General features: G+C 37.6%; 1 protein-coding gene and 1 pseudogene across 1 annotated transcript in view; both read left to right on the top strand.

The window, feature by feature from the left end:
* The first annotated feature begins 16,029 nt into the window (after nt 1-16,029).
* Klra4-ps2 (killer cell lectin-like receptor, subfamily A, member 4, pseudogene 2) lies at nt 16,030-43,899 on the top strand (annotated as a pseudogene).
* Nucleotides 43,900-69,643: 25,744 nt separating this feature from the next.
* The window catches only part of Ly49i4 (Ly49 inhibitory receptor 4), a 21,597-nt gene continuing 19,151 nt past the window's right edge, over nt 69,644-72,089 (top strand). Inside the window, exons 1-2 of the mRNA NM_001009495.3 lie at nt 69,644-69,878; nt 71,496-71,694. Of these exons, the coding sequence (NP_001009495.1) occupies nt 71,583-71,694 (112 nt within the window). The 5' untranslated portion in view covers nt 69,644-69,878; nt 71,496-71,582. The remainder of the gene's footprint in view (nt 69,879-71,495; nt 71,695-72,089) is intronic.

Genomic DNA, 72,089 nt, shown 5'->3' with positions numbered 1-72,089 from the left:
CCCAGGATAGCTAAAACTATTCTCAACAATAAAAGAATTTCTGGGGAGATCACTATCCCTGAACTCAAGCAGTATTACAGAGCAATAGTAATAAAAAAAAACTGCATAGTCTTGGTACAGAGACAGACAGACAGATCAGTGGAAAAGAATTGAAGACCCAGAAATGAACCCACATACCTATGGTCACAAAGGAACCAAAACCATCCAATGGAAAAAAGATAGCATTTTCAGCAAATGGTGCTGGTTCAACTGGAGGTCAACATGTAATTGAATGCAGAGTGATCCATGCTTATCACCCTGTACAAAGCTTAACTCCAAGTGGATTAAGGACCTCCACATGAAACCTGATACACTCAAACTAATAGAAGAAAAAGTGGGGAAGCATCTTGAACACATGGGCACTGGAGAAAACTTCCTGAACAAAACACCAATGGCTTATGATCTAAGATCCATAATCGACAAATGGGATCTCATAAAACTGCAAAACTTTTGTAAAGCAAAGGATATTGTGGTTAGGACAAAACGGCAACCAACAGATTGAGAAAAGATCTTTACTCATCCTACAACAGATAGAGGGCTTATATCCAAAATATACAAAGAACTCAAGATGTTAGACCATAGGGAGACAAATAACCCTTTTAAAAAATGGGGTTCAGAGCTAAACAAAGAATTCACAGCTGAGGAATGTCGAATGGCTGAGAAACTAAAGAAATGTTCAACATCTTGAGTCACAGGGAAATGCAAATCAAAACAACCCTGAGATTTCACCTCACACCAGTGATAATGGCTAAGATCAAAAACTCAGGTGACAGCAAATACTGGCGAGGATGTGGAGAAAGAGGAACATTCCTCCATATTTGGTGGGAGTGCAGAATGGTACAACATTTTTGGAAATCAGTCTGTAGTTTCCTCAGAGAATTGGACATTGAACTACCTGAGTACCCAGCTATACCTCTCTTGGGCATATACGCAAAATATGTCCCAACATATTACAAAGACATGTGCTCCACTATGTTCATAGCAGCCTTATTTATAATAGCCAGAAGCTGGAAAGAATACAGATGCCCTTCAACAGAGGAATGGATATAGAAAATGTGGTACATCTATCTACACATTCTAATATTCATGAAATATTAATCAGCTATCAAAAACAATGACTTTATGAAATTCATAGGCAAATGAATCGAACTGGAAAGTATCATCCTGGGTGAGGTAACCCAATCACAGGAAAACACACATGATATGCACTCATTGATAAGTGGCTATTAGCCCAAATTCTTGAATTACACTATGTGTACAGAACACATGAAACTCAAGAAGGATGACTAAAATGCAAATATTTCACTCCTTCTTTAAAAGGGGAACAAGGGTACACTTGGCAGGGAATAGGGAGTCAAAGTTTAGAGCAGAGGCAGAAGGAACATCCATTCAGAGCCTCCCCCACATATGGCCCATACATATACAGCCAGCAAACTAGATAAGATTGATGAAGCAAAGACATGCAGGCAGATAGAAACCTGATGTAGTTCTCTCCTGAGAGACACAGCCATAATACAGCAAATACATAGGCGAATTCCAACAGCAAACCACTGAACTGAGAACGGGATCCCCATTGAAGGAATAATAGAAAAGACTGGAAGAGCTTGAAGGGGCTCGAGACCTCATGTGAACAACAATGCCAACCAACCAGAGCTTCCAGGGACTAAGCCACTACCCAAAGACTATACATGGACCGAATGTTGAATTGAGAAAGGATGAAATCCAACACCCCTTCATGGTAAAAGTTCTGGAAAGATGAAGAATTCAAAGTCCATACCTTAACATTGTAAAAGCAATATACAGCAAACCAGTAGCCAACATCAATCTAAATTTAGAGGAACTTGAAGCATTCCCAATAAATCAGGGACTAGACGAGGCTGCCCACACTCTCCCTACTTATTCAATTTAGTAATCGATGTCCGAGCCAGAGCAATCAGACAACCAAAGGATGTCAATAGGATACAAATTGGAAAGGAAACGTTCAAAACATCACTATTTGCAAATGGTATGATAGTATAGTTAAGTGTCCCCAAAAGCTCCGTCAGGGAACTTTTAAGCCTGATTAAGAATTTCAGTAAAGTAACTGTATATAAATTTAATTCAAAGAAATCAGTAGTCTTCCTCTACTAAAAGGATAAACAGCATGAGATAGAAATTACGGAAATGACACCCTTCACAATAGTCACAAATAATATAAAAGACTGTAACCAAGTAAGTGAAAGATCTGTATGACAAGAACTTCATACAGATGAAGAATTTCTGAAGAAAGAAATTGTAGAAGATCTCAGCAGGTGGAAAGACCACCAATGCTCATGGATTGGTTGGATTAATGTAGTAAAAATGGCCATTTTGTGAAACCAATCTACAGAATCAGTGCAATACCCATCACAGTTACAACAAATTTTTCATAGAGTTAGAAAGGACAATTTGTAAATTCATTTGGAATAATAGAAAAAAACACGGGATTGAGAAAACTATCTCTCAACACAAAAGAACTACTAGAGAATCATGATTTCCAGTCTCAAGCTGTAGTAGAGAGCAATTGTGATGAAAAACTGTATAGTACTGGTACAGAAAAAGGAAGATAGATCAATGGAATACAATTAAAACCCAGAAATGAACCCATATACCTATGGTCACTTGGTCTTTGACAAAGGAGCTAAAATCATTCAATGGACAAAAGATATAATTTTTCAACAAATGGTGCTGGTTCAAATGGAGGTCAGCTCTTAGAAGAATACAAATCAATCATTTTTTATTGATCTGAAAAAAGTTCAAGTCCAAGTAGATCAAGGACCTCCATATAAAACAAGATGCACTCAAACTAATTGAAGAAATAATGGGGAAGATTCTTGAACACATGGCCACTGTGGAAAATTTCCTGAACAGAGTACCAATGGTTTATGCTCTAAGATCAGGAATTGATGAAAGGGACCTCATAAAATTACAAAGGTCCTGTAAGGCAAATAATACTTTCATTAGGACAAAATGGCAAACAACAAATTAGGATTTTTGCTCTCTTTTATGTGTGTACTAGCTTCTTGGGGGTGTTCTAATGAAGACCATACACTTTGTGGATTAAAGTAAAACAATGTTTATTTGCCTACAGTGAAGAGAGTATATTTGTTTGTTTTTGTTTTTGTGAGATCAGGATTCCATAAGGCAACCTAGTTTCAAATTCATTCTGTAGAAAATGATGTATTTGACTTGCTGATCCCCATGCAATGACTTTCTGAGTGGCAAGATTGGAAATGAACATCCAAGTTCCACTTTGAAGTCAGATGTGTAGCTGTTAATTCTATTTTGGACATAGCATTGTCATTACCTGAACCAGAGAACCTGTGACCACCCACAGAAGACTCCCATGACAACTTTTATACAAGATTTTCATGAGGAGAGATAGGTAGAATGCTCAAGAACCCTCAGGAATATGGACCCCGAATAAGCTGTTGTAGACCCCTACATAATATGTACATTCAACCGTTGGAGAAAACTCTTGAGTACTATTTATCTATATATTGCCAACGGTACAGATTTTTCTGGATTGCTCAGTCAGCTTAAATTAACTTATTTTCCATCTTTTAAAGCTTTGTATTGGAGACAGCGTGTCATTGTGCAGCACTGTTTAGCTAATTACTTACTGTCCAAAGAAGTGGGAGTACATGGGTCCTTTTGGTCCAGAAGCTCATGGATGAGAATAAGAAGCCAGAAACTACTACTGAACATGGATTGAAATAAAAGCCTTTGGGTTTTACTTAGAAACGATTTTTCTAGTTCATGTATTTTCCGTCCTCAATTATGAAGGTTTGTAACATACATTTCATCAAACAGTAGGCACAATCAAGAATGCTGAATTTCTAAAAAACCACTTGGAATTTTAAAATATTGAAAGGATTTTTTAAATATTTTTAACTTCTAAAAATTATAATGGGTGCTACATGTAAATGGATAGGATTAACATAGTGGAAATGGATATCTTGCCAAAATCAATCCACAAACTTAAGGCAATTCCCATGAAAATTCCAATGCAAGTTTTTACAGACCTTGAAATTGTAATTATCAACTTCATATGGAAAAACAAAAAATCATGAAGTACAGGGTAGCTAAAATAATCCTGCACAGTAAAAGAAATTCTGGACATATCATCTCACCTACTTAAAGCTTCACTACTCTGCAATAGAAATGAAATATGCATAGTATTGTTATAGAAACAGATAGGCTAATTAATGGAATCAAATCAAAGACAGAAGTAAAACCACACACCTACAGGCACTTAATTTTTTTACAAAAAAGACAAATCCATACAATGAAAATGGGAGAGAGCATCTTCAACAACTGATGCTGGTTTAACTGGATGCCTACATGTAGAAGAAAGCAAGTAGATTCTTGTTTATTACACAGCACAAAAGTCAAGTGAAAGAGGATCAACATAAAACCATAAGTACAAAATTGAAAAGGACAGAAAGATTGGGATACCTTGAACTCATTGGTACAAGACACAACTCTCTTAAGAGAACACTTACAGCTCAGGCACTAAGATCAACAGTTAATGGGACTTTATGAAACTGAAAAGTTATGTAAGGCAAAGGACACTTTCTTTAGGATAAAATAAGAGCCTACAGATTGGAAAATATCTTTCTCAGCTCTACTTCTGATAGAGGGCTAATATCCAAAATATATAAAAACAATTGAGAAGTTATACACATAATCCAAACAACCCAATTAAAATTGGAGTACAGATATAAACAGAGAATTCTAAACAAGTGAATATGGAACGTCTGGGAAACATTTAAAAATGAGGGTTAATGGGTAGGAAACTGGGAAGGAGGATAATATTTGAAATGTATATAGAAATATCCAATAAAAATAAAAAAACTTAAGGGTTAGCATATGCTGGCAAGGGTGTGGAGCATTAGAAATACTCCTCTAGTAGAGGCAGGAACTCATATTTGTAATCCACCCTGGAAATCCATTTGTCAATTTCTCAGGAAATGGCAAAATGTTCTACTGCAAGATTTTGCTATACCATGCATGGCCCTATACTTAAAAAAATGCTCCACAAGGACATCGGCTCAAGTATGTACATATCAGATTTATTAATAATAGCCAGGAATGTGAAACAACTTAGTTATTCCTCCGCTGAAGAATGTATAAGGAAAATGTGTTACATCTACACAATGGACAGGTTGGTGCCCATTTCCCTCCACTGGCACTCAATTGGTTTTAATGCTATTCAGCTATTAAAACAAAAATGTCATGAAATTTGCTGTCAATTAATGTAACTAGAAAATCTCATCCTGAGTGAGGCAATTAAGATGCAGAAATACACACATAATATGTACTCAATTACAGGCAGACCTTAGCCATAAATTACAGCATACCCATGCTACGATCCACAGATTCATAGAAACTAATTTAAAAAAGGGGCTCAAGTGGGAGATGCTTGTTTTTATCTCAGAAGGGGTAATAAAATATACACCAGAGGTGGATAAATGGAGGAAACTACATGTGAGAATGTTTGAGAAGAATAATGGAGGTGGAGATCAGGTGTGGTAAGGGAGTGTATAAAAGAGCTGAAAGAGAGAAAGGAAATCAGTTGGGGGGCATCTCTGGGAATGGCTTGAGACCTTGCATGGGAGAAGTATCTGGGTGTTTGTGGCGATGACCCTAGTTGAGACTCCTAGCAGATGGAAACAAGAAGACGGCCATATAATGGCTACCTCTAGCCAACAGATACTACAACTGGAGGGAAATAGGCACCAACCTACCCAAAATACCTTTGACTCAAAGTATGTTCAGTCTACAAGATACACTTGAGTAAAAATGGAGCAGAGATGGTAGGAATGCCAGCCAATGACTGTCCCAACTTGAAACCCATACTTTGGAAAAAAGCCAAAACCTCACATGATTAATGATATTTTACTATGCTTGCAGAGTAACTGTCTCCTGAAAGTCTCCGTTCAGCAGATGATGGAAACAGATATAGTGTCCCCACATTCAAATATCAGGCAAGGCTCAGGAAGTTTTGTGGAAGATAAGAGGGTAGGATTGAGGGAGCCTGATGGTCAAGGATTCTACAAGAATTCCTACGGAGACAACTGACCTGGGTCCATGGGGCCTTACAGAGACTGAAGCACCAACCACAAAGCATGCAAGGGCTGAACCTAGGACTCCTAAACATTTTTAACATATGTATGTCTTAGTTTTCATATGGGTCCCCTAAGAATTGGAGTGGAGTCTGCTGCCATTCTCTTGCTTAACTTAGGATCACTTTCTCCAATAAGGACTGCGTTATCTAACCTTGGAGGAGAGGATATGCCTGCTGTAGTTGGAGGTGCAAGATCAAATTCTTACCCTTAGAGGATTTCGCCTTCTCTGAGGAAAAGGGGAAGGATTAATGGGGGATAAGCTTGTGAGAGTGGTAGTGGGAGGAGTGAAGAGTGGTCAATAAATAAATAAATAAATTAATTAATTAATTAATTAAATTGAAAAAAGTGAGAAGAAAGAAAAATATCTAGGCTGAGAGAGTTTCTCTGTAATTTCTGCTTTCAGCATTCACATATATGCTTGTTGCATATTCCTTTAACATCCAGTAGTAACATGTCAAATGAATAAACCATCCCTTTCAAAGTTTGTTTGTTTCAGTGTCCAGGATGAGACAGTAATTGAGGATAAGACAGAGGCACCTAAGAATCAATGAATGTGACCTTAGCTATGACTCACTACATTGGGGATACCTAAATAAGCCTGTGAGTGCCATTTGTATTCAAATTAGTAACCCTAAAATAACATATATAAGGACTTATTAATTCTGCAAATGCAGAATTAACAATTAACAATAGTATTAACAACCGCTGATTCAGTATTCAGAGTGGAATTCCCACTTATGTGCTTTGTCCTCCTGGCTGCTTTTTTAACATTTTGAGTAGTTCCCCAGTGTTTTTTTCTCAGGGAGCTGACAATCCAGTGGTTTTTCAGTCAAGAAGGCTGGGGCCCTCTGTAGTTTCACTGTGGTATGGAAAACCTTTATGATTCTGGAAACTGGCTATTTATTAGCCCATGATTGAAGCCTGGAAATGCTGGCTTTAAGCTCAGCTGATTCTAACTTGTAATGAGTTAAAATGAAAACCAACCATAAATAAATATCCATAAACCATAAAACAATCACTGAGATGTTATATGTGGGTTCTGGGAATCAAAACTGGATTCCATGGAATACAAGCCATATTCAAAATGGCTGGTCTATATTGTTGACAGGACTAGGAATGAGAGCTGAGATTACTTGAAAATTGTGCTATTAAACTTCTATGTATTTACTTAATGTGTGTGTGAGAGAGAGAGTTGCTTATTACAAAGTGCTAAGTATACGTTGAACCACAAATAGGATTTCCTGTTGTAATAACAGAATTCCTAGTCTTATTGGATAATAAACTAGCATAAAACTTCTCATCAAAATAAGAAAAATAAGCACACCACCACAGGTAAAATAATGAATGATAAGAAGGCTAGTTAGAGTAGATTCCCCTGTAATTCCAGAGCTCACAAATTAGAAGGTGTTTCATGGCTGTCTTAGCAACATTTTAATTCTGGGCCATCCTGAACTATATGAGACCACACATTATGAAAGTGAAATAAAACTTAAAAGAATGAGTTATTTAAAGAGGAGGAGCCGAACTTGCAGAGTCCAAAGAGGAGGCAGCGGAAGTGGAATAAAGTCTATGCTGTGAAGTATGACACAGTGAGAAAAGAGAGAATGAAGAGCAAAGGTCTTACGGATTGTTATATGTCTTCTCCAAGAGTGAATTTTATCCCTGGGTACTGAAGAGACCAGATATCTACAATAAACCCCATTTGGGCCCCTTTTATAATTCTTAGTATATTCCTGAATCAACTTACTTATTTTCTCTCAGTGTGTGAGCTGTCTAATAGTATATGGGTAGGCAGGGAAGGCAGAGTGTTAAAATAACTGTCACCATAAATGTACAGGGTGGATATAAGCACAGGAAATTTCAAAAAAGAGCTGTTTATTTTTTTTTAAGATCTGTGAAGTTTACTGTATATCATGGTGGTAAAAGTTCCATCTTAAAAGATAACACCAAGAGGTGAGACACTGGCCAATGTCCTTCCTCTTGAAGCAACCTGTGGGCTGGTGACGATACCAAGTGTCCATCACCTCAGCCTGGGACAGGAAGAGCCATTTGCAACTCTGCAATGATGTCACTGAGGTTTGAGGGTTTGACTGAAGGTTTAAACGTTGGATTTTGTTTGTGATTTTCTCACCATAAAGGAGTATGGACAGTTGTGGTTCCAGAAATAAAGGCTTTTACAGCAAAGCCAAGAAATTGAGATTGTATGTAGGTGTAGATATAGACATATAAGATGTATCTGTATGTGTATGTGTGTATATATATATATATATATATATATATATATATATATATATATATATGTTTGTGTGTTTTGTGTGTTAAGTATGTTTTTTGTTTTTTTTTTAACAAACATGAATTTAGAGACAAAAGTCAAGAAAACTAAAATATCTTTAAGTTTTCTTGTATTACCTTGCCATGTGAGTTCAGGACTTTGTTTTATGATGAACTTTGGTCAAAGAAAATAAATTGGAGTGTCATCGATTAATTCCATTTCTTCTGTAGTCATTATATATTTCAATGTTGACTCTGCCCCTTACACTTGAAGTTTTTCTATTTATTCAGAGTTCAGTTGTACAGAGCCTAGAGGAAATCACTGCTCTTTGGCTTTACAGTTAATGGGCATTCTCCTATTTGGCCATAAAAACAATCCAGCACTCACTCTGTGTTCAGTTTCTGTTGACTATCAACTGTTTTTCAAGTGCACTGGTGGCCCCTTTCCTCCCACTAATGCTATGGTTACAATAATGAACAAATAACTCTGAAGTTTTTCTTCACACCCTTGTTTGCTTGATGTTAGAAGAGGCAAACAATATGCAGAAAGCACAAGGAAGTGTACCGTGTGCATGTGGTTAGCTTCTGTGGTAAAGATAATAATCTCTCTACAGAGATAAGGATGCAAAAAGGTCTCAGCACCTTTATTATTTCTGTGGGCACTGTGACACAAACCTCCCATATGAGGGAAAATGTGGGTTTTCTAGAGCAGCAATAGCTCAGATCAGTAGATGTGTCATTTTCTCAGTTTTGCTCAAGTACCCTCCCTATCCTGTGCTTCCAACATCTGCACTCTTAGAAAATTTATCCAGTTTGTGTCTTAGAGAAGCGTTTGGAGGCTCTTAAAAATCTACCAGCTTCTGTTCATATCCCTGATAACAGTTACTCTAAACCTAGGAAGGAGGTGACATGCTCTTAATGATCACATGAAAACAGGTGCTTAAAGTTTCAGTGTTCTGTTCAGAGTTATATGCTAAGCAAAGATTAGAGGGTTGCCCCATGAATAATAATGTTTAATGCTGAATGCAACTTACTATCCATTTGCCAATTCATGACTAAAAGCTTTTTTTAGAAATGAGTGTGATGATTTATACCTTAATCCCAGCACTTGAGAAAATCAGGCAATCCATTATTCTGAGGCTAACCAAGTCTATGTGTGAGTTCCAGAACACCCAGTGTTAATAGTGAAATCCTGTCTCAGAAACAAAAACAAAACAAACAAAACAAAAAGCTATTTGTGTATTTTATTAAACCTTCACATGAACCTTGTAAAGAAATTGCTCTTCTGATTTTTGTGCTCAAAGAATTTATGAATGATGAGATTTACATAAAGTTAAATGAGTCTGAGATAGTATTTCCACTCATGTCTCCCCAGCTCCCAGATTCATTCTTTGTGAGAAGCTAAAATCCAGACCCTTCTAAGTGTCATTGTATCCATTTTCTATGAATGAATTGATGATGTATGTGGAGCACAGGTTCAGAGATAGTTATACAGGGTCCTTAAGTAAGTCATCTGACTACTTCAGCATTGTTGTCAACAGAAAACTGAGATATCACAACCATCTGCTTGCACTGGGACACTGGGACCACCTAATCAACTCTGCTGTTGCTACATCCTACCTGTCCCTTCCCATGTCCTTCAAAATTGTGTGCTGGAAATACAGGGATTCTTCCCAGATGAGGGTGCTGAGACAAAACAGAGTAGCTGGAGTGATTACTGAGTCAACCACATTCTACCCATGTAACTTTTCTTTTACTGTTGAGATGACTTAACATCTATTATCTGTTTCAGCAAACATAAGGTGCATGATAATGGCAGACTTGAGTGGTACTCATAGGTACTTATGTTACAGTATCCAAAATTGGATTTTGTAGTGTCTCAGTGGGTAAAAGCATTTGCCACACAAGCCTGATGACATCCCCAAATTTGATTCACTGAACCTTGGTAGAAGAAATAAATCCCCAAAGTTATCCTCTGAAAACCATGTACACCACAAGGCATCTATGTACTCAAACTACCTTACACACACACACACACACACACACACACACACACACACACACACCAATAATTATCAATATAAAATTTGTCTTCTTTTCACATGATCATTTCCTTAGATCTATTAGATCTAGAAAAGGCATTTGACAAAACACAATACGCCTTTATGTTAAAATTATTGAAGAGATCAAGAATTAAAGGCCAAATACTAAACATAATAAAAAGCAATTTACTACAAACCAGCAATCAAAATCAAGTTAAATGGAGAGAAACTTGAAGCAATCCTTCTAAAATTGGGGCAAGACAAGCATGCCCACTCTCCCCATATCTATTTAATATAGTACGCAAAGTAATAGCTAGAGCAATAAGAGAAGAAAAAGAGATCAAGGGATACCAATTGGAAAAGAAGAAATAAATGTATCACTATTTGCAGATGTTGAGATACTATACATAAGCAACCCCCAAAATTCTACACAAGAACTTTTCCAGTTGATAAACACCATAAGCAAAGTGGCTGGATATAAAATTAAGTCAAATAAATCAGTAGCCTTTCTTTATACAAATGATAAACAGTCTGAGCAAGAAATAAGTGAAACAACCTCATTCACAATAGTCACAAATAACATAAAATATTTTGAGGTAACTCTAACAAAAGAAGTGAGAAATCTCTATGATAGTAACCTCAAGTCTCTCAAGAAAGAAATTGAAGAAGATCTCAGAAAATGGAGAGATCTCCCATGCTCACACACTGGAAAAATAATGTAATACCCACTAAAGCAAACTACAGATTCAATGTATTCCGCATCTAAATCCTTAAAAGACATGGAAAAAGCAATTCTCTAATTCATCTGGAAAGGCAAAAAAACAGAATATTGAAAACAATTCTTAGCAATAAATGTCTGAGAGAATCACCATTGCTAATCTCAAGCTTACTACAGAGCAACAGTGATCAAAAAATGCATGGTATTGGTACAGAGGCAGACAGGTTGATGAATGGAATAGAATTGAAGACCCGAAAATGAAACCACATATTTATGCACAATTGATCTTTGAAAAAGAAGCCAAAAATACACAGTGGAGAAAAGAAATTGTCTTCAATAAATGGTGCTGATCTAACTGTCTGTATGTAGAGAAATGAGATTTGTCACCTTGCACAAAGCTCAAGTCCAAGTGGATTAAGGACCTTAATGTAAAACCAGATACACTCAATCTAATAGAAGAGAAAGTAGGAAAGATCCTTGAACACATTGGCACAGGGGGAAATTTCCTTAACAGAACCCTAGTGCCTCATGCTCTAAGGTCAAGATTTGATAAATGGAAACTTATGAAACTGGAAAACTTCTCTAAGGTAAAGGACATAGCCAATATGACAAATCAACAACCTACAAATTTGAAAAACATTCTTCACAAACCCCATATCTGACAGAGAGTTAATATCCAAAATATATAAAGAAGTCAAGAAGCTAACTAACAAAACACCAAACAACCCAATCTTTAAATCCGTAAAAGACACAATTTAAGAAGAAAGACCCTGATCATATAATAAAGAGGCAGAACAATCTATTGGTAAGCACATGAGTAGATTATGAAGTGGGAGCAAAGATTGGAGGTGGAGTGAAAAAAAATTGAAAAACCCCTGAGGAGTTATGATTCAAGCCTGGCTAGAAGTTAACAGTGGAGGAGAGAAGCAGGGGTTCCCTTCTGACTTAATCTTTTAGGCATCAGCCTTAAGAGTGAATCATCATTTCTTCTTCTAGTCACAAGACCTCCACCAATTCCTAGTGCTTCATTAAGCATTGTCTCTTGACTTAAGAATAATTTAAATTGTTTTCATCAAACACAAACCAGCAAATTGGAAAAGCTACAGTCTAATGAAAGTACAGTTTAGTGAGAGACTTGAACATATTCTGAAAATGGTTGGCTCATGTCAACAGACTGTTGAAGCCAAATAGTCTTCTACCTCCTCTCTTTATTCTATTATTATTATCATTGTTTTAGTTATTATCCTTGTCACTTGTATTATTATCGTTATTATTATGATTATTGTGTTGTATGAGGTCAAGCCTTTGTACATACCTCCTGTGAACTGTACCCTCTAACACAATGAAGTATGTAAAGTGTTCAGCGTGTGAAACTGCACTAGGATTTGCAAACTCCTGAGCAATTTGTGCACAGCAGTAACTTTCAGTGAAGGTTTGTTGATGCAAAAACCAGATTTCACCTTAAAAGAAATAAAATACAGCATATTTTGGAAACATTTTGAGTGACGAAGTTTCCATGTTCCAATGTGAAAGCAGTTTCATAAAGATTTGAAGTTTCAAAGAACCTAAAAGTTATGAATCAAGGCAATTTCAGCATTCATTACTCAGTACATCAGAGAAGTAATTACATCGAGAAGGCCGAATCTTTTCTCTGGGTCATCAGAAGACATTCTAAGCCTTCAGGCTAGTGGAGTTTAGTGGTCAGCAATTTTAATAGATTTCATGAAGTTTTTAATTCATTAGTCACAGGATGTTAGTTCTGATATAGGTTAATTTAGAAGGCTAGAGTTTACCTATGCTAATATGATTAGTTCCTAGAACCCACACTATTACAACTTCCCCATGCCCTGTAGTTTAAATCAGTCTATGATAAAACAGATTCTTTATAGGAATTTTTATCCCAATCTCATGTGCAAAACTCATAGAAGAAAACCACCTTTTCTTATCTCTAGAAAAGCAATTGTGAATATTTTCATTCTAACTCGTAGACTGTAAATGATCTAGATGTCATGTAATGATCTATATCAGAATTCCTCCTATGTAAATCTCCTTGAATCCATGACTCCATGCATAAAATGTCTTTCTTAGTATGTTCTAAAGTATATCCCATGTCGTTTTAAAACAGAAAAACGGAACACTGTAAAACAGCTGAATCAATATTGGAGCATTATCTAATTAATTTATGCTGAATAGAGGTGATTAAAAATTACATATAGGTTTAAACATCCTGTGATCAATATATATATATATATATATATATATATATAAAATGAAGTACTGCTTATTAGTTTCCAGATAATTTACTATCAGAAGCATGTAGTTAATTGTTATAGTTGTGTATAGCTGTAATACTTATATAGAAAAGAGTGAGCCCAGGTCTGTGAGTGGGAGAGCAGACAGCAACAGTGAAATCAAGCATACAAACCAACATACAAAAAGCAAAACTAAACACCAGAAGAAAACCAAAAAAAGGCATGAGTCTATAGCTCAGGGACAGAGTATTTGCTGAGTAAGCTCATTGTCTTAGATTTCATATCTCAGCAGTATAAAAACATCAGCAGCTCACCACTCCATATGGAATGGCATCAATGTTGACAGTAAATATTATCTGTGATTACGAAGCTAGCAGTGGGTAGAGGATGACTTTAAAAGTGGAAATGTGAGTTCTCCAGAGGTATTTCTAATACACACTTAGCTGCAATTAGCATAATTCAAAATCAAGAAGTGTACAAATAGTAGTCGTAAGAGAAAATTTCCAACAGTCTATTACAAAACTGTAAGCAGAGGAGTTTCAGTCCCTCTTTTTTCCCAATAGTTTTGCTAAAGACACTAGTTTTGCTCTATCTGCAGAAGTGTTTATCTTATTAGACTTCAAATATCATTTATGAACATTACATTTGCAGCATCTGGCATAATATGCTGCTACTTTCCTTTCCTCTCATATGCAGCTTTCAAAAGCAATTTCCTCTTTTTGCTTTGTTGAAGAGGGGGGCAGAAAATCATGAGGTTGAGTATCATTCAGAAGAAATGTGGTTTACCTTTCTTTTTGGAGTCTCTTAGGGGAGACAAATCAGGGAAGACCAGCTTTCCCTCAATTGGGGGTCAATTCCTTCTACCAGAATCACTTCTGTGTAGAGACACAGGTAACAATTGCAGCTTTTATTACTTTCTTTTCAAATGATCAAATATACTTTAGAGAATTTCACAGGGTGTGACATGAAATAGGGATTGTTGGGGAAGTTCTGTTTGTTGTGTTAGATCAGGTTAACTGTGGCAGAATGTGAAAAATGTTATTCCACACTGGTGATTTTCTTTTGCAGTATGCTGTGACTTGTGTGCTTAGAAATTAACGTAGAGGAATTATGGAATTCATTACTCTTTATCTTTGTAAGGTGTTTATATATAAACCATCTGAAAGATATTATGATACGATCTAGGTAAAATGTGTGTAAGTGTACTTTCTACAGAAGCCTGACAGAATACTTGAGCTTGATATCTGGAACTAACGCAAAGGAAGTTGGAGTGTCAGAACCAGCTTTGTAAAATTGTCTTCTGGACACATGCACCTTGGCTTGAGGCCCCCATCACAAGAACAATAATAATAAATAACAATTATGTAATTGAAGGACTCTGTTTTTGTCAAGAAATAAGGAAAAAGATGAATTACTCCAGAAAATTTCATAAATTACAAAAATAGGAGAGTATGCATGTACAGCTTGTCTTTATTTTCTGCTGGCCCTCATCTCAGTTATTAATGTGAGGGTAAGGCCAGTTACAAAGGCTTACTGTTTACTAATGCATTGATATCTATTATCAGATTGTTTCCTTTGTGAGCATTACCTTATATATACTAAAGTGTAACAAAATGTATTTTCATTTAGCCCACTCTTGCAACATCATGTATGAGTATGTTATATGTGACATGACTGTGTACATCAAATGATTTAAGATTAAAACTTCATATTGCATCCTCCAGGCCTCTCTATGCTGTTCCCACACCCGTCCTGGCAATGTGCCATTTCTATTTTCCTGGTTCTTGGCAGTTATTAAATATTACAACTCATTTTGAAGACTTTGAGCCAGGAGTCTCAGATGAGAGAGAATATTCATTGTTGTTTGTCTGGGCCTGAATTATCCCACTCAGTAGGATCTTTTCTAGTTAAATCCATTTACCAGGTACCAGCATGAGTGGGATCTATAGACTGTGGCTTGCATGGAGAGGTTGGCCATCTTAGGTGTTTGGGTCTTCAACACATAAACTCAAGTGATATTTTTGTGTCTTGGATCACGTGTAGTAATGTCTGTGAAGGTCTGAGCATACTGTATAAATAAAGAGAGAAAAAACATTTAATTGTGTTTATCAAAATGTGTAATAATAACTTTAAAGCAACATTTTTATTTATTACTTAAACTTTGATTCTTTGCTATTTGCATAGATTGTTTAAAAGTCTTTCAATGATTTTCAGTGGTACCGATTTTACCTAACATTTTTTGGGTGCAGAAATCTTGAACAAACAGGTCATGTCAATAGTATAATAATTTAGTATTAATTTTTTAGTTCTTTCCATATTTCCTAGAACTTGATGTTAGCATTAGAAAAGTAAGCAACTTTAACACAAATCTGCAAAGATTTCTCACCTGTAATTGAATTCAAGGTTAGTCCATATCAGGGTGTTTGGATCATTAAGTGAATTAGTCAGGCCCCACCCTTTCCCAACCCTCTGTACCATCAGATCCAGGTACTTTCCTAAAGGCAAACATTTACCTTTTTCTGTTTTTAAAAATCACTCAAGAACATATTTTAACACAGAAGATACTCCAAATACTGCCAAGATGAATGAGCAGAGGGTCACTTTCTCAACTGCGAGATTTCATAATTCTTCAGTGCTGCAGAACCAGGAGAGGACAGAGGAGACTCAGAGGCCTAGAAAAGCTGGAAACAGAGGTAAATGATTTTACCATTTAAAAAATGTATTTTAAAATTTTAGGAATTTAAAAGTATCCTACTGTCATTTATTGAAAAGTATAATGTTATATTACATCTGGGCTTGGTTATGCACACGGGTGAGTGGGAAGAAGAGAGTATTAGTTGGAGGGTAATCATGTACAAAATTGTTGAAAGCTAAGTTTAAAAAATAAGGCAAACACGTTTTTTTTTATTAACTTGAGTATTTCTTATATACATTTCGAGTGTTATTCCCTTTCCCGGTTTCCAGGCAAACATCCCCCTGCCCCCTCCCCTTCCTTATGGGTGTTCCGCTCCCAACCCTCCCCCCATTGCCGCCTTCGCCCCAACAGTCTAGTTCAATGGGGGTTCAGTCTTAGCAGGACCCAGGGCTTCCCCTTCCACTGGTGTTCTTACTAGGATATTCATTGCTACCTATGAGGTCAGAGTCCAGTGTCAGTCCATGTATAGTCTTTAGGTAGTGGCTTAGTCCCTGGAAGCTCTGGTTGCTTGGCATTGTTGTACATATGGGGTCTCGAGGTCCTTCAAGCTCTTCCTGTTCTTTCTCTGATTCCTTCAACGGGGCTCCTATTCTCAGTTCAGTGGTTTGCTGCTGGCATTCGCCTCTGTATTTGCTGTATTCTGGCTGTGTCTCTCAGGAGCGATCTACATCCGGCTCCTGTTGGTCTGCACTTCTTTGCTTCATCCATCTTGTCTAATGGGGTGGCTGTATATGTATGGGCCACATGTGGGGCAGGCTCTGAATGGGTGTTCCTTCAGTCTCTGTTTTAAATTTGCCTCTCTCTTCCCTGCCAAGGGTATTCTTGTTCCCCTTTTAAAGAAGGAGTGAAGGATTCACATTTTGATCATCCGTCCTGAGTTTCATTTGTTCTAGGCATCTAGGGTAATTCAAGCATTTGGGCTAATAGCCACTTATCAATGAGTGCATACCATGTATGTGCTTCTGTGATTGGCAAGCTCACTCAGGATGATATTTTCCAGTTCCAACCATTTGCCCACGAATTTCATAAAGTCATTGTTTTTGATAGCTGTGTAAAATTCCATTGTGTAGATGTACCACATTTTCTGTATCCATTCCTCTGTTGAAGGGCATTTGGGTACTTTCCAGCTTCTGGCTATTATAAATAAGGCTGCGATGAACATAGTGGAGCACGTGTCTTTTTTATATGTTGGGCATCTTTTGGGTATATGCCCAAGAGAGGTATAGCTGGATCCTCAGGCAGTTCAATGTCCAATTTTCTGAGGAACCTCCAGACTGATTTCCAGAATGGTTGTACCAGTCTGCAACCCCACCAAAAATGGAGGAGTGTTCCTCTTTCTCCGCATCCTCGCCAGCATTTGCTGTCACCTGGGTTTTTGATCTTACCCATTCTCACTGGTGTGAGGTGAAATCTCAGGTTTGTTTTCATTTGTATTTCCCTTATGACTAAAGATGTTTCTTTAGGTGTTTCTCAGCCATTCGGCATTCCTCAGCTGTGAATTCTTTGTTTAGCTCTGAACCCCATTTTTAACAGGGTTATTTGTCTCCCTGCAGTCTAACTTCTTGAGTTCTTTGTATATTTTGGATATAAGGCCTCTATCTGTTGTAGGATTGGTAAAGATTTTTCCCAATCTGTTGGTTGCCGTTTTGTCCTAACCACAGCGTTCTTTGCCTTACAGTAGCTTTGCAGTTTTATGAGATCCCATTTGTCGATTCTTGATCATAGAGCATAAGCCATTGGTGTTTTGTTCAGGAAATTTTTTCCAGTGCCCATGTGTTCCAGATGCTTCCCTAGCTTTTCTTCTATTAGCTTGAGTGTGTCTGGTTTGATGTGGAGGTCTTTGATCCACTTGGACTTAAGTTTGTACTGGGTGATAAGCATGGTTCGATCTGCATTCTTCTACATGTTGACCTCCAGTTGAACCAGCACCATTTGCTGAAAATGCTATCTTTTTTCCATTGAATGGTTTTGGCTCCTTTGTAAAAAATCAAGTGACCATAGGTGTGTGGGTTCATTTCTGGGTCTTCAATTCTATTCCATTGGTCAACCTGTCTGTCTCTGTACCAATACCATGCAGTTTTTATCACTATTGCTCTGTAATACTGCTTGAGTTCAGGGATAGTGATTCCCCCTGAAGTCCTTTTATTGTTGAGGATAGCTTTAGCTATCCTGGGATTTTTGTCATTCCAGATGAATTTGCAAATTGTTCTGTCTAACTCTTTGAAGAATTGGATTGGTATTTTGATGGGGATTGCATTGAATCTGTAGATTGCTTTTGGTAAAATGGCCATTTTTACTATATTAATCCTGCCAATCCATGAGCATGGGAGATCTTTCCATCTTCTGAGGTCTTCTTCAATTTCTTTCTTCAGTGTCTTGAAGTTCTTATTGTACAAATCTTTTACTTGCTTGGTTAAAGTCACACCGAGGCACTTTATATTATTTGGGTCTATTATGAAGGTTGTCGTTTCCCTAATTTCTTTCTCGGCTTGTTTCTCTTTTGTATAGAGGAAGGCTACTGATTTATTTCCGTTAATTTTATACCCAGCCAGTTTGCTGAAGTTGTTTATCAGCTTTAGTAGTTCTCTGGTGGAACTTTTGGGATCACTTAAATATCCTATCATATCATCTGCAAATAGTGATATTTTGACTTCTTCATTTCTGATCTGTATCCCCTTGACCTCCATTTGTTGTCTGATTGCTCTGGCTAGAACTTCAAGAACTATATTGAATAAGTAGGGAGAGAGTGGGCAGCCTTGTCTAGTCCCTGATTTTAGTGGGATTGCTTCAAGTTTCTCTCCATTTAGTTTTATGTTAGCAACTGGTTTGTTGTATATGGCTTTTACTATGTTTAGGTATGGCCCTTGAATTCCTATGCTTTCCAGGACTTTTATCATGAAGGGGTGTTGAATTTTGTCAAATGCTTTCTCAGCATCTAATGAAATGATCATGTTTTTTTGTTCTTTCAGTTTGTTTATATAATGGATCACATTGATGGTTTTCCGTATATTAAACCATCCCTGCATGCCTGGGATGAAGTCTACTTGATCATGGTGGATGATTGTTTTGATGTGCTCTTGGATTCGGTTTGCCAGAATTTTATTGAGTAGTTTTGTGTCGATATTCATAAGGGAAATTGGTCTGAAGTTCTCTTTCTTTGTTGGGTCTTTGTGTGGTTTAGGTATAAGAGTAATTGTGGCTTCATAAAAGGAATTCGGTAGTGCTCCATCTGTTTCAATTTTCTGGAATAGTTTGGATAATATTTGTATGAGGTCTTCTATTAAGGTCTGATAGAATTCTGCACTAAACCCATCCGGACCTGGGCTCTTTTTGGTTGGGAGACCTTTAATGACTGCTTCTATTTCCTTAGGAGATATGAGGTTGTTTAACTGGTTTATCTGTTCCTGATTTAACTTCGGTACCTGGTATCTGTCTAGGAAATTGTCCATTTCCTGTAGATTTTCAAGTTTTGTTGTCTTTTATAGTAAGATCTGATGATTTTTTTAATTTCCTCTGAATCTGTAGTTATGTCTCCCTTTTCATTTCTGATTTTGTTAATTTGGACACACTCTCTGTGTCCTCTCGTTAGTCTGGCTAAGGGTTATCTATCTTGTTGATTTTCTCAAAGAATCAACTTTTGGTTCTGTTGATTCTTTCTATGGTCCTTTTTGTTTCTACTTGGTTGATTTCAGCTATGAGTTTGATTATTTCCTGCCTTCTACTCCTCCTGGGTGTATTTGCTTCTTTTTGTTCTAGAGATTTTAGGTGTGCTGTCAAGCTGCTGACATATGCTCTTTCCTGTTTCTTTCTGCAGGCACTCAGCGCTATGAGTTTTCCTCTTAGCACAGTTTTCATTGTGTCCCATAAGTTTGGATATGTTGTACCTTCATTTTCATTAAATTCTAAAAAGTCTTTAATTTCTTTCTTTATTTCTTCCTTGACCAGGTTATCATTGAGTAGAGCATTGTTCAATTTCCATGTATATGTGGGCATTCTTCCCTTATTGTTATTGAAGACCAGTTTTTGGCCATGGTGGTCTAATAGCACACATGGGATTATTTCTATCTCTCTGTACCTGTTGAAGCCTGTTTTTTGACCAATTATATGGTCAATTTTGGAGAAAGTACTATGAGGAGCTGAGAAGAAGGTATATCCTTTTGCTTTAGGATAGAATGTTCTATAAATATCTGTTAAGTCCATTTGGCTCATGACTTCTCTTAGTCTGTCTACGACTCTGTTTAATTTCTGTTTCCATGATCTGTCCATTGATGAGAGTGGGGTGTTGAAATCTCCTACTATTATTGTGTGAGGTGCAATGTGTGTTTTGAGCTTTAGTAAGGTTTCTTTTACATATGTAGGTCCCCTTGTATTTGGGGCATAGATATTTAGGGTTGAGAGTTCATCTTGGTGGATTTTTCGTTTGATGGATATGATTTGTTGAAAGCTAAGTTTAAAAAATAAGGCAAACAAGTTTAAGGGAAAAAAACAGAAAGAAAAATATAACCCTATTTCTACTGCTTAGATATTTTGGTAAGGGAATAAATCAGATGGAATTATTTGAACACTAGAACTTTGTGAAAGAAATTCTTGGGATTGAAGAAGTGAGGTTTTTATTATTTAGTTTAGTGAAAATTTATTATTTTTTACATTTGTTTATTGGATATTCATTTATTTACATTTAATATGTCATCTCCTTTCCCGATTTCCTGGCCATAAACCCCTTTCCTTGCCCCATCCCCCTTATTCCGTGAGGTGTTCCTTCACCCATCAAACCACCCCTTCCCACCTCCCTGCCCTGACATTCCCCTACACTGTGGGGTTTTTCCAGCCTTGTCATGACCAAGGGCTTCTCCTCGCCTTGGCATCCAACAAAAGCCATCCTCAGTCACATATGCAGCTGGAGCCATGGGTCTTTCCATGTGTAGTTTTTGAATGGTGGTTTAGATTCTGGGAACTCTGGTTTTTTGGTATTTTTTTTCTTATGGGGTTGCACACCTCTTCAGTTCCTTTAATCCTTTCTCTTACTCCTCCAATGGGGATCTTGTTCTCAGTTCATTAGTTGTGCATTCACCTCTGTTTTTTTCATGCTCTGGTAGAGCCAATCAGCAGATAAGTATAGCAGGCTAAACCATTAAAATTAAGAGAAAAGCTAGTGCCTAAAATAATATGAAGTGTTCTAGAGAAATGAACTCCTAAGGAAATGAAGCTTTTGTTTTCATTTGTTAGGAGTGAAATATTTCACTCTTGAAAAATGTGTTTTGGGTTGGGGATTTAGCTCAATGGTAGAGCGCTTGCCTAGAATGCACAAGGCTCTGGGTTCAGTCCCCAGCTCTGAAAAAAAAAGAAAAAAAGAAAAATGTGTTTTAATTGCCATAAATACCCCAACTTGTAATGCAACTAGGCAACAACAGATGTCCATCAGAAGAATTAGTGTCCTCCTGAGAATAAATGTACAGATGAAGGGAGAGAAAATGAGAGGATTAGTGTGTGTGGGAATGAGTAAACCCCAATGTTAACTCCCAAAATTACCAAAGAATAATTTTGTTTATTAATGAAGCCAAGGAAATCTTACTTTTTATCCTCTTTCTTGTTACTTTGTACACACTGCATTTGAGGTGCTCCAAGCCGAGATTTTTTCTTTTTCTTTTTCTTTTCTTTTCTTTTTTCTGATACAGTGGTAATCAGAGGCATGAGTTTCAGATTTCAATCTCCTTAGATACACCAAAATGTTTAGTATTATATTGAGTAATTTTGAAATTACAGGGCAATAGAGATTGTTGACTTATATGCCCTTTCATGGATGGGATTTTATACAGATCAAATCCAGAGCAACTCAGGTTCTCTATCAGTTCTCAAGAACTTTCATCCCTCTTTCCTTCCTCTTCATCTTCAGTTGGCTGGTTGACTGCATGCTTCAACTTGCTATCTTGTACATGGATTATGACTGTGCCTCCAGTGTCTTCTGTAGAATGTACTACAGTTCCTATGGAACTGTGTGAAGGGATATGCCTGTCATCTACCTCCTTCTAGGCTGAGTCGGGAGGATTCACAATACAAGGCCATGGCATTCTTCAAAATTTTATGAGACTTTATCCCTGTAGTATTCCTACAGCAGGTACATTTTAGATAGAAATCTACAGCTTTGAGAGCACATTTTCAGTCAGTTCATATCATAGACTTGTGTAAAAATTTTTCTGGGTTTCCATGCTACACAGACTGTAATATTTACTGAGATGTATTCTTTTCATGGGGATTTTCTTGTGTATTTTGCTTTTTTATGATTGTTCAGTCTGCTGGCAGATCACTGGACAGCTCTTGGAATCCTGCGTTCCTTTCGGCTAGTATCGGTTGCAGTGATGGTGACAAACAGTGAGTATTGGAGATACATCTTCTTTGATCTTCTGCATAAAGCATAGTTTTTGTCATGAACTGCTATGCAGTTACACACTTTCCATTTTTCTGCCTATAATCAGGGGATGAGCCAGAATCTCTGTACATTAATATTTTTTATCCTGACATGCTACAGTCTCCTTTCCCCTTACATACCTAAGCTATGAGCTCTGGGGCTGTTGCAAACTCCCCTTTCTGTCTCAATTTTGGCCATGTTCCTTCTTACTACTTGGTGATCTTACTACTTGGATCTTACTACTTGGATCTTACTACTTGGATCTCAGATAACTGTGAATTTTACATTAACATTTTGAGAGAAACAGCTCTGTAAAGAATATCAATGACCCTCTTTTCCTTTTTCTTCAACGTATATTGAGATCATGGTTAAGTAAAGAGACTTCATCTGTACAGCTAAATTAAAAGTTAAACTTTACGGGATTCCTTCATAATTAAAAGGAAATATCTTTCAGGATACATTTTAATATTGTTATACATGTGGATATGTAGCTTTCCATAAGCTCCAATAAGAATTTCATCATTTCCTAACGATGTTTATGTCAAAATTTTATGGTGTGTTAAGGTATTTATTTGTAAATTTGTGCTGTAAAAATGAAGTAATTGGACATTACTTCCACAATAATTTATACAGCTGTATTTATTTTATAATTAACTGTCCCCTAAGGAAAACTTGATGTATATATTTCTATAGTGAGTTAATTGAAGTGCCAATTTACAAATGGAAAAGTACCAAAAAAATTAATGATATGTGTTAGCTGTCAACATGAATCTTTTCTTCTAATCTTAAATTTTAATATGTAACACTTATGACCATTTTTGATGTTTTATATGTTACTAATTTTAATTTTTCAGTACAGTCAAGAAAAACATGAACTTCAGGAAACTCTATCCAACCTCCACCATAACTACAGCACCATGCAAAATGACATCAACTTAAATTAAGAAATGCTGAGAGATATGTCTACAGAGTATAGTGCTGTTAATCATTTTCTGGACTTCCTCAACAGAGAACAGAACAGATGGCACAACAAAACAAAGACTGTTTTAGATTCTTTGCAGCACTCAGGTACTGAGCATGGGAGGACCATGAGGGCAGAACTGCATTACTCTATTATTTCTTATTTGGAAGCTTTGAAGTACAACAAGCAACATAAAATGCTGGTGGTCACTGGGTTTATTGCTTGGGGGTTCCTTATTAGGGCCTGGAAACCCAGAAAACCCTGTTTGGTTTGGGAGAATATTATAGAAGTGAGTGTCCGTTTGGCACTCCTACTGATCCTAGAGGATGGAATTAGAAATTAGTACATCTGAGAATTTTGATTGCTTTGGTCTATGGGAAAATCTGAGTCTTTGACTTCATTCCTGACAGAACATGAAACTTTTTAATAAGAGCATAATATAAAATATTTATGCTAAAATGTACTTAGAGCATTTACATGAATGCAGTTATAAAAATAAACGTGTGTGTGTGTGTGTGTGTGTGTTTGTGTGTGTTTTCCATCTGAATTGTTTTGAGAGAGTTGGCCAATAGTAGGTTGTGATGATTCTCATTATGCAAGGACTGATATTTTTTAAATCTGCTACAGTATAAAATATGTCAGAGGGGAAAATGCTCCAAAATATGTAATTGAAATATTTCAGACCCATGAAACAGGTTTTGGGTCATTATTTTGAAATAACTTCATTATCTGTAAATGGTAGCATACTAATATAGTAGTCACTATAATTTTGAGATTGAGAGAGGAGGATTATAATTGTAAGGACAATGTAGACAGTCCAGTAAATCCCAGGCCAGTCTGTCCTGCACAATGATATCTTGTAACAGAAAAATGAAGATGGGAGATAAACATTAACAGAGCATAGACATTCGCAGCACCTCACTAATCAAAAAATTCATATTGGGTGATCCTACTATACAAACTGCACACATCATAATGCATTCATCTTGAAACATTTGGACTTTTGAGCACACCAATGAAGGCCTCGACATAACAATGAGAACAGCATCAGTAGCAAAACCTCCTTCATATGTCTCTTAATTTTCTTAACATAATAGCATTTCACTCAGATCAATATGTGGGGACTAGTTTGGGCACAATGGTTTACTGAAGAACTAGAATTCAGTCATCAGTTTAACCCCCTTTGATCAGAAAGTGCTCATTGCCTTCCCTTCTGCCCCTAGTATCTCACAAATGTCTGCTTCAGAGAACTGGGCTGTTTTAGAAATCTAATCTGAAAGCATTCATACAATGTTGTCTTAGGCCTGAAGTGTTTCACTTTGCACACCATCCTTAAAGTCAATGATGCTCATCACATAGGTCAGCATCCTGTTTTTGTGTTTGATTTGAAACAAGATGTCATTCTGTAGCCTAAGATGACTTGGAACTTACTGAATAGCCAAGGCTGGTATGGATGTCAACACTTAGTTTAGAATGGAATCAAACTGGCAGTGCTTCTCCTTGTTCTCCCTTTGGAGTGCTCTGATTACAGGCATAAGTCATCATGCCAGGCTGATCCATTTCACTTTAAAGAATAAATAGTATTCTTTTGTGTATTTTTGCTACATTTTCTCTAGTGATTCATCTATGATTGACACAAGAAATATTTCTATAGCTCTATGTTATTAACAATAGATCCTGGATGTGCAGGGGTCTCTGGTCATCATACATTCTCAATTTCTGAGCCATGTGAAAGTTTACTTTTTTCTTTACACAGGTTGAATAAATACAATGTTCTGATAACAGAATACCAGAAAATAATATGTTTAACCATTTACCTTCTCTGTTGTAGGTAGAGGTGTTGAAATACACAGGTTCTGTTATGGTATAAAATGTTATTATTTCATCATGGACAGAAAAACATGGAGTGGATGTACCCAGACCTGTCAGAATTACAGTTTGCCCCTTCTGACGATAGATGATGAGGATGAACTGGTGAGATACTGAATCCAGGTTTTTTGTTTTGTTTTGTTTTGTGTTTTTACTATTTGTATATGGTTTTCCTTTAATGTGAACAAAACTGTAAACATAGTACTTTTAAAGGGAGACTTGTTTTTATAGAGACACTTCTGTCTTTCTGTCTCCTCTCTTTCTCAGGAATCTATAAGAGAATACCTCAGAAACCATATCTTTCCCAGATGAAGTTTGATCCTTTGATAAAACATATCCTGTGGCAGCCTGTTGTTTATTAAATCCCTTCTGCCTAGAGTTTGCTCTTTGGAATTAGGAGTGTGGCTGTCTGAAATGAGTAATCAGATGACAACCGGGAAAATGGTTGAACTCTGGGCCTTGATGCCTAATGAGATAATATGAGAAATGTAGAATTAAATGGTTTGACCAGTTAGTCCCATTGTGTTTTTCGTGGAAAATCTCCATAATCTTTACTATATAGTATTCGTATGTTCTGTGAAAAAAGATATCTATCTTTAGAAATGACAATTTAAAAAACAAATTTAAAAAATTCTGGCATTTCCTGTTTATGCTGGGCATATGTCAAGGATAAGCTGAATCTTGTTGTAGAACTATTAGCAGTTTTATCAGAAACCACCAAATGGATTTCCAAATTGCTTGTAAAAGTTTGCACTCCTATTAGAATTGAAGGAGTCTTCCCCTTTCTCCACCTCCTTTCCAGCATGTGCCATCAATTAATTTTTTTATCCTATTAATTCTGATTGCTGTAAGATGACATCTCAGATTTCTTCTGATTTTCATTTCTTGGATGGCTAAGGTCTTTGAAATTTATTTATGTGCTTCTCAGCCATTTGAGAATCCTATGTTGGGAATTTTCTGTTTAGCTGAAGCTTAGAAGGTACAAAAGAAGAAATTGATACATCAGTTAAACAAAATGCTAAATTAAAAAAATCCTGACACAAACCACCCAGGAACTATGATATACCATAAAAAGGCCTAACCTAAGAATAATAGGAATAGAAGAATTTGACAAGTCCCAGCTCTAAGCCCAAAATTATTTTCAGCACAATGATAGAAAAAAAACTTTAGCAAGTTAAAGAATGATGAGACTATAAACATTTAGGAAAAGCTTTTAGAAAATTAATTAGATTGGGCCAGAAAAGGAAATCCTCCCACCACATAATAATGAAAAGATAAAATCTACAGAGCATAGAAAAAATATTCAAAGCACCAAGAAAAAATGCAGGGAACATATGAAGGGAGACCTATGAAAATTACACCCAAATTCGTAGCAGAGACTGAAAAGCTAAAAGGGCCTGGGCAGAAATCTTGTAACCTGTGACAAACCGGAGATGACAACATAGACTACTATACCCAGTAAAATTTTCAATCACTTTAGATGGAGAAAAGAAGATATCACAAGAGAAATCCAATTTCAAGCAATATCTATTCATAATTCCAGACTTACACAATACTAGAAGGAAAAATCCGACCTAAGGGGGTAACTAGGTAACTACATTCAGGTAAACACAAAAAATAAGTGAATTCTTACCAGCAAAAGCATATAAGCACACACAGTCACACACACACACACACACACACACACACAAACACACACACACAAACACACACAGAAACACAAACACACACACCACCAACACCACCACCAATATAATTAAGTTTAAAGCCACTCATATTTTAATTATATTTTAATTACTCTATTAGACATACCACTCAGGTATCTCATGTAAGATATACCAAATACTAGCAAATATGTCCCCATCTACTTCTCAGTTCTGTCACTTCTAGATTTTACCTAGGGAAAGTTCGTCTCTGAAGTATGGAGCTTCATGCACAGAATTTCATAGAGCAATTTTTGTCTTTATAAATTTTCTTTGAAAATAGGGCAGTACTTCCCATACAAGCACTTCCTATATGCTTATGAAGTATTCCAGAATGCACTGCACATTTGAACAATTTAATAGAGCATCAGAAACTGTTTAATGATCTATGTGCTTTTATGGGCCTTAAGCAAGAAGATTGTTAATTCAAGGACTGGCTTTGTACATAGTAAGCCTCAGTCTAACAAGCACTGTCACAAAATGTTTCATGAATCCAGTATCTCAGGACACCTGAAGTTTTTATTTTCAATAACACATTGAACTGACATAGTTTTGATTTAAATGTGATACTAGTAGGAATTTCTTTAGAAAGTTTACATGGTGAGATTGAGAGGTGGTACATGAAAGCAGAGAATGACACAGGAATGCTGGAAACTTTTGCTGCATGTTCTCTCATTCAACAGAAAAAATTTCATCATAAGGTTTGTTGTTTCCTTTACAGATGTTCCTTCATCTCCTGGTTACTCCAGACAGTTACTGGATTGGATTGTCTTATGATTATAAAAAAAGTGATTGGACATGGAATGACAACAACCCATCTAAACTGTGAGTTTCTGAACCCTGCAGACTGTAACACTGGTGTGGGGATTGGGAGAATTGTGTGCAAAGCATTTTCTCTCATTTTATATGACTTTCCTCATTTTCTTTGCACCACACTTGTAAGGAGAAGTTACTTAAGGCCATGTCTGTGCACTTGTTTCAGAGGGAAGATGTATGTTTTAGAAACTGACCAAAAGTGACTTAATACTTCATACACCTCAGGTCTGTTTGTTTTAAGTTGTGAAGGGCACCAGAAAGTCAAAAATCTTGAGAGAGTGTGAAGTGACTGAATAATCATGACAGATACAATGAGTCTCTGACACATTCCTGTGACATTTTTTGTTATCATTAGCTTACATAATTATTGTTTACTTAAAAATATAAGAACATGTTTATGAATACATATATATGTATGCCTACTTTCTATTTCGAAGTGTTGTGTAGACTCCAAGTTTTATATTTATTTATAATCTAGTAGAAAATTCTTCACTGATTATCTTTATTAATAATATTCATTTTTCTTGATAAATTTCATTTATCTCACTATATAAAATAAATTTTGATCATGTCATCCCCACTCCCCACAAAAGCTTCTTCTGCATCAGCTCTACCATGTGTTCTGCTAACTCATACCTTCATAATTATGGTGTATGGTTATAGGCCACAATCTTGCGTAAAGAAACACATCAGTGTCCACACTATCAAAAAAAGAATGAATCCCTCCTTTCCAGCACCTGTCACCCAAAGAAAGTTATTTCCTAAGATATAAAAAGCTTTGCCAGTCTTTGCCATACCTTTGTCCACATCCTGCATTTTAGAGAGCTCTTTCCCGGCTGTGATTCTTGCATTCTTGTTCTGTCCTCTTCCATGCTGTTCCCCAAGACTTGGTGGTGGTATGGAGGGGAAGAAGTTGATGTAGATCTCTCCTTTATGGCTGAGCACAAAATGCTTCTCCTAAGCATTTGACCAATTTCTGCCTCTCTACACTGACTTCTACCCACTGTAAAAGAAGCTTCTCTGATGGAGGTTGAGAGAAACTCAGGCTTAGGTCATTACTATAAATGATAAGAATACTATTTAATTCCCAAACATTAGCAGAGTGATAGTAGCTAGTTCTCACCTAGTGCCTGAGACCTCCCCAATTCTGGATTTTGTTTTCCATATTGAACATCTTTTTCCTGTGGTAAAGGCCACAGTTCCACTAGAAGGTATCTCTATTACAATTGTAATGCTGCACATATCTGTATGGTTTGTATCAGGTCAGCATTGCAGGATTGAGTGTCCAGTGCAGGACAGGATTATTCATAAATTTTCTCCCCTGCAACCTGCAAAGCACCTGCTAACCGTTAGAAAGCCAGCACAGAAAAAGATATTTCCATATTTGTTTGAAGTTAATGTCTCTGTCTTGATGGGAAGGTGTGGAATATCCTCAGCAATAGGGCCTTGCATTACACTTATAATGGATTACTAAAGACAGTAGCAATAGCTTGTGCTATTTGGGAGACAGCTTTTGTCTCCCTGACCAGTAATTCCTCTGGAGTAATCCTATGCCTTGCACATTGGTTCTCTTATAAAAATACATATCTTCTAAATTGTAACTCTTCTTTAATGTTAAATTTCAATAAATTAAGTTATTTTTTATTTTTTAAATATTTTTACAGTCCTATCTTTAGCCCCCTCTTAGTCCACCTTCTGTTCTTCATTCCAAAATTCCTTGCTCAGTCTCCAGTAGGATGTCCCCACCTCCCCTACCACCTCTCCAACAGTCCTCTGCACTGCCTAGGGCCTCATGACTCTCCAGGGTTAAGGGAATCTTCTCTCACTGAGGTCAGATCAGGCAGTCTTCTGCTGTATGTGTGTAAGGCACCTCATGAAAGCAGATGTATGTTGCATAGTTGGTGGCTCAATGTCAGAGAACTCAGGGGTCCAAATTAAATGAGACTTCTGGTCTTTCTATGGGGTAACCTTCCTCAGCTTCTTCCAGTTTTCCCTAATTCAACTACAGGGGACTCTGACTTCTGTCTATTGGTTGGGAATAAATATCTGCATTTGACTCTTTCAGATACTTGTTACTTTTTTTTTAAATTAACTTGAGTATTTCTTATATACATTTCAAGTGTTATTCCCTTTCCCGGTTTCCGGGCAAACATCCCCCTCCCCCCTCCCCTTCCTTATGGGTGTTCCCCTCCCAACCCTCCCCCCATTGCCGCCCTCCCCCCATAGTCTAGTTCACTGGGGGTTCAGACTTAGCAGGACCCAGGGCTTCCCCTTCCACTGGTGCTCTTACTAGGATATTCGTTGCTACCTATGGGGTCAGAGTCCAGGGTCAGTCCATGTATAGTATTTAGGTAGTGGCTTAGTCCCTGGAAGCTCTGGTTGCTTGACATTGTTGTACTTTTGGGGTCTCCAGCCCCTTCAAGCTCTTCCAGTACTTTCTCTGATTCCTTCAACGGGGGACTTATTCTCAGTTCAGTGGTTTGCTGCTGGCATTCGTCTCTGTATTTGCTGTATTCTGGCTGTGTCTCTCAGGAGCGATCTACATCCGGCTCCTGTCGGTCTGCACTTCTTTGCTTCATCCATCTTGTCTAATTGGGTGGCTGTATATGTATGGGCCACATGTGGGGCAGGCTCTGAATGGGTGTTCCTTCAGTCTCTGTTTTAATCTTTGCCTCTCCCTTCCCTGCCAAGGGTATTCTTTTTCCTCATTTAAAGAAGGAGTGAAGCATTCACATTTTGATCATCCATCTTGAGTTTCGTTTGTTCGAGGGATCTAGGGTAATTCAAGCATTTGGGCTAAAAGCCACTTATCAATGAGTGCATACCATGTATGTCTTTCTGTGATTGGGTTAGCTCACTCAGGATGATATTTTCCAGTTCCAACCATTTGCCTACGAATTTAATAAACTCGTTGTTTTTGATAGCTGAGTAATATTCCATTGTGTAGATGTACCACATTTTCTGTATCCATTCCTCTGTTGAAGGGCATCTGGGTTCTTTCCATTTTCTGGCTATTATAAATAAGGCTGCGATGAACATAGTGGAGCACGTGTCTCTTTTATATGTTGAGGCATCTTTTGGGTATATGCCCAAGAGAGTTATAGCTGGATCCTCAGGCAGTTCAATGTCCAATTTTCTGAGGAACCTCCAGACTGATTTCCAGAATGGTTTTACCAGTCTGCAATCCCACCAACAATGGAGGAGTGTTCCTCTTTCTCCACATCCTCGCCAGCATCTGCTGTCACCTGAGTCTTTGATCTTAGCCATTCTCACTGGTGTGAGGTGAAATCTCAGGGTTGTTTTGATTTGCATTTCCCTTATGAATAAAGATGTTGAACATTTCTTTAGGTGTTTCTCAGCCATTCGGCATTCCTCAGCTGTGAATTCTTTGTTTAGCTCTGAACCCCATTTTTTAATAGGGTTATTTGTTTCCCTGCGGTCTAACTTCTTGAGTTCTTTGTATATTTTGGATATAAGGCCTCTATCTGTTGTAGGATTGGTAAAGCTCTTTTCCCAATCTGTTGGTTGCCGTTTTGTCCTAACCACCGTGTCCTTTGCCTTACAGAAGCTTTGCAGTTTTATGAGATCCCATTTGTCGATTCTTGATCTTAGAGCATAAGCCATTGGTGTTTTGTTCAGGAAATTTTTTCCAGTGCCCATGTGTTCCAGATGCTTCCCTAGTTTTTCTTCTATTAGTTTGAGTGTGTCTGGTTTAATGTGGAGGTCTTTGATCCACTTGGACTTAAGCTTTGTACAGGGTGATAAGGATGGATCGATCTGCATTCTTCTACATGTTGCCCTCCCGTTGAACCAGCACCATTTGCTGAAAATGCTATCTTTTTTGCATTGGATGGTTTTGGCTCCTTTGTCAAAAATCAAGTGACCATAGGTGTGTGGGTTCATTTCTGGGTCTTCAATTCTATTCCATTGGTCTATCTGTCTGTCTTTGTACCAATACCATGCACTTTTTATCACTATTGCTCTGTAATACTGCTTGAGTTCAGGGATAGTGATTCCCCCTGAAGTCCTTTTATTGTTGAGGATAGCTTTAGCTATCCTGGGATTTTTGTTATTCCAGATGAATTTGCAAATTGTTCTGTCTAACTCTTTGAAGAATTGGATTGGTATTTTGATGGGGATTGCATTGAATCTGTAGATTGCTTTTGGTAAAATGGCCATTTTTACTATATTAATCCTGCCAATCCATGAGCATGGGAGATCTTTCCATCTTCTGAGGTCTTCTTCAATTTCTTTCCTCAGTGTCTTGAAGTTCTTATTGTACAGATCTTTTACTTGCTTGGTTAAAGTCACACCGAGGTACTTTATATTATTTGGGTCTATCATGAAGGGTGTCGTTTCCCTAATTTCTTTCTCGGCTTGTTTCTCTTTTGTATAGAGGAAGGCAACTGATTTATTTGAGTTAATTTTATACCCAGCCACTTTGCTGAAGTTGTTTATCAGCTTTAGTAGTTCTCTGGTGGAACTTTTGGGATCACTTAAATATACTATCATGTCATCTGCAAATAGTGATATTTTGACTTCTCCTTTTCTGATCTGTATCCCCTTGACCTCCTTTTGTTGTCTGATTGCTCTGGCTAGAACTTCAAGAACTATATTGAATAAGTAGGGAGAGAGTTGGCAGCCTTGTCTAGTCCCTGATTTTAGTGGGATTGCTTCAAGTTTCTCTCCATTTAGTTTAATGTTAGCAACTGGTTTGCTGTATATGGCTTTTACTATGTTTATGTATGGGCCTTGAATTCCTATTCTTTCCAGGACTTTTATCATGAATGGGTGTTGAATTTTGTCAAATGCTATCTCAGCATCTAATGAAATGATCATGTGGTTCTGTCCTTTCAGTTTGTTTATATGATGGATCACGTTGATGGTTTTCCGTATATTAAACCATCCCTGCATGCCTGGCATGAAGCCTACTTGATCATGGTGGATGATTGTTTTGATGTGCTCTTGAATTCGGTTTGCCAGAATTTTATTGAGTATTTTGCGTCGATATTCATAAGGGAAATTGGTCTGAAGTTCTCTTTCTTTGTTGTGTCTTTGTGTGGTTTAGGCATAAGAGTAATTGTGGCTTCGTAGAAGGAATTCGGTAGTGCTCCATCTGTTTCAATTTTGTGGAATAGTTTGGATAATATTGGTATGAGGTCTTCTATGAAGGTTTGATAGAATTCTGCACTAAACCCGTCTGGACCTGGGCTCTTTTTGGTTGGGAGACCTTTAATGACTGCTTCTATTTCCTTAGGAGTTATGGGGTTGTTTAACTGGTTTATCTGTTCCTGATTTAACTTCGATAACTGGTATCTGTCTAGGAAATTGTCCATTTCCTGAAGATTTTCAAGTTTTGTTGAATATAGGTTTTTATAGTAAGATCTGATGATTTTTTGAATTTCCTCTGAATCTGTAGTTATGACTCCCTTTTCATTTCTGATTTTGTTAATTTGGACGCACTCTCTGTGTCCTCTCGTTAGTCTGGCTAAGGGTTTATCCATCTTGTTGATTTTCTCAAAGAACCAACTTTTGGTTCTGTTGATTCTTTCTATGGTCGTTTTTGTTTCTACTTGGTTGAATTCAGCTCTGAGTTTGATTATTTCCTGCCTTCTACTCCTCCTGGGTGTATTTGCTTCTTTTTGTTCTAGAGCTTTTAGGTGTGCTGTCAAGCTGCTGACATATGCTCTTTCCTGTTTCTTTCTGCAGGGACTCAGCGCTTTGAGTTTTCCTCTTAGCACAGCTTTCATTGTGTCCCATAAGTTTGGGTATATTGTATCTTCATTTTCATTAAATTCTAAAAAGTTTTTAATTTCTTTCTTCATTTCTTGCTTGACCAGGTTATCATTGAGTAGAGCATTGTTCAATTTCCACGTATATGTGGGCTTTCTTCACTTATTGTTATTGAAGACCAATTTTAGGCCGTGGTGGTCCGATAGCACGCATGGGATTATTTCTATCTTTCTGTACCTGTTGAGGCCCGTTTTTTGACCAATTTTATGGTCAATTTTGGAGAAAGTACCATGAGGAGCTGAGAACAAGGTATACCCTTTTGCTTTAGGATAGAATGTTCTATAAATATCCGTTAAGTCCATTTGGCTCATGACTTCTCTTAGTCTGTCGACATCACTGTTTAATTTCTGTTTCCTTGATCTGTCCATTGATGAGAGTGGGGTGTTGAAATCTCCCACTATTATTGTGTGAGGTGCAATATGTGTTTTGAGCTTTAGTAAGGTTCCTTTTACGTATGTAGGTGCCCTTGTATTTGGGGCATAGATATTTAGGATTGAGAGTTCATCTTGGTGGATTTTTCCTTTGATGAATATGAAGTGTCCTTCCTTATCTTTTTTGATGACTTTTAGTTGGAAATTGATTTTATTTGATATTAGAATGGCTACTCCAGCTTTCTTCTTCTGACCATTTGCTTGGAAATTTGTTTTCCAGCCTTTCACTCTGAGGTAGTATCTGTCTTTGTCTCTGAGGTGTGTTTCCTGTAGGCAGCAGAATGCAGGGTCCTCGTTGCGTATCCAGTTTGTTAATCTATGTCTTTTTTTTTGGGGGAGTTGAGGCCATTGATATTGAGAGATATTAAGGAATAGTGATTATTGCTTCCCGTTATATTCATATTTGGATGTGAGGTTATGTTTGTGAGCTTTCATTCTCTTTGTTTTGTTGCCAAGACGATTAGTTTCTTGCTTCTTCTAGGGTATAGCTTGCCTCCTTATGTTGGGCTTTACCATTTATTATCCTTTGTAGTGCTGGATTTGTAGAAAGATATTGTGTAAATTTGGTTTTGTCATGGAATATCTTAGTTTCTCCATCAATGTTAATTGAGAGTTTTGCTGGATACAGTAACCTGGGCTGGCATTTGTGTTCTCTTAGGGTCTGTATGACATCAGTCCAGGATCTTCTGGCCTTCATAGTTTCTGGCGAGAAGTCTGGTGTGATTCTGATAGGTCTGCCTTTATATGTTACTTGACCTTTTTCCCTTACTGCTTTTAATATTCTTTCTTTATTTTGTGCGTTTGGTGTTTTGACAATTATGTGACGGGAGGTGTTTCTTTTCTGGTCCAATCTCTTTGGAGTTCTGTAGGCTTCTTGTATGTCTATGGGTATCTCTTTTTTTAGGTTAGGGAAGTTTTCTTCTATGATTTTGTTGAAGATATTTACTGGTCCTTTGAGCTGGGAGTCTTCACTCTCTTCTATACCTATTATCCTTAGGTTTGATCTTCTCATTGAGTCCTGGATTTCCTGTATGTTTTGGACCAGTAGCTTTTTCCGCTTTACATTATCTTTGACAGTTGAGTCAATGATTTCTATGGAATCTTCTGCTCCTGAGATTCTCTCTTCCATCTCTTGTATTCTGTTGGTGAAGCTTGTATCTGCAGCTCCTTGTCTTTTCTTTTGGTTTTCTATATCCAGGGTTGTTTCCATGTGTTCTTTCTTGATTGCTTCTATTTCCATTTTTAATTCCTTCAACTGTTTGATTGTGTTTTCCTGGAATTCTTTCAGGGATTTTTGTGTCTCTTCTCTATGGGCTTCTACTTGTTTATTTATGTTTTCCTGGAATTCTTTCAGGGATTTTTGCGATTCTTTCAGGCATTTTTGCGATTCCTCTCTGTAGGTTTCTACTTGTTTATTTATGTTTTCCTGGAATTCTTTCAGGGATTTTTTCGATTCTTTCAGGCATTTTTGCGATTCCTCTCTGTAGGCTTCTACTTGTTCTCTAAGGGAGTTCTTCACGTCTTTCTTGAAGTCCTCCAGCATCATGATCAAATATGATTTTGAAACTAGATCTTGCTTTTCTGGTGTGTTTGGATATTCCATGTTTGTTTTGGTGGGAGAATTGGGCTCCGATGGTGCCATGTAGTCTTGGTTTCTGTTGCTTGGGTTCTTGCGCTTGCCTCTCGCCATCAGATTATCTCTAGTGTTACTTTGTTCTGCTATTTCTGACAGTGGCTAGACTGTCCTATAAGCCTGTGTGTCAGGAGTGCTGTAGACCTGTTTTCCTCTCTTTCAGTCAGTTATGGGGACAGAGTGTTCTGCTTTCCGGCGTGTAGTTTTTCCTCTCTACAGGTCTTCAGCTGTTCCTGTGGGCCTGTGTCTTGTGTTCACTAGGCAGGTCACTTGCAGCAGAAAAATTGGTCTTACCTGTGGTCCCGGGGCTCAAGTTCGCTCGTGGGGTGCTGCCCACGGGTTCTCTGCAGAGGCAGCAACCAGGAAGACCTGTGCCGCCCCTTCCGGCAGCTTCAGTGCACCAGGGTTCCAGATGGTCTTTGGCTTTTTCCTCTGGCGTCTGAGATGTGTGTGCAGAGAGCAGTCTCTTCTGGTTTCCCAGGCTTGTCTGCCTCTCTGAAGGTTCAGCTCTCCCTCCCACGGGATTTGGGTGCAGAGAACTGTTTATCCGGTCTGTTTCCTTCAGATTCTGGTGGTGTCTCAGGCAGGGGTCCTGCCGCTCCTGGGCCCTCCCCCACGGGAGCCCAGAGGCCTTATACAGTTTCCTCTTGGGCCAGGGATGTGGGCAGGTGTGAGCAGTGTTGGTGGTCTCTTCCGCTCTGCAGCCTCAGGAGTGCCCACCTGACCAGGCGGTTGGGTCTCTCTCTCACAGGGTCTGGGGGCAGAGAGCTGTTGCGGGCCGGGATCCGCGGGTGTGGGACTTCCGGTAAACACAGAACGTGCCCGGTCCTAGAGGAATTCTGCTTCCCTGTGTCCCAAGCTCACCAGGCAGCTTTCTTGCAGCAGAAAAGTTGGTCTTACCTGTGGTCCCGCGGCTCAAGTTCGCTCGTCGGGTGCTGCCCACGGGCTCTCTGCAGCGGCAGCAACCAGGAAGACCTGTGCCGCCCCTTCCGGCAGCTTCAGTGCACCAGGGTTCCAGATGGTCTTTGGCTTTTTCCTCTGGCGTCCGAGATGTGTGTGCAGAGAGCAGTCTCTTCTGGTTTCCCAGGCTTGTCTGCCTCTCTGAAGGTTCAGCTCTCCCTCCCACGGGATTTGGGTGCAGAGAACTGTTTATCTGGTCTGTTTCCTTCAGATTCTGGTGGTGTCTCAGGCAGGGGTCCTGCCGCTCCTGGGCCCTCCCCCACGGGAGCCCAGAGGCCTTATACAGTTTCCTCTTGGGCCAGGGATGTGGGCAGGGGTGAGCAGTGTTGGTGGTCTCTTCTGCTCTGCAGCCTCAGGAGTGCCCACCTGACCAGGCGGTTGGGTCTCTCTCTCACAGGGTCTGGGGACAGAGAGCTGCTGCGGGCTGGGATCCGCGGGTGTGGGCTACTTTTTTATTTTTCAATTAGATGTTTTCATAGAATATATTTTGATCAGGTTCTGTCTCCACTAAATACTCATTATTCCTTCCCAAATTCCTACCCAGTCATCTTCATGCTACTTGTTTCTCCAAAACAACAAAACCCAAAAGGTCACATAAAATCAAGCAAGCAAGCAAACAAAATCCCAGTAAGAAAAAAAATGTCCCCAAATAAACACTAAAACACACCACATATATAAAAAAAGCAAAAGCAAACCAAACACAACAAAAACTCCAAACCACCAAGAAAACCTGGAGAGTATTTTGTTTTGGTCAACTATTAACTTACTACCTCCTGGGTTTCATATTACCTTCTGTACAACCTTGGTTTTGGTTGACCCATCTATTTTTCTTTCCTGTCTTTTGTTTCGTCATCCCTTGTCCTTGAATCCTCAGAATAGCCCTTCTGCCTTTCTACCATATATTAGCATTTTTGCTGATTGTTGATTTTTTTTAGAAATATGAATTTTAAGAAATCACCTCATAATTCTGTATTTCCTTTAATGACTTTTCTAGGTAATTGTAGTTTAAGTCGCTTTTTATTTATTTTGAAAATAATTTTACTTTTTATTATTTCATATTATATTGAGATAGAGATTCATCAAACCCAGGATGTCCTTCAACTACTCATTGTCATGCCTCCATTTCTCTGGCATTGGGACTATAGATAGACATGTCTACCATATCATTCAAATGATGCCCAACATACTTCTTTTACATGTGCTAATTGGTAATCCTATTGTCTGTACTTTTGTGTGTTTAATTAATTATTCCTGTTGTCTTTTGTTCATGATGCCATTTCCTTTGTGACATTCACCGAGTTTCTTCTTCAGCTGCTACAGAAAGCATCTGAGGCATCTTACTCACAGTGATAACTTTATCAAGAATATTTCTTTCAGTGCCTTGAAACATGGCCTTTCAGTTTCTGGTCCAATTCTACTGTAAATGAGGTGTTTTCAGTGTGGACAGCTAGGTTCCAAACCATCCAGAAAAATTCGTTCTCTCTTTCCTTGATGGACACTGTTAAGCAAGGTGTCAGTGTAGTAGACAGAATAACTACAGCCTTCTAAGATTTATTAATAAGTTCTAATCACACAGAATATTTGTATTGTTACTAATGTTTTTCTACATACATTTTCATTTCAAACAAACTAGGCTTAATATTCATAACTCTTTCTCCTAAGCACCTGGATTACTTGTATTGGCCTCTGAGATTAACCACAGAGTTAATAAATTTGATTACAGCCTGTAGAAGGATTCACAGTCAGAGATGAGCAAGTGGTAACCATTGGAATGAGGTGCCAGAAGAAGAGAAGTTGCCTGTATCCAAGTTAAGAGAACTTTGTGGAACTCATCTATGCTACAGAACTATTGCCTGATGATGGTGTTGTTACTAGGGCCAGACCTGAGGTTTGAGTAAGGGAGTCCAGCGGTCAGAGGTTTCCTGTGGCCACCACAAACATTTTCTCCAGTGAGAAGATACAGAGGCTGGCTCATCTGTTAAAATGTCATCTTCTAATCAACTCAGTGAGAAACGTGCTCCTAACTTGTTTTTCCGTACAGGTCTAGGTTACTATGAAAGTAACCATAAGAGTTCATGATACAGCATATGTACTTTATGTCTGTCTGTGAATAGTTAGTATCTGTTGCAGCCTTTTCTTCTTTTGTCATGTTCAATACATATTCTTTATTGATTGTACACAAATGGAATCTTATGGCTGGCTAACTAACACATATACTTATTATTACTGTATCTTACCTCTGCTCTCTGTTATTCATGCCACCTTGGCTTCATTTATCTTCACACTGTGTTCCTAAAGTAAATCTAAATACTGTTTCTTCCTGGATTACATCCAGGGTTTAAGAAAGGTGATCATTTTTTGAAGTTTTATCCCTTTGCCATTTCAGCTCCAAGGAGCTTTTTGGATATCATTTTTGTATGGTATTCTTTGACATACATTCTCATTAGGCTAGCCTGGTTCAAACTTACAGTCTTGACCAAATATGCCTTGAACTCCTGGTCTTCACGGATTCAGTATTTAGTATTTAAATGACCATTTTACATATTTCACATTTCTTCTTGACTTGAATATTAAAAGAGAGACTGACTGTCAGGCTTTGCTGATCCTCTGAAGTGTCAGCTCTGCTGAAGCCTAAGCCTGTTTAGGAGTCTGCTTACTGATTGTTCAGAGTGCATTGATGGAGGTATTAATTATTAGTTAAAATTTAATTAGGACCTGACTCTATAGCCTAGTCTAACCTGGTTATGATCCTCCTAATTCAGTCTCCCAGTGCTGATGTCACAGGCCTGCTTCAGCTTTCCCAGTATTACATATTTTAGTCAACATTTTAAAGTATGTTTTCTGAAGAACACAGTCATAGCACTTAATACACCATCCTGCAGAGGTTGCAGTTGTATTGCATGCAGAGAGGATCGTCAATCACCATGTTTCATCCAAGTCCCATGAGTTCTGAGAGAGAGAGAGAGAGAGAGAGAGAGAGAGAGAGAGAGAGAGAGAGAGAGAGAGACAGAGACAGAGAGAGAGGGAGAGAGGGAGAGAGAGACAGAGACAGAGAGACAGAGAGACAGAGAGAGAAAGAGAGAGACAGAGAGACAGAGAGACAGAGAGAGAGGAAAGAGGACAAAAACCACAATACCGGTCACAAAACCTCTTCTGTGACTCTATTCCAAAACTCTTTCCTCTTGGAAAAGAGGTATATAAGACTTTGTCCTGTTAGCCATGTAACATATTTCTTCTATTCATCTGTTGCTTTTGCAAATAATATCAGAGGAAATCAACTTTAATATAAAATTATCCCTTAGAAATGTGGAAATCTATGTTAACTGCCTAATGAAATGTTAACAGTGCAGAGTGTATTAGGATCTGATTTTTGTCCAAAATACCATCATTTTCTTTTTTAATTCTTTCATCATTTTTTACAGTCCAGAGTTTATCTTCCATCCCTGTCCACCCTGACCATCTCCCCACCCTAGTCTCCAAGAGGATGTTCCCCCCCATCACATACCCCACCAAACCTCCCTACTCCCTGGAATTCCAAGTCTTTCAAGGTTAGGTGCATCTTCTCTGATTAAGTCCAGACTTGACAGTTCTCTGCTGTATATGTGTTGGGGGCCTCATATCAACAGTTGTATTCTGCCTGGTGTGTGGCTCAGTGTATAAGAGATTCCTGGAGTCCAAGTTAGATAAAGTTCCTATCAAACTTTTGCTATTGATAAATGGCAAAGGAACCATTTTTGACATAATATAGATGACTGCAATACCAGAATTCAGAGAGAGGAACATAGAAGGTATATATGGCAATCACTAACACCTGTCCAAAGTAATAATCTAGACAGAGAGCAACCAAGAGAACCTAAAAATGTGTCATGGATTCTTTAGTGTAGCTCTCCGCAATGGATGGCTTCTCACAGGCTGCAGGTGGGGAAAGATTCATTTATCTATAATGGGCTGGCCAGAGAGGGGTTGGCAATTCTCTAATGACTATGTGGACAACACATATTGGTCTTCTTTTGATTGTTGTTTGCATTTTGTTTATTTGAGTTTGTCCTTTCCACCACCTTTCTTCTCTTTTGGGGCCATAGTCACAAGAATGGGTACATACCTGGGAGGAGTGGGAAGTAGGTGTGCAGTTTATTTGATATTACCAAATATATGAAAAATATGAAAAAAGAACTAGGATATAGTTGTGGATTTTTGTTCCTTTATTACTTGATTCTATTTGGTTGACTAGTACTTGTTACTTTTTGCACATAAGAAGAATAAAGTCTAGAATGCATTTATATGTTTTAAAATAATTTTAGATTTATTAATATTTTTTGGACTAGTTCAAGAAAGTCAAATGATCTTCCATAATCTATACATGTCTTGATTCACTCTCTATCTCTCTTTGATTATTTCATAGTATATTGAAACCCCATAGACACGATGATATTCATCAAGGCCAGCTGCATATGATAGCTCCATCATATGGTTGAGGTCATTCTGTGCTATAGAGGTATATTTTGCCTCATGGCACCTAATATTAATAATAATGATAATGTGTTAGTACTATGTTGTCAGTAAATATTTTGTGTGTCAAGCAATTTCTTTTGTGTCATCACCCTAAAATGTAAAGCAAAAATCTTACTTATGGATCTAGCAATATGTTTTAGTCCATAACTCATATTTACAATTTTCAGTTTTCTGGATCATGCCACTGTTGATATTTATTCATGTTATGATCATGCAGTGCCTTGCCTGTACAATCCTTTAATTCTGAAATGATTCAGTTCATTGTTTTGTTTACTCACCTGACAGTTACATGTTTTAAAGTCAAATCTTATAATCGGAGTCTGCAAGTATAACGTGTAACATTGTACATTATGAGATAAATGGATTTTAACAAATACATACACCTTTTCAAGCACCATAGTACAGTCTAGTTTTGTGTCAACCGAGAGAAGGGACAGTCATCTGAGTGTAGAAAATCTTAGTTGAGAAAGTGTCTCAATAACACAGCTGTAAGCAAAGCTATAGAGCATTTTTTGATTAGTTCCTGATGAGGGAGATCCCACACTATTTTGGGTTTCATCCCTGGGACAGTGGTGTTGGGTATGCTAAGAAAGTACTCTGAGCCAGTTTTGGGAATCAAGACTGTAAGCTGTACTTCTTCCTAACATCCAAATCAGATGATGCTTTCCATCTCCTGCCAAGAATAGCTCTTGCCCTGACTTCCTTCAATTATGGATATTGATGTAGAAGTTTAAGTAAAATAAATCCTGTCCTCTCCAAGTTGCTTTGACCATGGTGGTTTATCAAGCAAAAGAAACCATCTTACTAAAACAGAGCAATTTTGTTAAGATTTAAAGTTCTTTTTTGAACCTTGCAAACACCTGGCCCCAGACAAGCAGACATGTGTTTTCTTGTACTATAAATGACTGTAGCCTAGTACAGAGTGTTAAGTACTATGTACAGATTTGTGTTTGGTCAATATTTCTCTGACTCTTTGACAGTTGCCATTATCACTATGTTGTTTTGCCTAACTCAAGCTTTTTATTTGATCAGTGTTTCACTGTCCTACTTACAAAGCCCATTTACATTGTAACATTATTTCACAATATTTCTCAATTCACATGTGGACATACATTTTCCAAATTTTGACATTTATTATCTTTTATCATTTATAAATATTGTCATGACAATTCATGTGCAAGTCACTGTGTGAACATATATTTATTTATATTTTAATAATTATCTTTTGTGAACTGCTCTCTTTCGGGTTCTTTCTTCCATTTGCCTCTATTGCACATTCACACATGATTTTTTGACCATACCTACTAGAATTTCTTATGGATGTATAATATGCATATCCATTCCTAAGATTTTTGCCTGTTCTGTATATGATCCAGACAGCACTTGCTTTAATTTTTAGTCTTTGTTCCTTTTTCTTACCTATATATGTTAAGTATGAATATTCAATTTCTCCTCATCTTAAACCCAGAGTTCAAAGAAAGTAACATATTTCACTATGACTGATTACTTTGAAGTCTCATTCCCATGTAGAGTGGATTGCATTCTCTCTCTTTCTCTCTCTCTCTCTCTCTCTCTCTCTCTCTCTCTCTCTCTCTCTCTCTCTCGACAGAGTGTCATTGACTCAGTCTAGCCTCAAACTCTTTTTGTATGGAAGGGTGTCAATTCCCAAATCCTGGAACTAGAATTGAGTCCCACATGGCATCAATGAATCTAATATTGAGGATCTCCATTTTGAGTGTGTTATTTAGTCAGATATCTCTATTAGGCAAAAAAAAAAAAACTGGCTGAGATACTTTTTTTTCTACATAGAACTCTGATTTATGCTGGTTTATACAAGAACATATTAATTATTAAATAATTACTTTTTGACTTATGCATATGCTATGTAGCCCAGGCTCTCCCAGAACACATGTTCCTTGTATTTCATCCTACATGCTAATTTACTCTGTATTCTGATTTTATATTTATCTGTTTTGCAACTTGTAACTTCTTTATAAAAGGAAGTAATTCATAGGCTGTAATACTCTCTATTGCAGATTATCATGTTTCTGTGATGCCCCATTAGCCAGGATGTGGGGAAGGAAAAAGGAAAGAAGAGTCCAAAATTTTAGTTACCAACCTTCATCTGTGATTATATTTCAAATCCTCCCTTTCTCCTTACAAGACAAGCATATAAGACAATATTTTCTGTGTCACACATCTGATTTTACTTTCATCTTAGCACTTTCATTCACATGATATAAGTAAGAGAACAGCTGCAGCATAAAGTAATATCTTAGAAATATTGTCACTCTGTTTTCCCAGCTGACCAATAATTGCAGGTATGAAAAGAGATAAGGATTTTGTTGTTACCATGTCTTTTTAATGAGCTTACACAAAAGATGGCATTTTAGTGATTAATTTATGATTAATAGTGTTATATTCTGTTTCATTTGGCAAATAGAACTTGGAAAACCATGATTTACATCAGAGAATGTCCAAAATTAAACAATTGTCCCTTTTTTGTTCCCCAGTGCCTTGAACACAAGAAAATACAATGTTAAGGATGGAGGATGTGTATTCTTATCTAAAACAAGAATAGACAATATTAACTGTGATAATTTATTCAGCTGTATTTGTGGGAAGAGACTGGATAAATTCCCTGACTGACAATCCAGTGAATGTTAAAGGTAAAAAGATGAAATCTGTTACTCATTTGTTTCCTGTAGTAATTCCTAACTCTTATAAAATTGTTTTGATCTTAGTCTGTAGGGAAAACAGAGAGACAATTTGGAAGATTTTGGGAATGTTCTCTGGACTCTTACTGGACAGAGCAGAGGATATCTTCCTTCCCTCTGGATACAAGATAGATCCTCTGATGCATACCCCAAAGCCTGTAGGAATTTGTCATATTTGTTTGCATAAACTCACACAGAACTAAATAAAGAACCCTAACAAACAGTTTGAATATTTCTTTATGTGTAGAATAACTCATCTTAATTGAAAGCACAATGAAGAGCTAGACTTTCTTTCATCCACCTAATTCCCTTCTGGCTAGGACTTCTGGAGCAAGCTGAGCTGCTCTGTCAAGCCTGCTTTACCATTGAGACCTATGTTTTCCACCCATTAGTCTGCCTGCTTTCATCAGATCTGTCACTGCTGAGCAGATCTGCAGATTCTCATCCACAAAGACCTGTAGATTCAGAATCGTACAACACAAGGATACTTATCAGATGCCTGCCACACCAGTAAAATTTTCTCTCAGTATATCAGAAGCAATAAAGAGAGATAGAAATAGAAGTAATAAATAAAACGTAAACTTAGAGAATCTTGAAGTTGAAAAATCTAGGGAAGAGGACAGGAAGAACAGATACAATCATCACTACCAGAGTACAGAAGATGGATGAGAGAATCTGTGGGGTAGAACTACAAAAAAAATGTTGTTATATCAATCAAAGAAAAAGTTAACTCTAAACATTTCCTTACAGAATACATCCAGGAAATCTGGAATACCACAGAAAGTACTAACTTGTGGATAATATGAATAGAAGGAAGTTGAGTGTCCTAGCTCCGAGTCCTGGAAAGTATTTTCAATGAATCATAGAAAAAAAATGCTAACCTAAAGAGATGTCTGTAATTATACAAATGCCTATAGAATACCAGTTTGATGGGACCAGAAAATATAATCTTCCTTCCATATAAGAACCGTAATCCAAAATCTTCAGAACAAAGAAAGAATATTAAAAGAAGTAAGGGTAAAAGGATCTAGTAACATACAAAGGCAGATCTATCAGAATTACAAAGAAATCCTGAACAGAGTCTCTAAAACCCAGGAGGGACTGGACAGACATGTTGCAACATCTAAAAATCCAGAGCCCAACATAGACTATAATACCCCTCAAAACTCTCAATCACCATAGACAGAGAAAACAAGCTATGTCTAGAGAAATCCAAATTCAAAGACTATATATCCACCAATCAAGCACTACAGAAAATACTGGACCAACCCAATGAGGATAACTACCAGAAAACACAGGAAATAAGCAACTTTGTACCCGCAAAAACAAGAAAAGGACAGAGCAGCACACACACGCACACACACAAACACTAACTCCACTCACTGGCCCTTAATATCTCTCAATTTCAATGGACTCAATTCCCCAATAAAGATTCAGTCTAAATGAGTGGTTGGAAAAGCATCCATGATTCTGCCACATACAAGAAACATACCTCAGAAATTAAGATAGACCTAACGTCAGAGTAAATGGATGGAAAACCTGTGCCCATCTGAAGTTCTAGCTCTCCCCACCAAGGGATTTGGCTGCAGGGAGCTGTTTGACTGGGCGCGTTCAGATCTAGATGCAGTCTGGTTCATAGGGCTCCTGCAGCTTGACTGCCCCTCTCTTCCTGTACCCAGATGCTCTATACAGTCTCCTCTTGGGACAGGGATGTGGGCATAGGTGGGCAGAACTGGCAGTCTCTCCTGGACTGCAGTCTCAGGATTGCCCACACTTTTGGGAGATCAGCTCTCTCTCCCATAATGTTTGAGAGCAGGGAGCTGTGGGCCATGATCAGTGAGGTTTGGGCATCAGCTAGAAACTGGAAGTGTCTGTTCCCAGAGGAATTTTGTCTTTGTGTGTCCTTAGTCCACCAGGCAGGTCACTTGGAGCAGAAAAGTTGGTCTTACCTCTGGTCTCAGTTCTGAAGTCACTCCACGGAGCTGGGTTTCAGCTCTCTTTGTGGGCAGCAACCAGAATGGCCTGTACTTCTCCTGGGTCCCTGTGTACAGGGGGACTAGATGGTGCTAAGTGTTTTCCTCTAGAGTCAGAAATGTGGGCAGAGAGTAGTCTCTTCTCTTGATTTTGATATTATAGAGGATTATATTTACATGTTTTAATCTCAGAAGATTTTGAACTTTGGACTTTTAAGATTGTTGAGACTGCTTTAGATTTTGGGGATTTTGAAATTGGACTTAATGCATTTTGTATTATGCTATGCTTAGGTTTGTCCTCCAGAGACTTATCTGTTTGAAGAAGCCTATAGAGACTAGGGACTAGAAAATAGTGGTTTGTGTATCCTTGGACTACAGAGTGACACAGTTAGGAATTATGGCCATGTTGGAGCACGAGTGACCTTGTTGACAAAAGTGTGTCAATATGTGTGTGGACTTTGAGACCCTTCTCCTAGCCTTGGGGGAGCCAATCTTCTCCTGTCTGCCTACTGATCAAGATGTAGAACTTTTGGCTCTCCTTACAGTCCCCCATCTGCCTTGATGTTTCCATCTTCCTGTATTGATAATGACTGAACCTCTGAACCTGTATGCCAATCCCAATTATATTTTTTCCTTTATAAGAGGTGCTTGATCATGGTTTCTTCACAGCACTGAAAACCTAAGTATGTGTAAGTAATAAACATAAATTATTAATAATTCAATTTTTAGCATGCCCATGTGACAGTAGGATTATAGAAGTTTCCTCCTGCAGGTCCACGATCTCTCCAGTCATGGGTTTTTAATTGAATTATAATTTAAAACATGATATCTGTCATATATTGAATTCTTCAAATCCAGTAAGATATCAATTAGATATGCTCTAACAATTGTATATCTGGGCATCTCTTGCTTAGCATGTGTAGAATATGTAGCTAGGCATGGTAAGAGTAAAGTCGTTGATATCATTTCTCCTCACAGCAGAGTCTAATGTACCTTCTGACCTTTCCAAAGCTAGTCAAAGGACAACTGTTCTCTGGTGGATTGGAGATTAAATGTCTATATCCTGGTGTCTTCAGCAATAGGGTGTTTTCATGTAGTTATGATGAATCAGCAAGTTTAGAGGCAGTAGTCTGTGTTGTGTTGAAGACATTTGTGTGCCCTGCCTTGCACTTTGATTTTCATTTAATAACACGTCTTTCTGTGGTTTAATTCTTCTTAAGAGTCCTATTTTGAATTTTTAGTGTGTTTGAAAAAAGACATTATGTCATCCTGAGTGTGCTGGAACTTACTCAATAGACATGGTTGACCTCAATCTCAGAGATCTGCCTGCCTCTAGTCCTGCATGCTAGGATGAAAGGCATGTACCACCACACACTCAGGTCTATTTTGATCTTCCAGTTACATTTTTTCACAGAATATATTGTGATCAGGTTTTACAACTTCACATTCACCCAGATCCTCCCCAACATTCCTACCCACTGAGTTTCATGTGCATTCTCTTTCTTGATGAGCACAAACAATACAAAATGTGAAAATCGATTCAAATTCTGTGGGGACGAGAACTGAACACCAAGAAGTGAAGAAAATTCTGAGATTGCAGGACAGACTTCCACTTTTTCCCACTTCTGCCCACATCCTTGGACCAAGAAGAAGCTGCATAGTGTCTCAGGACACAGAAATACAGGAACAGTCAATTGCTGGTACTTGCGGTTCTGGTCTGCACCCAGAAATGAACTGATTTGAACCAATACTGCTTCCTGCAACCAAATCCCATGCGGGAGAGAGCTGGACCCTCAGAAGTACCGACACTCCTGAGAGTGGAGACTACCATCTGCTGGCAGTTAAATGAAAATCAAATTTATGTCACACTCCCAACCCAAGAGGGAATCATCTAGTGCCAGCTGTGTCCCCTGGGTGTAAGGATTAAGAGCAATCAGGGTCAGGACCCATCTGATCCCTGCCTGCATCAAGAGCTGAAAGACAGTCTCCAGGATTGCCTACACACCTGAGAGAAGAGCATCTGTTCCCATAAACTGATGAACGAAAACAGGAAAACAGTTCTACAAGGGTGCTGACAGAGAGGCCTACAGAAGGGTTAAGCCACTTTCAGAAACAGCAAGACAATGAAACACCAGAGACAACACGATGGCAAGTGGCAAGCACAGGAAACTAAGCAATAGGAACCAAGACTATTTGGCATCATCAGAGCACAGTTCTCCCACCAAAGAAAATACAGGATATCCAAACACACTGGAAAAGCAAGATTTAGATTTAAATTCACAGTTTATGTTAATGATGAAGGACTTTAAGAAGGACATAAATGACACACTTAAAAAATTCAGGACAACATAAGTAAACAAGTAGAAGCCTTTAGAGAGGAAACACAAAAACCCCTAAAAGAGTTAAAGGAAAACCCAAGCAAACAGGTGAAGGAATTGAAAATGGAAATAGAAACAATAAAGAAAGCACAAAGGGAGACAACCGTGGATATAGAAAACCAATGGAAGAGACAAGTAGCCATAGATACAACGATCACCAATAGATAGAAGATCAGAAGCAAGAGATAGAAGAGAGAATCTCAGGGGCAGAAAATACAATAGAAGACATTTAAACAATTATCAAAGATAATGTAAAATGCAAAAAGCTTCTAGCCCAAAACATACAGGAAATCCAGGACACATTGAGAAGATCAAACCTAAGGATAATAGGTATAGAAGATAGTGAAGATTCGCAACTTAAAGGGCCAGTAAATATATCCCACAAAATTATAGAAGAAAACTGCCATAACCTAAAGAAAGAGATGCCCATAAACATTCAAGAAGCCTACAGAACTGCAAAGAGATTGGGCCAGAAAAGAAATTTCTCCTGTCACATAATAGTCAAATGCACAAAACAAATAAAAAATACAAAAAACAGTAAGGGAAAAAGGTCAAGTGACATATAAAGGCAAACCTATAAGAATTACACCACACTTTTCACCAGATACTGTGAAGGCCAGAAGATCCTAGACAGATGTCATACAGACTCTAAGATAACACAAATGCCAGCCCATGGTACTATATCCAGCAAAACTTTCAATTAACACAGATGGAGAAACCAAGGTATTCCATGACATAACCAAATTTACACAGTATCTTTCTACAAATCCAGCCCTACAAAGTATAATAGTTGTAAAACTCCAACATAAGGAGAGGAACTATTCAATTCAAAAGCAAGAATTTAATCTCCTCACAATGAAGAGAGACACACAAACATAATTTAACCTCTATCAATGAAAATGACAAGAAGTGAAAATCAATATTCACGCTCAACATCAATGGACTCCATTACCCAATAAAAAGATATAGACTTACAGACTGGATACATAAGGAGCATCCACCATTTTGCTGCATATAGGAAACATACCTCAGAGACAAAACAGATAGTACCTCAGAGTAAAAGGCTCGGGAACAATTTTCCAAGCAAGTGGTTGTAAGAAAAAACCTGGAGTTACGATTTTAATATTGAATAAATTTCAATTTTAAACAAAAGTCATCAAAAAATATAAGGAAGAACACTCCATATTCATCAAAGGAAAAATCCACCAAAATAAACTCTCAGTCCTAAATATCTGTGCTCCAAATGCAAGGGCACCTATATTAATAAAAGTATTCTTACTAAAGCTCCATTCACACATTGCACCTAACACAATATCAGTAGATTTCAACACCTGACTCTTATCAATGGACAGATCATGGAAACAGAAATTAAATAGAGACATAGAGAAACTAACAGAAGTTATGAACCAAGTGTATTTAACAGAAATGTATATTGAACACTTCATGTATATAGAGCACTTCATGGAACCTTCTCTAAAACTGACCATATATGCAGTCACAAATCAGGACTCAAGACATAGAGTAAGATATAAATTATACCATGCTTCCTATCAGATCCCTATGGACTAAGGCTCATCTTCAATAATAACAAAAATGCCAGAAAGCCCACATATATATTGAAGATGACAATGCTCTACTCAATGACAACTTGGTCCAGGAAGGAATAAAAAAGAAATTAAAGACAGGTCTTCCTGGTTGCTGCCGCTGCAGAGAGCCCCTGGGCAGCACCTCACGAGCGAACTGGAGCCCCGGGACCACAGGTAAGACCAACTTTTCTGCTGCAAGAAAGCTGCCTGGTGAGCTTGGGACACAGGGAAGCAGAATTCCTCTAGGACCGGGCACGTTCTGTGTTTACCGGAAGTCCCACACCCGCGGATCCCGGCCCGCAGCAGCTCTCTGCCCCCAGACCCTGTGAGAGAGAGACCCAACCGCCTGGTCAGGTGGGCACTCCTCCATTGTTGGTGGGATTGCAGACTGGTAAAACCATTCTGGAAATCAGTCTGGAGGTTCCTCAGAAAATTGGACATTGAACTGCCTGAGGATCCAGCTATAACTCTCTTGGGCATATACCCAAAGGATGCCTCAACATATAAAAGAGACACGTGCTCCACTATGTTCATCGCAGCCTTATTTATAATAGCCAGAAAATGGAAAGAACCCAGATGCCCTTCAACAGAGGAATGGGTACAGAAAATGTGGTACATCTACACAATGGAATATTACTCAGCTATCAAAAACAACGAGTTTATGAAATTCGTAGGCAAATGGTTGGAACTGGAAAATATCATCCTGAGTGAGCTAACCCAATCACAGAAAGACATACATGGTATGCACTCATTGATAAGTGGTTTTTAGCCCAAATGCTTGAATTACCCTAGATCCCTAGAACAAACGAAACTCAAGACGGATGATCAAAATGTGAATGCTTCACTCCTTCTTTAAATGAGGAAAAAGAATACCCTTGGCAGGGAAGGGAGAGGCAAAGATTAAAACAGAGACTGAAGGAACACCCATTCAGAACCTGCCCCACATGTGACCCATACATATACAGCCACCCAATTAGACAAGATGGATGAAGCAAAGAAGTGCAGACCGACAGGAGCCGGATGTAGATCGCTCCTGAGAGACACAGCCAGAATACAGCAAATACAGAGGCGAATGCCTGCAGCAAACCACTGAACTGAGAATAAGTCCCCCGTTGAAGGAATCAGAGAAAGAACTGGAAGAGCTTGAAGGGGCTCGAGACCCCAAAAGTACAACAATGTCAAGCAACCAGAGCTTCCAGGGACTAAGCCACTACCTAAATACTATACATGGACTGACCCCGGACTCTGATCCCATAGGTAGCAATGAATATCCTAGTAAGAGCACCAGTGGAAGGGGAAGCCCTGGGTCCTGCTAAGTCTGAACCCCCAGTGAACTAGACTATGGGGGGAGGGCGGCAATGGGGGGAGGGTTGGGAGGAGAACACCCATAAGGAAGGGGAGGGGGGAGGGGGATGTTTGCCCGGAAACCGGGAAAGGGAATAACACTTGAAATGTATATAAGAAATACTCAAGTTAATAAAAAAAAAAGAAAGAAAAAATAAGAAATTAAAGACTTATTAGAATTTCATGAAAATGAAGATACAACATACTGAAATTTATGGGACACAATGAAAGTAGGGCTAGGAGGAAAACTCATAGCTCTGAGAGCCTGCAAAAAGAAACAGGAGAGAGGAGAACCCACACACCTATAGTCATTTGATCCTTGAAAAAAGGAGCTAAAATCATCCAATGGTAGAAAGATGTCATTTTCAACAAATGGTGCTGGTTCAACTGGAGGTCAGCATGTAGAAGAATGCAAATTGATCCATGCTTATCACCATGGGCAAAGCTTAAGTCCAAGTGGATCAAGGATCTCCACAACAAACCAGATATAAATGCAAACTAATAGAAGAATAACTTGGGTAGAGTCTCAAACACATGGGCACTGGGGAAAAATTCCTAAACAAAACACAAATGGCTTATGCTCTAAGACCAAGAAGCAATAAATGGGACCTCAGAAAACTTCAAACCTTCTGTAAGACAAAAGACACTGTCATTCAGACAAAATGGCATCAAACAGATTGGGAAAAGATCTTTACCAATCCTACATCTGATAGAGGACTAATATCCAAAATATATAAAGAACTCAAGAAGTTAGACTCCAGAGAGCCAACTAACCCTTTTAAAAAATGGGTATAGTGCTAAACAAAAAAAAAATCCCCATCTGCGGAACATGTAATGGCAGAGAAACACCTAAAGAAATGTTTAACATCCTTAGTTATCAGGGAAATGCAAATCAAAACCCTGAAAAACCACCTCATACCAGTCATAATGGCTAAGATAAGAACCTGAGTTTATAGCAGATGCTAGTGAGGATGTGGAGAAATAGGAACACTCTTTCATTGTTTGTGGGACTGAAAACTCATTCAAGCCATCTGGAAATCAGTCTGGAGGTTCTTCAGAAAGTTGGACATACCACACTATCTGAGGACCAAGCTATACCTCTTTTGGCCATATACCCCAAAGATGCTCCAATGTACAATAAAGAAACATGCTCCACTATGTTCATAGCAGCCTTATTTATAATAGCCAGAAGCTGGAAAAAGCACAGATGCCCTTCAGCAGAGGAATGGATTCAAAATATGTGGTACATCTACACAAAGGTGTACTACCCCTCAATCCAAAACAATGAAATCATGAAATGCATGGGCAAGTGGAAGTAACTAGAAAATATCTTCCTGAGTGAGGTAACCCAGTCACAGAAAACCACACATGGTATACACTCATTAATAAGTGGATATTAGCCCAAAAGCTAGAATTACCAAAGATGCAATCCACAGACCTCAAGAAGCACAAGAAGAAGGATGACTAAAGTGCGGCTACTTACACTCCTTATTAGGGGGAAAAATATCCATAGGAGGGGATATGGAAGCAAAGTTTGGTGCAGTGACTGAAGGAACAGCCATATATATATCCACCAACTAGATAAGATTTATGAAGCTAAAATGTCCATGCTGAACAGGACCGGATTTTGTTCTCTCCCGAGACTCATCCAGAGCCTGTCCAATACAGAGATCAATGCTAGCAGCAAACTACTGAACTGAGAATAGGTCTCCCTTTGGGGGAATTAGAGGAAGGACTGAAAGAGCCGAAGCAGCTTGCAACCCCATGTGAACAACAATGCAAACCAAAAATTCCAATGCTTCCAGGGACTAAACCACTACCAAAAGACTATGCATGGACTGACCAGGGTTCCAACTGCATATGCAGCAGAGAATAGCCTTGTTGGGTCACCAGTGGAAGGGGAAGCCAGGGCTCCTGCGAAGGTTGGACCCTCAGTGCAGGACAATGTTGAGGGGGGCGCATAAGGGAAAGTGTATGGGGGAGAACACTCTTATGGGGTAGGGGTAGGGGATAGCTAGCTTATGGATAGGAAACCAGGAAAGGGAATAGCATTTGTAATCTAAATAAAGAAATATTTTCAATAAAATAATAAATAAAAATGTGAAAATCAAACAAGTAAAGAAACAAATAAACCAAACCAAACAATAAATAGAGCAACACATACAATAAACAAACAAAAAAGCAATGTACCAAAGAAACACAGAGTCTGTTTCATGATGTCAACTTCTGACTAACTAATTAGTATATTTCTATCAGACATTTTCATAGAGATTTTGTTTTGGTTAATCCATCTTTTATTCTCTCCTGCATCTTGTTTTTCATTTTTCATCTCATTTTGGTCTTTTAATACTCACAATCAACCCCTCAGTTTTCATATAACACACTTATCCCTCCTCTGGTATATTAATGATTTTAGAAACAATAAATATTAAAATCCCCAACAATTCCATAGTTTTATTAATATGGTGTCTATAGTTAGCAATTTTCTGAGTTGTCTTCTATATCTTTAAATGTATATTAAACACTTATTCTTTTTTGTATTGATATAGGTATTCATATCAGCCAGGCTACCCTTGAATTCCAGATTATCATGTTTCCATCTCTCAACTGATGTCACAACAGGCATCTGAGCCTGTCCTATAATAATAATGATAATATAAATTATTTATAAAACTTTTTCTACAGAGAAGCAATTACATTGACAGAGTAATACTACAATGATAAAACTCAAAAATTATTAATGATCTAATAGTATGTTCTATCGCATGATTCACATTCATATCTATACATTTGCTGGATTTTGTCAAGTCATTATGGTCAGTATCATGCTTTACAGTCACTTGTAATGTCCTCATGAACATTGTTTTTGAAATGCTTACTGACTTGTAATTTCTTTGTGTCTTTTAACTTGACATTTAAAAAAATTAAACTTAAAGTTGGAGTGTATATGTAACAATATGTATCTTCAGTAAGTCATAGGAAATAAGAGTTGTATCACATATACACATCCCTTCAATCACTATTTTGCTCAGTAGTTTCATATCTATTAAAATAGAATAGAAATAGAATCATATCAGAGGTGGGAACCTCAGTTCTGAATGCACCTTAATAAGATCTGACTGTAGGTAAGCCTGGTAATATTTTATTAATTAGCAAATAATGTGTGTGGGGCAGTCAGATGAGGGTGCCACCTTTGGCTTAGTGATCTTAGCTTCTGTAATAAAGAAGGATGAGCAAGCCATGGAGAATAAACGAATGATCAACACCCTTACTTGACCTGTGCATCAGCTTCTTCCTCTTGGTTCCTGTCAAGTTTGAGTTTCTCCTCTGATTTCCTTAAGTGATGGATTAAAATGTGAAAATATAAACAAAATAATTGCTTGCCTCTCAGGGTTACTTTCATCATGGTGTTTCATCATACAAATAAAAGTAGGACGAATAGAGTCATCAATCCCTAATAGGGAAACATTTTAGGAAACATTTTAGGGAAACATTAAAGACTATTCTACTTGATGCTCTCCTGCCTGACTCCAGACAAGTAAACATATGTTGTCTTGTAATGCAAATTTGTATGTCCTAGTTCAGAGTGAGAATTTGACACCATTTTCTCTGTATTATTTTTACTTCTATTACTGAGTGTCAGCCAATTCAAACATTTTTCACAAATCAGTGGTTAATTCTTTTTATTAATCAGCACTTTGCCTGTTTCACAAATAACAGTGATATTCCTCCGTCCAGAGGTGAACATATGTATTTCTAAGTTTTATCAATTCTGAATAAAACTTTCATGTAAAGTTTTGGCCAGAGCCTTACTTATAGAGATGAGGATGCTTTCAGGTAACCATCAGATTCAGCACATGGACCCCATTGGAGCATTTACAAAAAGGACTGAAGGAGCTGAAGGGGTTTGCAACACCATAGGAAGAACTACAATATCAACCAACTAGACCTTCCCTAAGCTGCCAGGGACTAAATCACGAAACAAAGAGTACATATGGAGGAACCCATGGCTCCAGCCACATATGTATCAAAGGATGACATTGTCTGGCATGAATAGGGAAGCCCTTGGTCCTGTGAAGGCTGTTTTCCCCAGTGTAGGGAAACGGCAGTGTGTTGTGGTAGGAGTGGATGGGTGTGAAGGGGAGCATCTTCATAATAAGATGGGTAATATTTGAAATGTAAATACATAAACTATCCAATAAAAAATCTTATGTTATCCACTGTGAGTGAATACACATATATTATCTATCTATCTGTCTAATCTATCTATCTATGTCTGTTTGTTAAGCATACAGAGCTATATTTGTTTTCCTGTGAAGATTTTTTTCATAAGAAACTTTGAAAAGTTACCCCTTACTTTTACCATTTGGTAATATCAATGCATTGAATTTTTAATCATCTGGATGAATTGAGGTTGTCTTAGTTCTCTGAGATCTAATGATACCAACCATATGTTCATGTACCTTTTGGTCACTCAGATCTTTTCCTTCTCAAAAATCCGTTCACATATGCTCATTGCTTATAAGTCTTTTCAGTCTTTGAATTGTAAGAAAATATCCATATATACATACATATATACACACGTAGAGACACACACATATAATTTGTATTCAAAACCTTTGACTACATATTATAACAAGTTCCCAATGTGTAGTTATTCATTTTCTGAAATAAATCAATTAATAACACATAATTTAGCACTCTATTGAATATTGACTTAACAGTTATCAACCCTTTCTGCATCAAACTGTATCAAACTGCAGAGATTTTATCTGTTAATTTTCCCAAAAATTATGTATTGTTTTTGTAGGTGTAGAAATTTTCTCTACTCTTTTTTAAATTATTTTTCAGTTAACTACTTATATGACTTCTTTTGCCCCTGTTTTACAGGATAATTTTTATTTACCTTTCAAATGTTATTCCCTTTCCTCCTTTAACTTTTTTCCTCCTTCCTCCAACAGAGACCCCGTTTGTAATTCAATGGTTTGCTGCTAGCATTTGGCTCTGTATTTGTCATGCTATGGCTGAGCCTCTCAGCAGACAGCTACATAAGATTCCTGTCAGCATGTACTTCTTGACTTCGTAGATATTATCTAGTTTTCATGGCTGTATATGCCTGGGCTAAATCCCCAGGTGAGGCCGGCTCTGAATGGCCATTCCTTCAGTCTCCTCCAAACTTAATCTTAATTTTTCCTGTGAATAATTTAATTCCCCTTTGTAAGATGGACTATAGCATCTGTTGAACGGCATCTGGGTCCTTTTCAGCTTCTGGTTTTATAAATAAGGTTACTACGAACATAGTGGAACGTGTGTCTTTTTTGTTTGTTGGAGCATCTTTTGGGTAAATGCCCAGGAGGGTATAGCTGGGCCCTCAGGTAATACAATGTCGAATTTTTTGAGGAACCTCCTGACTGATTTCCAGATTGGTTGTGCCAGCTGGCAATCCAACCAACAATGGGGAAGTGTTTCTCTTTCTCCTCATTCTCACCAGCATCTGTTGTCACCTGAGTTTTTGATTTTAGCCATTTTTGACTGGTGTGAGGTCGAATCTCAGAGTTGTCTTGATTTGCATTTCCCTGATGACTAAGGACATTGTACCTTTCTATAGGTACTTCTCAGTCATTTGATATACCTCATCTGAGAATTCCTTGTTTAGCTCTGTACCCCATTATTAAATAGTGTTATTTGGCTCTCTGGAGTCTAACTTCTTTGTATAATTTGGATACTAGCCCTCTTTCTGATGTAGTATTGGTAAATATCTTTTTTTCCAATCTGTTGGTTGCTGTTTTGTCCTAATCACAATGTCATTACAGCTTTACAGAAGCTTTGCAGTTTTATGAGGTCCCATTTGTCGATTCTTGTAGCTTTAACGTATACATTTAGATCAAATAATATTTTATTTTAAATTTTCATTTACAAATCTGTTGGTATGTCTTTGTTCAAATGCTGTGTGTGTGTGAGTTCTTGCAGAGGCCAGAATGTGCTACTAGATCTCCTGAAGTTTTAGTATTAGGTGTTCGTGAACCAACTCAATGCTGGAAAATAAATTCTGATCTGCTGTAAGAGTAGCAAACTCCTCATTCTCTTTTAAATATTATAACAGAGATTCAGTGAATACATTCTGTGAGCTCAACAATGTACTGTGCATTTAAAACTGGCTTTACTTTTCCAAGAAGTTTTATTATTTCAAGTATATTTGTATTAAAACAAGTTTTGTAAGAGTATACATTCATATGATGATTCCACATGAACATTTCTCAGTTCTGTCCCAATTCCCTTACACTCTCAAATCAATATAATTTTTTCTCCTCTCTCTTTAGTATACAAACTGACATCAAGATGATAATAATAATGAAATAAAATTATGTTCAGTAATAAAAATATCTGAACTGGACAAAGCAAAGGAACAGAATCAAAAAAGTAATGAAAACTCTAAAGGAACACAAGTAGACACAGAGCCATCTACATTTATATACACAACCAGAGTCTGTAATACATAAGCAAACGGCCTATAAGGAAGAAAGAAAAAAAAAGTTCCAATATTTAAGGAATTGTGGGACAAAGATCTTGTGAAAGTGCCATTGAATTCATTTTACGTTGACCTTCTATTGTAGCACATGGTGTATATCGTTCAATGTGGTCTATATACCCAATGAGACACTATAGGAAAATAGCAAACACTAATTTTTCCTTTAAAAATGGTTCTTGTTTCAGAGAGTCCAGTCCATCTGATCTAAGTAGCTTTTCTGTAGCCATCCATGTGTATGTCTTTTCGTCATTTGCTTACTGCTCCAGTTAGGCCAATCCCTGCATCCACACAGAGCAGAGGTGGAGAAATTTTGTCCATTTAGGCTGCTATGGTTACTTGAAGGAAGTCAAATTAAAACAATGATGACCCCTCCTCCTTTCATTTTTCAATAGCCAATAGTTTCCAATCAGGGGCCAATGTCCCATGAACCTTATGCCTATACAAGACTGAGTGTTGGTAGAATGAAACTTGTGCACCCTCAATACTGACAGCCATAGGTTAAGAGAGGTATCTTTTCATGGTGGATAATGATTATTCCAGAAGCTAGAAGCCATCAAAGAAAAATGCCTGGGCCAGATTTTGGACAGAAAGTTCCTGGAGGCACTCAAAGCAACAAAGGGTAATGCTTTTGCTTTTGATTTGCCACCACAACAATATTATAATATTCTATTGCTGAATACTTTGCTTAGGTCATATAGAGAAATCAATTTGGAACACACACAGAAGGTTTCATGCTGCTGGACTGTGTACAGAGTGACAGAAGATGACATATAGGAAAAGGAGGGAAAAATCTATGAACCTTCATATGCAGCTATGAACCATGAGGGCTAGAATATCAACCTCCCAGCCAAGATGTACACCCTTGTGGAATAATAGCATGACATTTATGGAAGTAAGCAAAAATTACTTCTGATTGTCATGGGGCCCACTGTAGAGAAGAGTTTTCATGTCTGGTACTGGGAAACCAGTCATAACCCATGGATTGACAGATTCTGTTCTCAAATGGGGAACTGGATACTTTGTTCAGGTGAATTGAATCCATCAACCTACCTTTTGAATATTTATGGTTCTATCCATAGATGAATGCATTTGCCGTTGTTTGACTGTTAATCTTCTACATGTGGAGATATTACATTTGTTCTTTGTTCTATTATCCAATTTGTATAGCCCTGTCTGCTAAGAGTATGTGTTCATTTGAAAATAATTTTTGTTTTTAACATAAAATAAATAAATAAATAAACAGTTTTCATTTTTTATTGGATATTTTATTTACATTTCAAATGTTAATCCCTTTCCCGGTTTCCTGGACATAAGCCCCAAATTCCATCCCTCTCCCCTTCCTCTATTAATCTGTTCACCTTCCCAACCACCCTCTTTCTGCCCTGTAACATCCCCCTACACTCCTACACCAGGGGGGTCCAGACTTGGGAGGGCCAAGGGCTTTTCCTTCCATTGGTGCCCAATTTTCTTTTGAAACAGAGTCTTACACTTGTCCTTTATCTGACCTGGAATTCAATGTGTAGCCTGAGCTGCACATTTACAATTTTACATGTTATTATTATGGATGTAATCTATAAAATTCTCGTTAAAACTTATTTATTTTATTGTGTGCTTATTTTTTTTCTTGAGACAAGGAATTTGTAAGCTTGGCTGGCACTGAATTCACTATGTTAACCTGACTGATATTAAGCTCACAAAAATATTCTTACCTCTGCCTCCTAGGTGCTTTCATTAACAGTATGTGCTGTTATTACCAACACTTGTATGTCTATGACATGGAGAAAACACTGGTATTCGCTTATTTGGAATTTTTAGAAGTCATTCTTGTATTTTTGAAAGTTTAGATTTTGGAAGAATTTCTATTTTATTTTCTTAAATTTAGTTATCAATTAACAATGGGGCTTGAAGATGACTTTGGGGGAAGATATTTATTGATTAGGCATGCATTTAATAGACTTAATGCAACTTAAATATTTCTCTTTTAATTTGGGTCAGTTTGTCTTTTAATATATTTGTGCCTATTGCTAAATTCTTGGATTTCTGTGATTTTTGTTATTGTATTAGTTTCTTGGGCATATTCTAATTAAAAGCATACATTATGGGCATAAAAGAAAAAAAAACATTGTTTATTTGCTTACCATGTGCAGTTTACATTTCGTTTGTTTGGATGTTTCTTTGTTTGTTTTTGCTTTTGTAGAGTCAGGATTCAAGGGCCAACCTAGATTCAAACTCAGTCTATAGAAGAAGATCAATTTGACTTGCTGATCCGCATACAATGACTTTCTGACTACAGTTATGCATCCAAGTTCCACCTGGAAGACAGATATGTAGCTTTTCTTTCTGGTTGAGACTTGACCATTGTCATCATTTGAAAAAGTGAAGCTGTGATCACCTACAGAGGACACGACACTCAGGAGACCTTTCACACCAGTTTTCCTTGTGGAGAGAGAGTGAGGCTGAAGAGCACTCATAGGAATGATAGGCATTGAAGAATCCTTCAGTAGACCCCATCTATACAAAGTAACATCAGGCTTTGGAGAGGATTCTTAAGTAATATTGATCTTTATGTTGCCAGTTGTACAGCTTTTTCTGGAGTGCATATGTAGCTTAAATGTACTTATCCTTCACAATATGTTTGTCGTGCTTTTGGAGAAGAGTCTCATTGTGTAGCAATGTTTGCCTTATCACTTGCTATACAGAGAAGGGTGAGTTCACATTTCCTTCACGTCCAGAAGTTCATGGGCGAATTTCAGAATGCAGACTTTATTACACAACATGGATTGACATAATTGCATTTGGGTTTTACTTAGAAATATTTGTTCTGGGTCATTCCTCTGATAAGAAATTATGTAGCATAGTTTTTGTCAAAAAAAAAAAGTCAATACCAAGAACTTCTAATTTCTAAACACTGCTTGGAACTTTAAATTATTGAAAATAATTTTAAAAGATTTTTAACTTTTAAAAATTTTAAAGAGTACTGCCCAAGGATGGATAGGGTTAATATTGTGAAAGTGGCCATCTTGCCAAGATAACTCTACAAATTCAATGCAGTTCCCATAAAAATTCTAACACAATTCTTTAGACTTTGAAAGAATAATTATCAACTTCATATGCAAAAACAATAAACCCATAAAGTACAGAGTAGATAAAATAATTCTGTAATATAACAGAACTTCTGGAGGTATCAGCTGCTTGACTTCAATAGAAAATCGACATAGTATTAGTGTAGAAACAGGTAGATCAATCGACTTGAATCAAAGAAACATAATTAGACCTAGATACCTACAGGCACTTATATTTTGACAAAGAAGTTAAAACCATACAATAAAATCTGGAGATCCACTTCACCACATGATGCTGGTATTACTGGATATCTGCATGTAGAAGAAAGCAAATGCATCAATGTTTATCATCCTGAAAAAAACTCAAGTTCAAGTGGCCCAACGTAAACCAGATACACAAAATTTAAAAGAATAGAAAGGTTGGAATAGCCTTTAGCTCATTGGTACAATAGACAACTTCCTGAAGAGAACACAGATAGCTGAGGCACTAAGATCAACAATGAATAAATGGTACCTCATGAAACTGAAACCTTTGCAGGGCAAAGAGCACTGTCAATAGGATAAAGTAAGAATCTGCAGATGGGAAAAATATCTTCACCACCCCTGTAGTTGACAGAGAGCTGATATCCAAAATATATAAAGAAATCAAGAAGTTAGACCCCAATCCAAATAACAAAATTAAAATTTAAGTACAGAGATAAACAGAGAATTCTACAAAGAGGAGTCTTGAAGGGCTTAGAATTTTAAAGAAATGTTCAACATCCTTTAGCCATTGGGGAAATGCAAATCACTACTCCGAGATTCCTTACACCCATCAGATAGGCTAAGATCAAATCTTAGGTAATGGTACATGCTGGCAAGGATGTGGAGCATGACAAAATCTCCTCCAGTGTTGGCTGGATAAAAATTTTTATAACTACTCTGGAAATCAGTTTGACAATTTTTCAGGAAATTGGCAAAAGTTCTACTACAAGATTCAGCTACACAACTCATGCACCTATACTTAAAAGATGCTCCACCACATCGTAAGAAGATCTGGTCAACTATGTTCGTAGCAGCTTTATTAGTAATAGCCAGAAATTTGAAACAATTTAGATGTCCATTAGCTGAAAAATGAAAAAAAATGTGTTATATCTGCACAAGGAATAATACTTAGCTATTAAAAACAAAAACAGCATGAAAATTTCAGTAAATTAATGGAACTGGAAAATATCATCCTGAGTGAGGTAAGTCAGATCCCGAAAGACACACATGGCATGTATCGCTTATAGGTGAATATTAGCCCTGGAAAGAAATAGACACCAAACTACCGGTATCACGTTTGCCCAAAAGTTTGTGCAGCCTACAATCTGGGAAGGAATAAAGATGGAGCAGAGATGGAGAGAATGGACAGCCAGTAGCTGCCATATCCTGAGACCCAGCCAATGGGAAAGAGCCAAATCACGACACTCTCAATGATACTGTTAAGTTTGCAGACTGGAGCCAAAAATAACTGTCTCCTGAGAGCTTTCATCCATTAACTGATGGAAACGGATGTACTGTCCCCACAGTCAATTGTTAGGCTAGACTTGGGGAGTCTTGTGGAAAAGTGTGGAATTAGAAAATCACTCCTGAGGGTCAAAGGTACCACAACGGTAACTACAAAGTCAACTAACCTGGACATGCGGCCTAACAGAGACTGAACCACCAATCACAGAGCATGCACAGGTTAAACCTATGCCCCCGTACACCTTTTTAACTGATGTGCAGCATGTTTGTCTTATGGGTACCCTAAGAATTGGAGAGGAGGCTGCTGCTATACTGTCGTTTACCTTCTGCAAGGCATTCTTGTCTAGCTGAGAGGCGGAAGATGTTCCTGTTGCAATTGAAGGTGCCAGGTTAGATTCTTACCCATAGAGGTTTCCCACTTCTCTGGGTAAATGGAGACGGGATAATGGGGCAGGGGTTTGTGTGGGCATGGGTGTTAGGAGTGGAGAGAGTGATGAATTATTAAATAAATTATTGAAAAAGTAGAAAAAGAAGGAAAGAAATAGATAAACTTGAACCAAGGACCAATCAAGAAAGATCATTTCTCTGTGGTTTTTGCTTTAAGAATTCACTTAAATTCTTGTACAGTATTCCTTTAACATCTAGGAGTAACATGTGAAGTGAAATAAACCATTCCCTCCAAAGTTTATTTGGTTCACTATACAGGACAAGACAGAGACCTGGGATAAGAAAAAAGCACCCAACAGTCAAGGCTGTGACCTTAGTGTGACATTAGGGATATGGGAACTGTACAGGCCTATGAGAGCTCTTTGTAGATAAAGTAGTGACCTTAAGAAAATGAGTAGTTCCACGGTCTTAGTCTCTCACTGGGGGAGCTGATAGGTGAGTGTTCTTTCAGTCCTCAAGACTGGGTCCCTCAGTAGTTCCTGTGTGGCATGGAAAACCTTCAGAATTCCTGGAATGTGGCTGTTTCTTAGCCCATGATTGCAGTCTGGAAATGCAGCTCTAACATCAGCTGATTCCAATGTGTGGTGAGTTGAAATGAAAACTACTCATAAAAAAAGGGCTTAGAACAAATATCATCAAGGTTTTCAATGTGGATTCTGGGATTCCAAACTTTGTTCTGTGGTAAATTAGTCATTAGCAATGTAGCTACTCCATTTTATTTTCATGCCTATGAATTACAGTTGAGCTTATTTGAAAATTAGGCTACTACACTCCAATATCTTTCTTAAAATGAGTGAGAGTTGTTTGCTACAAAGAGCTAAGGTCTAAATTGAACCAGACATAAGTTTGCCTGTTTTAATAGCAGGATCCCTAAGCTTATTGGATAATGAACTAGAATAAAACTTCTCACCAAAATAATAAACATAAATACACAATCAACAGTTGAGGACAGAAGGACTGAGCATGGTAGATCATGCTGAAATTAGACAACTCACAAGTTACAGGAAGCAAAATCAAGTGTTTCAGGGCTGTCTCAGCTATACAGTCATTCCAGTAATCATGAACTCTATCACACCATGCAGCAGGAATAAGAAATATGCTTAAAAGATTAAGCTTGAAAGTGGTTTAAGGAGGATGGGTGGGGCCTGCGGAGTCCGTAACGGATGCACTGGAGCTGCATTAGTGTCTCTGCTCTGAAGTATGACACAATGAGAAACAGGGACTGAGGAAGCATACTTCTTAAGGATTTTTGCCTGTCTTCTCCAAGAGGGAATTTGGAGAGCCCAGATATCCACACAAAATTCTTTTCTTGGCCCCCTTTTTCATGCTCACTACATTTTTATATCTTCTTTATTTCCTCAGTGCTTTAGCACATCAAGGGCCATGTGTGTAGGCAGATTAGTCAGCATGTTAAAGTAGATACAAGCACAGGAAATCTCAAAATAGAGCTGTTTGGGGTTGTCTTAAGACCTGTGAAGTTTACCATATTTCATGGTCCTGAAAGTTCCACCTTAAGAGACAGTACCAAGAGGTGAGACACTCCCAGTGAAGCAAGTGATTAGTCCTTGCCATGGACTCATAGCTACTCCAGGTGTCCCTCTTCTCAGCCTGGGACAGGAAGAGTAGCTTGCAGCTCTGCAATGATGGCACTGAGGTCTGAGGGTCTGACTGGAAGTTTGAATGTGTGACTAGGATTTTGTCTGTCCCAACATAAAGCTGTTGTCACGACTAAAGGCTTTTGCAGCAAAGCAGCCAGGAAAATGTGTGTGTGTGTGTGTGTGTGTGTGTGTGTGTGTGTGTGTGTGTGTGTATTTGTTATGTTTTTGTTTGTTTTTTCATAAAAATTCAAAAATGAATTTAGTAGACAAAATGAACAAATATTTCTTTACTGTTTTATTACCTTGTCCTGTGAGTTCAGTACTTCCTGTTTCTGCTGCACTTTGGTTGAAACAACAAAACTGGAGTATCAGTCACTTCCTTCTGCAGTGACTATATCTTTCAACACTAATTGTGTTGCTTACCAGTTTACAGTCTTCTATAAACTCAGAGCTCAATTGTAAGCACATAAAGGAAGCTGCTGCTCTTTGGCTTTTGTTTATGGGCCTTCTCCAACATCTCTTCAAAGAAACAAACACCAAATCTGTGTTCAGTTTCAGTTAACCACCCTCCTCCTTCATCAAGTCCACTGATAGCACCCTCCTCTCTTGCTAACACTATGGTCAGAGTAACATCCAAACAGCTCTGGACTTTTTTGCTCAGAGTCTTTGCATGATGTTAGGGGAGGCAAGCAATATGTAGAAAGAACAGCCAAATGTGCCCTGTGCATGTGCTTTTTAGCCTCTGTGTTCAGAATGACATGCTGTCAGCAGAGATAAGGATGAAAGAAAGTCTCAGCATATATTTCTGTGGGCAATGTGACATAAACCTCCCAGATTTAAGGGTAGAATGTGGGTTTTCTAAAGCAGCAATGGCTTAGGGATGTAGATGTGTCAGATTCTCACTTTTGCTCATGGACCCTCCCTCTATCGTCATTCCAAACACCTCGAAATTATCAGATAGAAAATTTACCCTGGTTTGTGTCTTAGAGAAGCTTCTGGAGGCTAAAAACTTCAAAAGATTTCCTTGAAATCTATGAGCTTCTGTCTATGTTCCTGATTACAATTAGTTCAAAGCCTTTGAAGTAGGTCACACACGCTGGATTACCTCCTGAATGCACAGGCTTGCAGATTCAAATCTGTGTGCTAAGAAAAGAATTGAGTATTGCTCTGGAAATAATAATGTTTTGTGTTGAATGACACTTGCAATCTACTTTCCAGGTTATGATTAAAAACTTTATTTGAAGCTGGGTGTGGTAATCACAATTTTAGTCCCAGCATTTGGGAAACAGACTCAGCTACTTTATGGTTTTGAAGCCAACCAGGTCTATATGGTATGTTCCAGATCAGCCAGGGCTAAATAGTGAATTCCTGTCTCACAAACAGTAAAACAAACCTGCTTGTGTATCTTATTAAAACTTCATATCAATCTTGTAGAGAAATGACTTTTTTGAACTTTGAAGAGTTTGTGAATGATGGGACTTACATGAAGTCACAAGAGCCTGAGATGATATGACACTCATGTCTCCACAGCTCCTAGATTCAAAGTTTTACAGGAAGCTAAAACCCATGTTCTTCTAAGTTATCATTTTATTCATATTCTGTGCATGCATTGATGATGTACTAGGAGCAAAGTCCAGTGTTAGTTTTACAGACTCCTTAAGTAAGTTAGCTGATCCTTCAGAGGCTTTGTGTGGAAAACTGAAATAGCACAAGTATCTGTCTTCATAGGGAAACTATTGCTACTTTCTTGAACACTCCTCCATCCTTATTTCCCATGCCCTCCAAAAGTTAGAGATAGAGACAGAGAGACAGAGATACAGAGCGACAGCACACACACACACACACACACACACACACACACACAAAGGAGAGAGAAAGAGAGAGAGAGAGAGAGAGAGAGAGAGAGAGAGAGAGAGAGTATGTATGAAGGCTACAAATAGAGGGATCTCCCAGGGCAGAGAGGTAGGTACAAAATAGACTTCCTGCATGTGTTATGGAAGCATCTACACTGTACCCTTTGAACTTTTCTCACAATGTTGAGACGATTTAATGTCTGTCAAATGTTTTATGGGACTTCAGGTGAACAATAATGGCAGATTTTAGTGGTAACCCAGGTTTATTTGGGTTAAAGAACCAAAAATTGTACCTTTGTAATATCTCAGAATGTAATCCCTGGGCACACAAAGTCTGATGTCTTCCCCATATTTGACCCATGGAATCCTTCACAGAAGAAAGGAACTAACTCCTCAAAATTGTCCTCTGACCACCATGTACACCACAAGACATGTATACTCAAACTCATTCACTCTTTCTTTCTCTCTCTTTGTCTCTCTAACACACATACACATATACATAAGCATGAAACAATAACGATCAATATAAAAGTTGTGTTTACTTTAAGTATAAATGATGAAAAATGTATGGAGACAGAATCTGGTCATTTAAGATAAAAGCATCAGAGGTAATTGGTAAGGACAGGTATGGATTAAAAAGTAGGAGAAAACCTTGGAGGGGGATTGAAGAAAAACTAAGGAAATCTCTGAGCTGCCTAGAAGTTACTAATGGAGGGGAAAGGAGTCCTTTCAGTTTCTCTTCTAGTCTTGAGCCATCCCCCATTGTGCAATGCTTGGGTAACCACAGTCACTTAATTTAAAGAACAATTGAAATTGTTTTCAGCAAAAACAAGCCAGTAGATGGAAAAAAAACTACAATCAAATGAGAGTACAGTTAAGTAGGAGACAAACATATTTACCATGGCAAAAGACTACTGAAGTCAAATAGCCTGTTACCTCATCTCTTTATTTTATTATTATTATGGTTGATTTTATTACTAACATTGCCATTTGTATTATTATTATTATTATTATTATTATTATTATCATTATTATTACTATTGCATTGTCCAAGGTCAAGCATTTGCATATTTCCTACTATGAACTCAACCCTCAATCCCAGTGAAGTGTCTAAAGTCTTCAGTAGAAACAGCATTACTAGTAATGTGCATAGCAAGAGGTTGAATGAAGGGCTACTGATGCAAAAACTATCTTTATCTTTGGAAGAAATAAGCAATAGTATATTCTGGAACCATTTTGAGTGACCATGGCTCCTTGTTACAATGTGGCAGCATTTCATTAAGTTGTGCAGTTTTAAAGATCCTAGAAAGTCATAAATGAAGGCAATTTCATCATACATTGGTGGCTACATCAGAGAGTTGGTTGCAGGAAAATGTAAGAAGCTATTCTATAGGTCATCACAAGGCATTGTCAGACTTCAGGTTGGTGAAAGTTAATGGTTTGCTATGTTCAAAGATTTCATGAAGTTTTTATCTATTAGTCACAGGATGTTATTTCTGACATATGTTACTTTAGAAGACTAGAGCTAGCCTCTGACAAAAAAATAAGTCCCTAGATCCACATCATCACAATGTCCCCACTTGTCTGTAGTTTAAATCAGTCTGAGCTGAAACAGTTTCTTTCCAGGAATTCTCATCAGAAATCTAAGGGTAAAACCCAGAAGAAAAACCACCTTATCTCATCTCTATAAAATCAATTGTGAATATTTTCATGACAACTGGTAGACTGTAAGTTAAGTAGCTGTCATGTGATAATCTATGTCAGAGTTTCTTAAATATATATCTCCTTGAATCTTATGACTTCATGCACAAAATAACTTTCTTAGTATGTTCTAAAGTATATCCCATGTGTTTTTTAAAAAAATAATCAAAAATGGCTATTAAACAACTAGAATGTTCAGAAATAGGTTAACTAATTTATACTGCATATAAGTGCTTAATAAGTACATATGGCTTTGAAATCTAGAGATAAATATTTATAAAATGAAGAAATACTTATTGTTTATCAGAAAAATATCTATCAGAAAACTAGTGCATATTGGTATAGAGGTATACAGCTGTAATTCTAAGACAGAAAAGAGTGAGACCAAAGGACTGTGAATATGAGGTCAGTCTATGCTACATAGCAAGATACTAGTATCTCAAACAAGAATAAGAGCAAACATCAAACAAGTCAAAAGCAAAACAATAGAACAAAACAATATCCAGGTCTGAGTCTATAGCTCAGAGGAAGAGTATTTACTGAGCATTGTCTTTGATTCGATTTCCCAGCACCATAAAAAGATCAACAGTAAAACCACTCCATATATAATGACATCAACATTCACAGAAAATATTATCTATCATTTAAAAAGTTAGGAAAGTGTAATGGAGGCCCTTGATCTTGTAGAGCCCTGATGCCTCAAAATAGAAGAATGCGAGCATGGTGAGGTAGGAGTGAGTTGTTGGGAGGGTAGGAGAGTTTCCTCATAGAAGCAGGAAGGAAAGGGTATGGATAGGGTTTGGGTAGGAGAAACAGCGAAGGAGGATAACACTTGACAAGTAAATAAATAAAATAATCAATAAAATATAAGTTAACGAAAAAGGTATAAGAGTATAAAGAAAGACATTACCAGTGGAAATGTGAGTGCTTTAAAGGGTTTCCTCGTACATACTTAGATATAATTCACATAATTCAAAATCAAGGAATAACTTTAAAAATTGTAGAATAAAGGATATATCCAACAGTCTGTTAAAAAACAAGGAGGAGTTTCAGTCTGTGGATTGCTGCCTATATGTAGGTGAAGGCAGGTATGAGATAAAGCAAAAGCCTGTGATTGGGCAGTAAAAAAGAAAGGCAGACTGAGAATTTTAGAAAAGGTTCAGAGAGTTGGAGAGACTCAGAAAGGGAGGAAGAGGAAAGAAGATAAAATACATCCAGATTCCATATGGTTTTAAATAGCCACAAGTAGCTATGAATATCTAATAAGGGATGCATAATTGCAGGACAGTTTGTCTTATCTAGGTGGACAGTTAACATCAATATCAATTGGGATGTTTTTTGGAATGAGAATTTACTGATATAAATCTAATTGATTAATTACAAACCTGTAGACTTTTGATTTTATAGGATTTTAGGGATTTGTGACTGCTAACCACAGAGGGCAGGTGGCTGGGAATGTGAGCAGAATCCACACAAGAGAACAGCAAGTAGGGCTGTCACTACATGGGGATAGCAATGGAAGTGTCGGGACCAGTGAGGCCAGAGAATAGCAGGCATTTGTATGAATTGGTGCATTTTTTAGTATTTTTCACAACGTCAGTCCATCTTTTTCCTTGTGGTTTTGCTAAGGACACTGGCTTTACTCTCTCTGCAGGAGTTTACATCTTCTCAATCTTCAAATATCAATTGTGAACATTTGTTTTTCAGCATCTGGAACAATATGTTGCTTCTTTGCTTTGCTCTCATAGTCAGCTTTCATTAAGCAATTTCCTCTTTTTGGTTTGGTCAAGAGGAGGGGCAGAAAATCATGAGGTTGAGTACCACTCAAAAGAAATTTAGTTTTGTCATTTTTCTCTGAGCCTCTTAGGGTATACAGACATGTAAAGGTCAACTTTTCCACCAATTGGGTGACCAATTTCCTCCACGAGAATCGCATTGGGATAGAGAGACAGGTAACAATCGCTGCTTTTCTTCTTTTTCTATCAAATGATCAAATATTTTAGAGAATTTCAGATGGTGTGACATGAGAGCCAGATAGATGGGGAAGCCATGTTGGTTGTATTAGATCAGATTAACTCTGGCAGCATGTGAAAATATTATTCTGTACTAGTATTTTCTCTCAGCATATGCTGTGACTTGTGTTGTGTGCTAAGAAATTAAGGTTGAAGGATGTATGGAGATCATAACTCTTTAAATGGATCAAGTGTTTATATATTATCCATTTAAATGATGTCAAATTATTAACCAGGTTATATGGGTCAGTCTGTAAATGAACTTGGTGCACAAACCTGACTGAATACTTGATTTTGATCCGTGGAACTCACATGAATTTGGAGAGTAAAATTTGTAAAATTGTCTTCCAGACACATGAACCTTTGCTTGAGCAATAATAACAAACAACAATTTTGAAAAATTATTCTGTAGTTGGATGCTTTTTATGTCAAGAAATAAGGCAAAAAATGAATCACTTCAGAAATCTTCATAACTTAAAAAAAACTAGATAAGAATGCAATCAACGTGCAGCTTGCCCGTATCATATGCTGGCACACATCTCTGTTATTAATGTGAGGGTAATGTCACTTACAAATATTTTACATTTACAAATGCATTGTTATCTATTGTCAGATTGTGTCCTTCATGGACGTTAGCTCATGTATACTGCAAAGTGACAAAATTTATTTTCATAAGTCCTCTTCTTGAAACACCATGTATGAGTATATTATATGTAACATGATTATGTACATGGAAGGGTTTGAGATTAAAACTTCATATTGTATCGACTATGCCTCTCTCTGTTGCTCCCATGTCCTCTTCACAAATACTCCCTTTCTATCTTCCTGGTTCTGCAGTTACTAAAGGTTTCAATGCATTTCCGAAGAATTTGAACCAGGGGCCTCAGATAAGAGAGAATATTCAGCATTTGTCTTTCTGGGTCTGGTTTATCCAGCTCAGTAGAATTTTTTCTAGTTGAATCCATTTACCAGGTCCAAGAATAGAGAGGAATGGGTAGGCTGTGGCTTGGTGGAGAGGTTGGGCATCTCAAAGTTTTGGGACTTCAACCCCAAAGATATTTCTATGTCTTGGATCTCCTGCCGTATTAACCTTCAAATATTCTTTTGAAGATTGTTTCTGGAAATCTCTGAGAGTCAAGAATGAATAAAAAAGACTGAAATGACATTTTTGTATTCATGTGTTTATCAAACTGTGTAAATAATTTTAAAACAACACTTTTTTTATTCCTAAAGCTTTGATGTTTTCTATTCAAATAGATTGTCTAAATGTATTTCTATGTTTTCAGTGATACAAATATAAAACCTAAAATGTTTATGTGTTGAACATTTTGAACAAAGGAGTTATGCCACGATTATAATGACTTATTAGTAAATATGTAACTTTTTCCACATTTCATAACAATAATTGCTGGGACCCTTAGAAATATAAATGACTATAACATAAATGTACAACGAGTCCTCATCTGCAATGTTAATCGGGATCAGTTCGTGTCTGGGTGTTTGGGTATTAAGGGATTTATTCAGACCCCACCCTTTCCCAACCATCTTTATCATCAGATCTAGGTACCTTCCTATAGGTGGACATTTAAACTTTGAAAAAAAAACAATTCTCAAGGCTCTAGTATACTTCATATATTCCAAAATATGACTGAGCAAGAGGTTACTTACACAACTGTGAGATTTCATAAGTCGTCAGTGTTCCAGAACAAAGTGAGGTCTGAGGATACTCGAAGTGCTAAAGAAAATGGCCACAGAGGTAAGTGTTTTAAGTATCTAAAATTTCATGTTTTGTGCATTTTAAAATTTTAAAAACATCCTTCTAGCTTCTATAGAAAACAATAATTTTCCATTTCATCTGGACATGGTTATGCAGAAGCATCTTGGCCAAAAAAAAAAAAAAAACAGTATTAGGTGGAGAGTAATCAAGTACAATATTGGTCAAAACTATATTTAAAAATACAGCAATCACATTTTAAATAAAAAGGAAAAGAATTATAACCCTACTTCTATTCTTTAGTTTTTAGGTAGTTGCAAAATAAATCAGAGGGGGAGAGTAGAACAATATAAATTCATAAAAATTACTTGAGAAACAAGAAATGAGAAACTATTAATTTATTATTATTTTGTCTAGTAAAGGAAAATTCTGGAACT

Source organism: Rattus norvegicus, chromosome 4 (genome assembly GCF_036323735.1).
Source record: "Rattus norvegicus strain BN/NHsdMcwi chromosome 4, GRCr8, whole genome shotgun sequence".
Classification (NCBI taxonomy): domain Eukaryota; kingdom Metazoa; phylum Chordata; class Mammalia; order Rodentia; family Muridae; genus Rattus; species Rattus norvegicus.
Note: the sequence above shows the minus strand (reverse complement) of the source record. Positions and strands in the feature narration are given on the sequence as shown.